The sequence below is a fragment of the Mytilus edulis genome, chromosome 10 (assembly GCF_963676685.1).
Source record: "Mytilus edulis chromosome 10, xbMytEdul2.2, whole genome shotgun sequence".
Taxonomy (NCBI): domain Eukaryota; kingdom Metazoa; phylum Mollusca; class Bivalvia; order Mytilida; family Mytilidae; genus Mytilus; species Mytilus edulis.
The window spans coordinates 24706574-24778662 of NC_092353.1; the positions used below are offsets into that span (position 1 = coordinate 24706574).

General features: G+C 32.2%; 4 protein-coding genes across 4 annotated transcripts; 3 read left to right on the forward strand and 1 right to left on the reverse strand.

The window, feature by feature from the left end:
* The first annotated feature begins 10221 nt into the window (after positions 1-10221).
* Positions 10222-13109, forward strand: LOC139490702 (uncharacterized). The gene is made up of 3 exons (XM_071277629.1): positions 10222-10664; positions 11397-11459; positions 12599-13109. Exons 1-3 carry the CDS (start codon positions 10523-10525, stop codon positions 13054-13056), a joined length of 663 nt encoding a protein of 220 aa, XP_071133730.1. The 5' UTR covers positions 10222-10522; the 3' UTR covers positions 13057-13109.
* An 8820-nt stretch (positions 13110-21929) lies between these two features.
* LOC139490710 (uncharacterized) lies at positions 21930-26343 on the forward strand. Its single transcript, XM_071277639.1, has 3 exons — positions 21930-23272; positions 24937-24976; positions 26159-26343. Exon 1 carries the CDS (start codon positions 22011-22013, stop codon positions 23268-23270), a length of 1260 nt encoding a protein of 419 aa, XP_071133740.1. The 5' UTR covers positions 21930-22010; the 3' UTR covers positions 23271-23272; positions 24937-24976; positions 26159-26343.
* On the forward strand, positions 23945-25330 carry LOC139492662 (uncharacterized). The gene has a single exon (XM_071280814.1). The coding sequence runs from the start codon at positions 23945-23947 to the stop codon at positions 25328-25330; it is 1386 nt and encodes a 461-aa protein (XP_071136915.1).
* A 675-nt stretch (positions 26344-27018) lies between the features above and the next one.
* LOC139490709 (protein mono-ADP-ribosyltransferase PARP14-like) lies at positions 27019-59849 on the reverse strand. Its single transcript, XM_071277638.1, has 21 exons — positions 59671-59849; positions 56858-56933; positions 52232-52408; positions 48076-48339; positions 47397-47639; positions 46371-46607; positions 43943-45682; positions 42802-43278; positions 42192-42277; positions 40676-40906; positions 39685-39906; positions 38980-39067; positions 38132-38287; positions 37506-37571; positions 36674-36847; positions 35671-35886; positions 33409-33620; positions 32289-32712; positions 31512-31660; positions 29815-29992; positions 27019-27477 (listed from the first exon to the last, which is right to left on the reverse strand). The coding sequence occupies exons 2-21, from the start codon at positions 56895-56897 to the stop codon at positions 27197-27199; spliced, it is 5661 nt and encodes a 1886-aa protein (XP_071133739.1). The 5' UTR covers positions 56898-56933; positions 59671-59849; the 3' UTR covers positions 27019-27196.
* Between the last annotated feature and the right edge of the window lie 12240 nt (positions 59850-72089).

The following is a 72089-nucleotide window of genomic DNA, read 5'->3' on the forward strand; positions in this document are numbered from 1 at the left end:
AATATTAATCACATTTATGTCATCTTCAGTCAAACACTGAACTAAATATTCACACTACCCAAAACTGATCACACACACAATTGGTAACAGAGCTGATGTTTAGAGTAATGCCTCAGTATGCTCCCCAAGGATCGTACTGAACACGCATTATCCACTGGACATTAAGCGACCAAATATCAATCACCTCGAGGAATAAAATGTTTTCCATAATGTGTATTCTGCACAAAGAAAAATAAACAGTTTTCATTCAGCTCTAATTCATTAACGGACTCCGTAGCCACATATAGGGTTAGAGTTGTTTTGTCACAATCTCTTGACTGGTAATGACGTCTTAAACTAAATCCAATGGATTGTTTATGTGTTCTGCTTGATTATTTTGTCTTAGATGCATGATTTTTTTTGGGTTGGTATTGGCTTTGAACTAGTCAATTTCAGTGGTTGTCGTTTGTTGCTGTGTAACATATTTGTTTTTCGTTCATTTTTTGTACATAAATTAAGCTGTTAGTTCTCCCTATTAAATTGTTTTACATTTGTCATTTCGGGTTTTATTCTTGACTGTGTAGTCCGAGATTACTCTGGCGTCCACGGCCCCAGCTTGTCTGGCAAAACAGCCGTTGGACGTCAGAGTAATCTCGGACTAGACTATGTGGTATGGGCTTTACTCATTGTTGAAGGCCGTACAATGACATATAGGTGATTATTTCGGTGTCATTTGGTCTCTTGTAAAGAGTTGTCTCATTGGCAATCATACCACATTTTATTTTTTATATATGACGTTGGGTTTCTAGTTTTCTCAATTCAATAATTCACATTTTTTTTCATATCGGTGACTTTTAAAGCCGACTATACATGTATGCAAGGATTTGTATAGTTAGAAGGATTGGAATCTCGCGGTTTATCGTAATCTCTTCCGCGGCGAGACTTCGGTACTCGCCACTATTACTACTACTACTACTACTCGTCACTTACGATATCGGAACGTGATTTTTTTGTACACATGCATCGAGTTGTGTTCTTATTTTTGTCACGTATAGACAATGTTGTAATGGTTATGCCCGCGTCACACTGTGCCGATTTTTATATACGATGGACACCCGAATGCGAAAATTGTAAGTTCGTGCGAAGTTGGTCCCGATCTCGTTAAAATACCAAAAAGTGACCGAAGCAAGTACGATGAATAACGAAGTCTATACGATGGTGCCGAAATTATATACGATAGCAAAAGATGGACATACGAAGGTTAACCGAAGACGAGTATTTAAGTTTCATATCTCAGCCGAAGCCTACACGATGGATCACGAAGGCTACACGATGGATTACGAAGGCTACACGATGGATTACGATGATGGCGCGATGGCCATACGATGTCTAAAAGATACGAACAGAATTTCGACAACATATCGTTTCTGTACAAGTATGCCATGCATGGCGGGAAATCGATCTTTTTGTCTAATTCTTATAAAACTTAGTTTATTCTCCCCTCGCCTACTACATGTAAGTTGCGTGTAGATAAAATTGTTATAGACACTCTAAAACCAAAATGCTCAAAACTTGGTATGGTGTTACTCGTTAAGAATATCTTAAGCGCTTTTGACTTTAAAGTTCAAAGTTCAGGGTCATAGTGGCAAATTGTAATACAAGGCAATATCACCCTTGTGGACACTCTAAAACCAATATGCTTCAAAAGATTTTAACCACATTTGGTATATTGTTCCTCCTTGTAATGATCTGACATTTTTAACGTTCAAGGTCAAAGGTCAAGGTCATGCAGATGTACTTGTGTTTTCTCCTTGAAATAGCATAATACACAGGAAATTGGTTGCTCATTTTTTTACCTGCTGGTTCTAAAGACAATATTAAAGGTTTTTCCAGTTACTGAATGCTTTGGTTGATTTCTAAAAAGAGTTTATGTATCAAATATGTATATTCAATTTACCATTTTCTGCATGTGTCATATACACATATAGTGTCCATATTTGTCCCCAATATGTTACATACGAGTGGATGCCACGCTCGGCATTGCCTTGTTTGAACTGTAAAATGTGTGCACTAGTCTGAATAATCACCCATAATTATGCCCATGTTTACTGATCTATCTTAAAGGTAAGGTAATGGGTTCGTTGATCCCTTTTATTCACAAAGAGCTCTTTCCAGGAGGATATCATAACAATATAATAGACAAAAGGAAGGATGTGGGGAAAGCAACAAATGCGGCAAAATATGACATATAAAAAACAAAATAGTTATGGAGTAAACATTCATGCGACAACAAATCAGACGATACATAAAAAATCAGAATAATGAAGAAAAAGTTGGTTTCCCTATATACGTGTACCTGCAGTGTTGGTGTACGAGGCGCGTTTATGATTTTCATTATGTTACTTGATATGAAAAATTGACAAAAATAATATTTTACTTGTAAAAGTAAATCCTGAGCCTGTAATAGCTGCTCTTCTTGTTCCATTTGAATTGATAGAAACATTGCTTTCGCCTCTCTTGTTCTCATAGAATCATATGATATGAGCTCCATGTTTTGTGAAAGTCTTTTTAACTGTCGTATTAGACTGACCAGTGCATATCGCGCATGGCACTTCAAATGTATTTTAGCGCGAAAATTAACTTACATTTAGCTGGATCTATTGCCGTCGTAGTTCCATCTTGTCGCCTTCGTACTTTTATTCGATGGCAACACGACGGGATTACGAGGATTTCACGAAGTCGTGTTGCCATCGTAAGACCTTCGGGTATCTTCGTGATTCATTCGTGTAGTCATCGTAATGTCAAAACTGCCCGATGGAAACGATGGAAACACGAATGCAATACGATGTGCAAAGATGCATTCCCGGTGACATTACGATGGTGAGGATGGTGATACGAACTCAATACGAACCCTCAACATCGGACGCACCTTCGGGGATTTTTTAACATGTTAAAAAATTTAGAACCCTTCCCGAAGTTGTCCCCGAAGGCTAGAAAAAGTGGCCGATGGTTCTACGATGGTTAAAGATGGCACTACGAATAGCCCGATCTGGATACGATCAGTCCCGATTTTGACAATTTCCATTATCGTGTTGCCATCGGCGTAAAAATCGAGACAGTGTGACGCGGGCATTAAGGACTTTATTCATTCTTTTAAAATGTAATTATTATTGATTTTCACTCAAGTTTCAATTGACGAAAAAGCATAATTTAACTGTTTTATTTGATGGAAGGTGCATGTATAACGACAGTGTGTTTGTATGTTAACTTCTGTAATTTTTTATTTTCAGTTCAGAAATTTAAAAAAATTCTTTTTCTTGTAAATTATGTCATTATAGCTATACATGCGAATTTGCATCTTCGGAAACCATCAATCTCGGGAAACAGGTGCAAAACAATTTTTGTGGCAAAAAAGAACTGACCACACATTTCAGGACGAATTACTGGATTGCGTTTTACACATATGTCAGTGGCTAATCATTATCATAAGTTTGAAACAAGTACTGTTGAAGAGGGAGCCCACTGGTAAACCCTATTAAACTGCCTCTGCATTTTACTGTAGCCGGTTCCAATCATCATAAACATATAGGCATAAAAGAAACGTTAGCCAGTGTGTTATAAATTATCAATGCAAGCAATTTTTTTAAATTGTACTAATAACATTACATCTTTAAATGCACTTTTGTTTCTCATCAGAGCACTTTCATCAATTTGTGCATGAGTTAATAGGGCAACTTTATAGTGTCAGCTCTCTGTCATACATGTACGGCCTCTCAAGTAGTCAGTCATGAAATTATTCCTGGTTATGTATAATACAGAAATTAACTTGAAAACTTTTAAAGAGTGACTTGTCATATATCAAAGAAGACTATCTTTTTCTGATTGTACATTGGTACACTGTCATATGAGGTACCACTGGCGGATCTAGAAATTTACATAAATGGGGGCCCACTGACTGCCTAAGTCACGCTTCAGTGATTCCCTATATTAAGCAACCAATTTTTTTCTGAAAAGGGGGGGCCGGACCCCCTAAATCCGCCTCTGGGTACGTAACAGCAGTTTACATCCAGTATTAATCAAAATCAATACTTTTCTGTCTGTAACTTTCATGCTTTCTAGGTCTAGACTGTAGCGTCTATAGATATTTATCAATAAATGTCTTTGTAAACATAACTAAAATGTTTATTGTCTAACAGAAGATACTTTTTGTACAATTTTGCCTTGTATTGACTTTATAGCGCACAATTACTAATATACATGTACAACACTGACTTTTGTCTATCAAGGATAGATTGAATAATTGCTTACCGGTACTTCAACATCGTTTGATCTTTGGTAAACTGAACTGTCTCATTCGATTGACAATCATACCACATCTCTTTACTCTTAGGTCTTAACTTCAATTTGGTATGAAAACTATTTTTACAATAAATGACTTTGTTAACATGTACATGATAACTATAAAATGGTTATTGTCTAACAGAAGATACTTTTTGTACAATTTTGCCTTGTACATGTATTGACTTTATAGCTCACAGTTACGAATATACATGTAAAACGATTTTTATAGATTAAATAATTGCTTACATCAACCTCATTTGTTTCTTTGGTGAACTGAGCTGTCTCATTCGATTGGCAATCATACCAGATCCCGCATCTCTTTACTGTTATGTCTTAATTTTAAATTTGGTACAAAAACTATTTTTTTGTGCATGTATTATGTATGGGCTGTTGGTTTCATGTGATAATATTTAACGACCTGCTATGCTGCATGGGTTTTGTTGATGGTGGTTGACATACATTCATTAATTCAATCATTGTACATGTAGACTACTAGTTTTTAAAATCTTCATTTGATATTGGATGGATAGTTGTCTTATTTCAATCATATCCCATGTCTCCTTGCTTATTTTACTATATATACACAAACATGTACATCGTCAATATACATAGTACACTCAACACCAAGCAGATTTGAAGTATTAAATAAATCTGGCATGTAATAGAATTTAAAAAAATATTTTCAAAGATTTTTTTTTTTTATGTTAAAATATAGAAATAATACAATTTAACCCAGGTATCACATGATCATCTATCAAGTCACTTTCAAAGTTCCCTACACACAAAGCGTAGATTTCACGTGTTGGTATAAGAGATTGAATGTTAATGATCCCATGAAACATTGTTGGTATATCCTCCACAAATGATATTCAGAGGAACATTCTGGTCAAAAGTGGCATTCAGTTGTACCGATACACTTGTATTTCTATTTCTATTTGAAGGCATGCCATATATATATATAAGTCCAAATGATTAGTGCATGAATGGTCAACTGCTGTTGGCACACAACTGCTTAGACTTTTTTGGGGACTTGAATCCTTGTGCCTAGACTTTTCTTCTTAGCATTCACCAGTTTGAGCATTTTGGAAAATACTGAAAAAAAGGTGTAATATAGTTACATGTGGCAATAATATTCTTCCTATATATCTTTATTTACCAAAGTCATAACAACTATAGGCATACAACATATAAACTACACAAAGTATACATAGATAGCAGAAGGAAATGTGTTAAACATATTACATCATGTTAGATCTTAATTTTTGTGCACGAAATATAAATTTACCCAAATTAAATAATTCTCTAAGATATAATAACTCATTAATTGTATATATTTATACATAGAAGGTTTTCTCCAATAATATGGTTTTATAAAATAAGATCTAAGACCTTGATAAGTAGGACATTTTAAAATAAAATGCATCTCATCTTCAATGTCATTTTTACAAAAACTACATAGTCTATTACTTCTTGGAATTGCAGAATAGCGACCACATTCTATAATAGCTAAATCATGACTGCTAAGTCTTATTTTGGTAATACATATCTTATAAATAACTGGTATTGGTGTACATAAATAATTTTGTAAACAAAAATTTTGAACCATATATCTATAACTTGTACATTTAACTAAATTATTCATTTGGCTGTCAAAATCTTGCTTCAGACAATCAAACAGGCGTTGTTTAATTATCAAGTAAAACTACTGGAGAGCTTACTATCTAAAAATAAACCTTGATTATACCAAATATCACCTAAACCTATACTGAGCAACTCATTTTTAATAAAATACAACCAATTTGTCTTATTATTTGGACATTTTTGTAAATCGTCATATAAAAAACAGTAACAGTTTTTCAAAATACAGTTTGTAGTACATAACAGCTTAAACTAGTATTTAAAAATTCGACATTTTCTGGTGCGCAATAATGGCAATCTACCTAGCTCGTAGTACACCATGACATTACTAGTAGAGCTTTTTACTTTCATAATATTTTTACAATAGCCCAGATGTATCCTTTCTATAGCTGGTGCCTTGTGAGTACCTCAAATTTCACAACCATAACAAAGTACACTGTTTATATAAGTATCAAAAAGCGAAAGTAAAGTTACAAAATTCAAATATATATCTTTTACATTTCTCCTGAAGGCAAACACAGCTTTTCTACCCTGTTCTGAGAGTTTCTGCTGTAACACATTATATTTACCATTGAAATTTAACAAAATACCAAGATAACTAAACTTATCTACAACTTCTATTTCCTGGTTATTATAATACCATTTCTCATTGTCATGTATTTTCCCACCCTTTCTAAAAACAACAATTTTCGTTTTTGCTATATTCACACTAAGTGACCATTTGGAGGTATAATCATAAAAAGTATCAAGTAATGTTTGTAATCCAGATACAGTTTCTGAAAAAAAAAAACCATATCGTCAGCGTACATTAGTAAAAATAAATTTAGTTCCTTCATCTCATAAGGAATAGAGTCACTATTTATAAAAGCCATTTCACAATCATTGACATACATAGAAAAAAATATCGGTGATAATACTTCACCTTGCATCAAACCTACTTCATTAGTAAAATAATCAGAGTTGAACCCATCAACACTTACACAAGAAGTGACATTAGAATACATTGCTTTGATAACCATTAAAAATTTACCTTGTATACCAATTTTTGATAGTTTATCAATATAATAATACAATAGCATATGGCTTAAACAATTCCAATATCAAACATGTCCTTAACAATAGCAATACTAACTCAAGATCTTTGCTCTAACAATTATATTTGCAAAATTTATGTTAGATTTCTATGGGTTTATGCAAATTTAGGAATAATTTATATTAGTAGCAAGGTTTCTATTGTTTTAAAATAAAAAAAATTGCAATATTGTAGGATCAAAAGATGTCGCAAACAAAACAAAATCCAAAATAACAATAAAAGGAATAAATGTCAGATATTTTGGATAACAGAATATCCTTTATATATTGTATATATAAAACTCTTACTGGACTTGACTGAAGTATAGTTATGAGCAGTTCGGTCTACAAAAGATAAAGCTCAGGTACATTTGTAATGCACAGGTTTAAAAAAATTATGACGTTTTGCTATTTTAATTATTTGCTTTGACGCCGTTGCAGGAAAAAATCTTGCAAGGCTATTTTGATTTTTGCTTTGACACCGTTGCAGGAAAACATCTTTCATTGTTTGATTTGAAGTTGTTGCAGGAAAACATTATTTAGTCTAGCAAAATGCCAGATAGAGAAGGGGGTCAATAATAATAACATGCATAATAAAGGGGGGTAGTGATTTATAATGAAGACAAAAACAGCACTACCTATACATCATTAAAGGCATTAAAGTAGATGAGCTGTGTTGGTGTATTATTTTGATGTCAGTAAAAATGTACATTCATTTGTACAGTTGTACACCATCCATGCATTGTCCCTTTCCACATCGGCAAAGGCAAATCTATAGAGTTTTCTATGGAACATGGCTAGTTAAAATTGATGTTAAACTATTTCAAAAACATGTTTGAACATTAATCTACACCAATTGAAGAACTTTATTCATTTTTCCCACGCCACCTCCATTTTCGCTCCAGAACACCATTTTTGTTGTAATCAACTCAAATCTTACTATACAAATCCTTGATGTATGGTATGAGTTTTTCTCATTATTGAAGGCTTTATGGTATACTATCATTACTCGCACCAATTTCATTTGAACTTTGGTGTAGAGTTGTCACATTGGCAATCATATATCACATCTGCCTATTTCCATATTAGAAACAACAGGCAACTATATGGAATAACTACACAAAACAAAGGACCAAGGACAGCATACGACCTCGAAGTATAGCGCAAAAATATTTCTAAAATAACTCAAGTACCACCACACTAAACATCTACAGTCTACTGAATTATCTCATGGAATAGTAAGCATCGAACGATGTAACAATCATCCAATCAAAAGACAGAGGACTACGACGAACAAAGAAAAGAAATTTTATAACCATCTCAACCCTAAAACCAGAGATTTCTCTTACTAATCCAAACTGATCGTTTAAAACGTCAAAAAAAGAACAACAGATTATGGAGTCAGTTTTCCACTTAGTTACATTTTCTGTGTAAATCGAATATATCAATGCAAAGTGCTGCCGAGAAAAACTTTATTGGAAAAGAAATGTTTTAGAGATATAAGAAGATATGGTATGAGTGCCAATGAGACAACTTTCCATCCAAGTAACAATTTATAAAAGTAAACCATTATAGGTCAAGGTACGACCTTGAACATGGAGCCTTGGCTCACACCGAACAGCAAGCTATAAAGAGCCCCGAAATAACTAGTGTAAAACCATTCAAACGGAATAAAACAACGTGTATAACAACGAAAAACGAGGACACCTGAACTACATAAACAGACGCCAACCACTGTACATCAGATTCCTAACTTAGGAGAGGTGCAAACATTTGAAGCGGGATTAAACGTTTTAATGGTATCAAACCGTCTCCCTTTTCTGAAACAATAGTATAACATCACAACACAGAAAGACACACTATAAAATATCAATTGGAAGGTTTAACTTAAAACGTAGAATTGAACGGGGAATGCATCAAAGAGACCACAATCCTATTAAAGAGCAGAAAACAACCCAATGATCTTCAGTGCAGCCAGAAAATCCAAAAGCAAGGGCGATATACAGCTGGCCGCTGAACAATAATTTACTAGTATACTGGTTCAATGAAATGGACTTCACTCTAAACTCCGAAACATACCGGTATATAAAATTTATACTAGTATATATATATTGACAGCAGAGCATTTTGAGCGAGCGAGCGAGTTGCTTTCTCCAAGTTGTAACATGTTTGCTGATAACTCAGAATCAATTCGCCCCTCAGAATTTAACGGACTTTGGGTTATCTAACTCTTTGTACATAATGATAAGAATAAAGTTTCGTGTACGCTTTTGGAAATATTGCACATAATGTTTTAGATTCTGAAACGGTAAATTGAACAACATATTTTAAGTGGTATTCGTTAAAGTTGAAATCATGCCTTCGAATGTTTTACAGACCGTTTCTCATAATTTGATTTACCGATATGGAATATCTGTGTCAAAGATACAAGATAAATTCCTCTCGTCGGAGCTCCAATTGATGGCCCATTTTTAAACGATTGTGGTGTTAGGGAATGTGACTTATCACCAAAATGTGGCTTGCCCTTAACAGCACAAAGGGTGCCAATAGTTGGAATTGCTTATCTGTACGTAAGAGCTGATTAATTTTCATCCCAAAGTGTTTGTGGGGTTCCTGTTGCTCCCTGATCAGTTATCTGTGTAATGTTGGTTTTTGTTTTTGTTTGCCTATACATTTGTTTTTGAATGAAAAGCACTAGAAAATGATTAATAATATACTGATTTATATCACTACAATATAACAGTTATTACGTAGAGGTTGAATTTCCTGTCATTTATTCATCATCCGCACACGAACTTGTCTCAGGAAAAAATATATATCTCTGTACATTACCCTCAGTTTCAGGTATATAGATGGGTTTTTTTCTGAAACAAGTGCTTTTGACCATTCACAAGAACTTGCGATCATCCGATGTTCAGTACTTCAGTACTTTGATTTGCACTTAACAGTACATATATGTGTAAGATATATAGAAATGCTTAAATAGTAGTATTAATGTTACGATGGTATTTCTCTTGTAATATTGAAAAAAAATCATTGCATTTCATTTTTTTTTTACGAATATGAGCAGTATGTTATTTTCAATACAGTATAATTACTACAAATTTTGAATTGTTGATTTAAGTACCACTCAGACAATATGATATTAGCATCAAAGTAAACAGGAAGACACAATTTACATACTCTGGTTACTAGTAAAACATGCAGTAAACTAGTTATAATTTTCACTTCTCAACTATGGCATATAATATTTTACATAACACTCAGCAAGAAGGCTGCAATTTACAACTTATCAAAACAAACGAAGAGAAAATAAATAAGATGAAGTTTGGTACAGCATTTCTTCAAACGAAAACCTGTGGAAAAGTTACTATGCATTGGTATTAGTGTTGGAATATTAATAATATTGGTCTTCTTCTTAGCAATAGGCATAGTCATATACTATTCTGGGAGATGTCATGGTACTACGTTGACTGATACTCAACTGAGACAGATGATGGTAGCTATCAACCAGGAGTCGCCTGATAATTCAGACAGACCTAAAGAGTCTACCTCGGAAAGTGAAGTAGATACTGGATTTGATAGTACGACACACGATACAACCCGAGATACTTCTTTGACCAGAACAATTGGCGGTAAGCTCATTGTCATTTTTTACGAGAAGTGAAATCAATTAAATGAATTTCACAAAAATTTAAAGTAGAATTCAATTAAAATATCAATTTCACGATGCAAAAAAAAAAACCAAACAAATTAAACAAACAAAAGAAGCATAGATATATCAATAAAATTACGACAAAACACATACCAATTATTCCCTGGATAACACACCAGCACATACATGTATACAACCATGATAAAGGAAGGATTGCTTTAAACATTTCTTAATGTTCGGTGGGAAAATGCATATTTAGAACGAGAACAACTTATTCATAGATTCAATAAATTGATTCTGCGCACTGATTCGACTGTGATAAAAGCTGGAAACGGCAAAATGGTCACTGGTATGTTGGGTAGGGATTGGAATTTACCTTGCCACAGACCACATATGGAACCATAAATGAGTTGTTGCAGCAAGGTATATTTACCTTCAAGATCGTAGCACCCTCCCTTCATAAAGTTGTTGAATTATCCGTCCTCATTCCGACCGTACCAGTGGCACGTATTTAAGCATCCTGCACAGCCAATCGGATACTACAAAGTAGGGGTATAAGTGGTGGATGGAAGAAGTCAAGGAACAACCATTCAAGTTAGGCGTTCAGGTTAAATCACGAAAGATCGGAGCCTAATATACAATACACTTTCATCGTTTCAATATACATTTGACTTCAATTATAATATTGTATATATTTTCTATGTGGTTCTAGGTCCGACATACATAAGATGGGGAAGGACAATTTGCAGGAATGACACAGAATTGGTTTACGATGGTAAGTTGTTTTAACTACATAGTTTAACCTTGCTCCGTGTTGCGTTAATGCGTGAATTCAAGTGGTGAAACGAATTAATGCTACACGTTTTATAAAATTTCAGAGTACTATATGTTACATTTTTTTTAGAAGACTCAGCTTGCATTTTTAATTGGATTCTTACGTGTTAGCTCATTATGTAGTTAATAGCCAACACTCGTCATTGACCAACCTTGCCATTTCCACGAACTGCGTGGACGTGCTTGATGGAAAAACAGAAAATATCCGATAGTGTTAATTTATATCATGCGCTCAAAGGTGACATGCTCCTACGTGACAATTTGGACGGTTTTAAGTGTACTACTGTGTCGGTTAAAAACTCATATGTTGTCTCTGTGTGTATACCTTGCCGACTCTGAATAAAGCTTAAAGCTGCTACTCAGTTTTCCAAAAGAAATAAGTTGGACAAAGTGAAAACAAGCTTAGGTGTTCAATGATTTGAAATTCCCTATGCATACTGGAGATATATTATTTCCCTGAGTTTAAACGTATTAAATGAAACCACGTAAACTTAATTCTAATTTCTTAATGACTTCCGAGTCCTTATAGCGCCTTTCATTATTTCATTGGTTAACATTACATTTCCTTTTTAAGGAGCTGTGATTGAACTTTATACCATAGTAATTATGTCAAGGGGTATGTTTCTTTACAATAAAACTACTGACTGAAACCCATGCAGTTTCCCTATATTAGATAAGACAAATAACCTGATGCATTTTCAAGTGTATAGGTTTGGTCTACAAGTATATAATTTATTTTGCTGAAAAAGGCAAATAAGATTTGACACAAGTTTTACCAACGTATGAAGTCTTCTCCTTTACACAATGTAACATATATACTAATCACACTGAAAGCATTCACAGTTTTCATTAATCAAATCGTTCCTAAAATCAGACTCAGTGCATATATTCCAATAAAAAAAATAAATGAAATGTGTCCTCACGATCCCGATGATCGAACATCATAAATCTAAATGCGCAATGTGACAGTTTAACATGTCCAAATGAAATGCAAAATTTTCAAAACATGATAAAATTACAATAATAGTCCAAAGTTAAGTCAGGTGAAAGTAGTTTACAGTATCTTATTTGTACCTGTAGGTTACTCAGCAGGGAAGAAATGGAATAAATATGGTTCAGGCGCAAACTACTTGTGTCTAACGAAAACTCCAGAATGGGGAGATCTACAAAGTCCAAGAGGTACTATAAGTGAGCTGTATGGAGTGGAAATAGATGCTCCCGATGTAGCAGATAGTTTAGAAGTTCCTTGTTCTGTTTGTCGACTTTTATTCCGGTTCTCATTGGTGATGATTCCTGGGCGGAAAACATGCCCTAAGGATTGGACCGTTGAATACTGGGGATATCTGATGTCAGAGTCATCACTGTACAAGAACAGAATGAGTACTGAATACGTGTGTGTAGACAACGAATGGGAGCACTATGGGACTACAAATAATGACAATGCAGTTTGGTATTTTACTAAAGGAATGTGTGGTTCACTTCCGTGTCCACCTTATATCAATGGTAAACTATTGACATGCGTGGTTTGTTCGCGTTGATTGAGTTTGTATTGGAATATGCTAGTGTTCAATTAAACTATACATACTATAAATATACATGTTTTATTGAACAATGTTGAGAAGGACAATGATCTAACAACTATACTATAATAAGTTGTTTTTGTAATTGACCATATAATTTATTTTTTCAATACATAGATGTAGCGTGATTGGCATCTAACAAAGACTTCCGTTCTATTGTAAGGTACCGTCTGGAACTTTCATTTAACTTCTAGACTACCTTTTGAGTCTATATTGAAGGCGTCGTTGTACTTTTTATAAACTAGAGGCTCTAAAGAGCCTGTGTCGCTCACCTTGGTCTATGTGCATATTAAACAAAGGACACAAATGGATTCATGACAAAATTGTATTTTGGTGATGGTGATGTGTTTGAAGTTCTTACTTTACTGAAAGTTCTTGCTTCTTACAATTATATCTATAATGAACTTTGCCCATTAGTAACAGAGAAAAATATTTGGTAAATATTTTACATAAATTTACCAAATTAATGAAAATTGTTAAAAATTGACTATAAAGGGCAATAACTCCTTTTAGGGGTCAATTGACCATTTAGGTCATGTTGACTTATTTGTAGATCTTACTTTGATGAACATTATCGCTGTTTACAGTTTATCTCTATCTATAATAGTATTCAAGATAATAACCAAAAACAGCAAAATTTCTTTAAAAATTACCAATTGGAGGGCAGCAACCCAACAACCGGTTGTCCAATTCATTTGAATATTTCAGGGCAGATATATATTGACTTGATTAACAATTTAACTCCTTGTCAGATTTCCTCTAAATGATTTGGTTTCAGAGTTATAAGCAAAAAACTACATTTTACCCCTGTTCTATTTTTAGCCGTGGTGGCCATCTTGGTTGGATGGCTGGGTCATCGGACACATTTTTCAAACAAAGTACCTCAAAGATGATTGTGGCCAAGTTTTAATTAATTTGGCCCAGTAGTTTCAGAGGAGAAGATTTTTGTAAAAGATAACTAAGATTTACGAAAAATATTTAAAAATTGACTATAAAGGGAAATAACTCCTAAAGGGGTCAACTGACCATTTCGGTCATGATGACTTATTTGTAAATCTTACTTTGATGAACATTATTGCTTTTTACAGTTTATCTCTATCTATAATAATATTCAAGATAATAACCAAAAACAGTAAAATTTCCTCAAAATTACCAATTCAGGGGCAGCAACCCAACAACAGGTTGACCGATTCATCTGAAAAAATTCAGGGCAGATAGATCTTGACCTGATTAACATTTTTACCCCGTCAGATTTGCTCTAAATGCTTTGGTTTTTGAGTTATAAGCCAAAAACTGCATTTTATCCCTATGTTCTATTTTTAGCAATGGCGGCCATCTTGGTTGGTTGACCGGGTCACGCCACACATTTTTTAAACTAGATACCCCAAGGATGATTGTGGCCAAGTTTGGATTAATTTGGCCCAGTAGTTTCAGAGGAGAAGATTTTTTTAAAAGATTACTTAGATTTATGAAAAATGGTTAAAAATTGACTATAAAGGGAAATAACTCCTAAAGGGGTCAACTGACCATTTCGGTCATGTTGACTTATTTGTAAATCTAACTTTGCTGAACATTATTGCTGTTTACAGTTTATCTCTATCTATAATTATATTCAAGATAATAACAAAAAACAGCCAAATTTCCTCAAAATTACCAATTCAGGGGCAGCAACCCAACAACAGGTTGACCGATTCATCTGAAAATTTCAGGGCAGATAGATCTTGACCTTATAAACATTTTTACCCCATGTCAGATTTGCTCTAAATGCTTTAGTTTTTGAGTTATAAGCCAAAAACTGCATTTTACCCCTATGTTCTATTTTTAGCCGTGGCGGCCATCTTGGTTGGTTGACTGGGTCACGCCACACATTTTTTAAACTAGATACCCCAATGATGATTGTGGCCAAGTTTGGTTCAATTTGGCCCAGTAGTTTCAGAGGAGAAGATTTTTGTAAAAGTTAACGACGACGGACGACGGACGCCAAGTGATGAGAAAAGCTCACTTGGCCCTTCGGGCCAGGTGAGCTAAAAATAGCAATCCATGCGCCGTGTCTTTGCTTAATTTCAATGTTTGTGTAGTGATATTTTGTGTAATTAACATATTGATTGATTAATTGACTGTCGTTTGCCTAAGTCCAGACTGAGTGTCAAATATTTCATGCATAATAAGATAGTACTAAAAACAAGAAGATGTCATGAATGGATACATCATATCTTTTTGTTCTATTATATATTAATTTTGTACTTTATACGTTTGATATCATTCCAAAAATGGAAGCATTTAAAACTTTTGAGCCAGATATAGAGAAAAAAAAAGAATACCAACTTTCGACATCTCCGGATACAAGAAAAACTATAATGTCTTATGATCTTCGTTTTCAAAGTTATCCTGCTGTATTCAAAATTTTTACTTATTTCACTATGAATTTGCATTTTGACAAACTGTTGAACTATCACAAAGACTAATGTTAAGAAATTTGAAAAAAGCCATGAAATGATATATGTACACGATAGTATAATCTGCCTTGATGTTTTTTGGCTATTCGTTTTGCGTTGTAACTAAGACTTAAATGAAAATAACACTTTATAATTGGTGAATCGGAAGCATGCTAATGGATTAACCTTCATCAGGAACACTCTAATGGATTAACCTTCATCAGGAACACTCTAATGGATTAACCTTCATCAGGAACACTCTAATGGATTAACCTTCATCAGGAACACTCTAATGGATTAACCTTCATCAGGAACACTCTAATGGATTAACCTTCATCAGGAACACTCTAATGGATTAACCTTCATCAGGAACACTCTAATGGATTAACCTTCATCAGGAACACTCTAATGGATTAACCTTCATCAGGAACATTCTAATGGATTAACCTTCATCAAGAACACTCTAATGGATTAACCTTCATCAGGAACACTCTAATGGATTAACCTTCATCAGGAACACTCTAATGGATTAACCTTCATCAGGAACACTCAAATATAAACGTAAGAATGCAAGTAATGTATAAAATATGTAAAAATAGTAGGAGCTTTATGACAAAAATGAACATCAAGAGGATTAAAGTTCACAGTGGTCGACGAAAAATAAGTTGGTTTACAGTATACTGTTCCAAGAGTGGACCTAGTCCAAAATAAGACCTCACCAATATAGCACACCAAAACAAATGACCTAGACCGCAGTCTTGTTCATACGAAGTCAAAAGAAAGAATCAAAATACTAAATATTGTTGACCTGTAAATTATGGCTACTCAGGAAATACAGACCTCATCCTGAAAAGAGAACCAGACTCTAAGTTTATAAGTCATGTAAAGGTTTCCATCCAATGGACTTATAATAACTGTGTCTGTCGGTCTGTCAATCTGTCTGTATATGAAGGTATTGCTGACTAAAGTAAAGCAAGCAGCACCCTTTAGTAAATTACTGAGATCGAAGATTTGACAGTTAACATGTTATTTATGATGTTGTCTGGAAGTTCCAGTCGTATATCGTTTTTGGAATTCTGTACTTTATTCTGCCAGATCAAATAAGGAAAATTTTAGAATTTGAATGTCTTGTCTGTCTTTCTTGTGTTATTTATTTGTTGCTCTTAGGTAACTTTATCATGTTCTATTTTATATAACATAGTTAATCCTTTCCTCTGTCAAAGAGGCTGCAAGGTGAAGTACCATGGCATCAAAACTTAGTGCTTCTGTATTTGTATGTTACAAAATAGGTCCCCCTCCTTCCGGCTCTTTCAATTATGACAAAAAGATGTGTTTAATTTGTATTAAACAAGACAACTGTAAACCAGATTCTAAAAACATACAAATTTGGTGAAACATCTGTTTTACTAGGAATTCAATAATATAATTTGATATGTATAGGTATAATTTGTAATGACAAATTCATTATCCGTTTAAAAAAATATTGGTTTCCCAAAATTCACGACTGTAAGGCCACCATAATGCATAGTGATGGGAATTAACTAAACGGTTTGGCCACTGATTCCTAAACTGTTAGTACTATAACCCCCAACATTAGTCCCAACTTTCCTGTTGAGGTATTGATCCTTCTGGTAAAGTTTCATAGAGATCCATTCACTAAAACTTTTTAAAGTTTTTGTCTGGAAACTACATGTTTTTGGACAACCACAACGCTGACAACATGATACCATTATAAAAACCCAAAAGATGTTTGCAATTGTATACAAATGAACACCTCATAAACATACATATTGATCATTTGTTTCTTTCCTCAAACAAATTGTGCATGTGAGGTCCTTACTGGCCTATCGTTTTTTCTAGTTTTCAGAGAAAATACATAGCTTCTGTAGACTATTGGAGAACATATACCTGTATGTGTATTAAGGATTGTTAAAGCCATCAATTTCATCAAAAAGTTATAACTTAGTTGTGCCAACTGTAACAGCTACATGTGTAGGAACAAAAAAAAAACAACTTGGGATGAAAATGAAAATAAATTTGAAATAATGTGGCATGATGTAATAAAGGAACATTTATCAAGTCAATTTGATTTAAATCTTTTATTTGATTTTAAAAGTCAATCACCAGAATCTCACCATATCTGAGTAAATAAAGGCATAAAGCATAGTACAATATAGATATCAAACAACAATAAAATATAAAATAAAATATAAAATATTGACAAATGTCACTTTAAGGTTCAACATAATATGCACAGCAAAGTTGGAGGTCTATTTCATATTCTGATCGGGGCAGAAGGAATTTTTGGCAGATTGGTTATTCCTCTTTTGCTATGCGTGTTTTGTTTTTTTCTGCAGCTACCCTGCAAGAAAATTTATTTTCACTTTTGTACATAATTATTTCCTGCGTTACAAATTTATTCATTTTGATCCAGGCGTCCTTGGAAAGAATATATTTATTTCAATTCCTTTACAATGCCAGAATATTCATTTTCAAATTCCTCCTGGTCCCCTTTAGAAAATCAAAAAGTTATCCACAAAGTCCATGTTAATATACTACCAATTGACACAATATAAGTAGAAATGCCTAATACATATTTTAACGAGGCAAGACAATACAAGTCAAATAGATGGACTTAAAAAAGCTTCAAAATTTTAGAAGGATAAATAATCAAACAAAAATATATAAAAACAAAAACAAAATTGTAATGCAAATGTCACTTCAACAATAAAACATGGAATCAGTCTGAAAGTTTTACTTCTATAATTAAAAAGAGCACCTTCTAAATTTTTATATTAGTAACAACATTTGAGGTAATACATGTACATGGGTGGATGGATGAAATCTTAAGACCAAACTTGACAGTGTAATCTTTGAATATAAAATTTAGATACTTATGTGGTATGATTGCTAATGAGACAACTCTCCACAAGAGACCAAATGACACAGAAACGAACAACTATAGGTCAATGTATGTACAGCCTTCAACAATGAGGAAAACCCAAAACCATATGTTAAGCTGTAAAAGCATATTCCAGAGGAAAAGATGCTAGATTGTTTGAATATGAATTACTAAGCTACCTTGTTCTATCTTTCAGTCACCACTTCCTGTTAGCAGTAACTTTGAATTTTTAATATGTTTAACAAATTTAATATTTTCGTCATATATTTCTTCAATACTATTGACCATAATGATTTCATATATTGTCAGCAGATTTCCCTAAATAAGAATAGGGCCTGTTAATTATGATATTTATGAACACTGATTTAAAATTTGGCAACTTAATCCTACCAAAATAAAAAAGTGAAAGTTTAAACAAATTTTGGTATATCAAAACAATTCTGAACAAAAGAAAATGCACAAAGGATAATTTAAGACAAACATTTATGATATGTAAAAATGTGTAAGATCAATATAAAGAATAAAGAATAAATATTCAAAAATATAAATACTATAATCATAACAAAAATCCCTGAAAGACCAAACAGCATATTTTTTAAGCGCTTTTGGAAGCACCACTTAAATTATCATAAAAAAGCTTTAAGACTTTATTTGTTTGTTTTTTGTTTTGCTCACCAAAAAGTGTTAGATTATCTTGTCCAATTGCGCACATTAAATTAGTTTCAACACAGTTTCAACGGCACATATTTCATCTGTCAAAGGTGCAAGGGCAAGGGATATAATTAAACAACATTTTTTTTCGTTTAAAAAATGTGTGTAACACAGGAGAGCCTTAACAACTAGTCTGGGAAATTTTTTATACAAATCTATGATGTAAGTAATACATGTAATTTTTGTATTTATAAAAATTAGACAAGAATTGTACAAATGAGAGTGCTAACGATACAGTTTTCCATACAATCAATATTTCCAAGGGCATAACTCTGTCAAAAAAATGTGAGCTGCACTGATGATTCAAATGTGTCCAAGACATTGCTGATATCAACTATAAGTATAAATATGATAAATGTTTCCGCGTAACTCTTTTGAAATTGATTGATTGGCATTGATTTCAAATTCGTCTGATATATTGTTGATACAAACCTATGATATAACTAAAGTTTCATAAAATCTGGCAAGAATTGTACAAATGAGAGTACTAATAATGCAATTTTCCATAAAATTAATGTTTCAAAGGGGCATAACTTTTTTCAAATGATTAATCCTTACTGATTTTCCAACTCCTCTGAGACATTATACTGATATAAGTCTAGAATATAAAGTTCATTAGAGCACTAATTAGACAGACTGACTGACAGACGAACAGACAAATTTCTATATCCCCAGCAAAGCTTTGCCAGGGATAAAAAATGATACAAAAACATATAATTTATAAGCTTTTATGCAAGAAGTGTGACCTAATTTTGGGAAATTTGTTTGAAAGAGTACACACATTTCTGCACTTTTTTAAATTAAGAAAAAAATAAATTCACTGAAATATATACTTGGAATGTTTTTCACCTTTGGTGGGAATGAAATAAAACATGTCACAGTTTGATTAGATTGTATAAATTCTTGCTCAAATTGTGAAAAATCCTTACACAAAATTTTAAGAATAAATCACAACAAAGCTGAGTCGGCTGTTTGATCTTTAAAAGGAATAAAAAAAATATCACAGATCTTTGTAAAAATAAGTTGTTATTAGATGAAGAAAAACAACACCTAAAATAAATACAAAGAAAATACAAATATGATAAATGACTGCATGCTACCATAGTAAGATCCAGTACATACAACTTAAAGCAAACTTTGAAATGTAAAAAATGTCTAAGAAGAAAGTGTCTTATTGAGTTTCAGATCTATGTGTACCATATATGTTAACCCTTCTCAATTAAGAGAGAAAGAGTCACCTATTTGAAGTGGAATTTTCCCTTATAACAGGTCTCTTGAAAGATAAACTTTTTATTCACTGAAAACCATATACCATATTATTAAGTTATGATGAACCATTCTTATAAAATATCATGCAAAATCTCCCAAAAAAGAGAGTTATTTGGAGCAAGATCTCCCCTATCCACTTTATATCTGGCATATGCTTGTGTAAGTATTTTATGTACCTTATATAGTTGAAATAAATGTGAAAATTAATTTTGCAATATATTTTGATTAACTGAATGTAGTTGAACTATAAATATAAAGCCTCGGTCACACCTTACCGGATAGCTCGAACGGACGCCTAACGGATAAAAAAAAAGTTATCCGTTGACACAATTTTTATCCGTTGGGAGTCTGTTGGTGTACTAACGGACATGTAACGAATGCCTAACGGACACACAACGGACATTGAACGTACGTGAAACGGATACGTACCGGACAGAACGGACGTCGAACGTACATCCAACGGACGAGTACCGGATAAAACGGACACCTAACGGAAGCGTAACGGATAAAACGGATGAACAAAATAATCTGAAAAATAAAGGCAATAAACCCTCTAAAAATTAAAGGCAATAACCCATGAGAAATTTCAGTTGGCATTTGTCCGTTTTACATCCGGTAGGCATCCGTTTTATCCGTTATCCTTCCGTTAATGTCCGTTTTACATCCGTTTTATCCGTTAGGCGTCCGTTAGGCGTCCGGTAGACGTCCGTTGGTGAATTGGTCTACCGGATCTCCAACGGATGCATAACGGACACGTAACGGATACAAAACGGACGAGTACCGTACAAAACGGACGACTAACGGACGACTAACGGACGTTCAACGGACATTTTATCCGTTGGACGTCCGTTCAAAGTTTTGAACATGCTCAAAATTTTCCACCGGACAGAACGGACGTCAACGGATAAAACGGACGCTTAACGGACGCCTAACGGATATGGACGGACGCCTAACGGATAAGAACGGACGTCTAACGGACATGAACGGATTGAAAAAAAGTTATCCGTTAGGCGTCCGTTCAAGCTATCCGGTAAGGTGTGACCGAGGCTTAAAGCATAAATAACTGACTGTCTAAATATTTCTACAATTAAAGAAATTAGAAGTACATTATGAAAAATCTAGTACATCTTTTAAACAAAACAACTCAATAAACATGTATCATTTTAAATGCTATTTTCAATAGACAAACACATATTTGGAGTATATATTAAAAACATCAAGTGCAAAAATTACAAAAAAGGCATTATCAAAATAATTTAAATCAGGTCCAACATAAGTAAAATATAAAAGATCTCTCTGATAAAAAAAATATGTGCACAACATAACAGACACAACACGAATTGTAACATTCTATTACAGAAGCCTACAGCTTCTTGGTTAAAGATGAATATCTTATTCTACAGGCTAGTAACGACCTTGTTTTACAGTTGAGTGATTTTAAATCATAATCACCTGTACAAATCCACTCATGCGTGCATATATAAACCCGTGCACACCTGTATTCTGCCTCATTTTATTCTAAGGCTAGAACGAGTAAAGTAAAGTAAAAATAAAATTGCTGAATCAGCAGACACGACTCGTGTCTATACTTTATAATGTCTAGTACGGAAGACTCCGACTCGGGTCTTTCCCAATCAAGCCAAGTGGCGGCGGACATAATGTCCATTCTAGCTTCGGGTGACGAAGCTAGTTTCTCTGGGTTTTCTGCAGTGGCTGATGAGTCAGTACACTTTTCACCACCACCCAAAAAGAGACAATTAAAGTCGGTCGTGGTCCCCCCAGAAACTGTTAAGAAATTAAAGAAAACTACCGCAAGTAAACAAAACAATGAAAGAGGCCCGGGTAAGGGACCCGGTAAGAACAAGAAGGGAAAAGCTCCCGTAAAACGGGGAAACAATGTAACACCTTCAGATAAAGATAAAGAAAGAGAAGATGAATTCAGAAGAATTTATTCTAAACTAGAACTCTTGTTAGACAGGCAAAATAGTAATGCCGACAGATATGAATTAGCGAGTGCACCGGAACACCCGGTTGCACCGGAAGAAGACGAAGGTGAAGGTGAAGTTGACTTTAGTCAATATGACATTTTTGGAAACAATGCAGATGATGAGTTTGAGTCAGAGGTAAACAGCGAGGAAGAGTTCGCTTATGCTATACCAAAAATTTTTGAAGATGATGACAAGTTTGGTGACGAAACACATAAGAGTATCGCTGCTCTTGTAAACGCTGTGACAAATCGTAAGTCTGTTATTACAGAAATAGCTAAGGATTATAAAGTTCCTTCAAATAGCAAGTCTTTGGCACCTCCTAAAGTTAATCCTGAGATTTGGCATCTATTGAATCGCCAAGCCAGAAGTGATGATCTGTCCTTTCAAACCATACAAAGGATCTTGGGTTTTGGCATTGTACCAGTAATACGTACTGCAGAAGCACTGACCAAACCAGATGCAGTAAAAATGGTGGCTAAAATGAGGGTCAACATTAATAATGCCCTGTCAATGCTTTGTGCAGCATTTTTTGAAATATCATATGTTAGACGCATGACACTGAAAAACAATATGGATCAGAAGTACCATCAACTGTGTACAAGACATTTAGACGTTACCGAATATTTGTTCGGAGATGATGTGTCCAAGAAAGTTAAAGATATTAATGATGCCCAGAAGATGAAGGGAGTTGTAAATACAGCTACTTCAAAAAACTGGAGACAAGGGGGTTGCAGCTATGGTTGCCCCCCAGGTATAAACAGGGGCAGAGGAAGATACCAAAACAACAATTATGGCCAAAGAGGCATGAGAAACTCCCGCTACAGAGGGAGAGCTGGTTACAGAAACCAAAGAGGCAGGAGATATTAGAGGTAAAAAATCTATCTCCCACTTTTATAGCTGGGTCTATTCGTTTTGGTTTACATAATTGGGAAAAAATATCATACGATCCTTGGATTCTTAGTCTAGTTCAAAACGGTTATGAAATTGAATTTGAAAATAAACCGGTTCAATTTTTTATGCCAAAAATTATGAATTTTGACAAAACTGAAATAGAACTAATTGATAATGAAATTCAAATTTTATTGTCAAAAAGTGCAATACAAATTTCGAATCATGAGAAAGATGAATTTATATCAAATATTTTTCTTGTTCAGAAGAAGAATGGGAAATATAGGCCTGTAATAAATTTGAAAGGTCTGAATCAATATGTGAAATATTTTCATTTCAAACAGGAAAATTTACAGTCTGTTCTGTTGAATATTAGCAAGAATGATTATTTTACATCAATAGATTTATGCGATGCATATTTTTCAATTTCAATGAACAAAAAATGTAGAAAATATTTGAAATTTGTTTGGAAAGATCAGATTTATGAATTTACTTGTCTTTGTTTTGGGTTAGCAAGTGCACCTAGAATTTTTACAAAACTTATGAAAGTAGTTTTTTCTCATATAAGGAACCAAGGAGTAGGGTCTTTTTTCTACATAGATGATTCATTATTACATAGTCCCTATGAGAACATTTGTTATGAAAATACTGTCATGTTGAGAAATCTGTTACACTCTCTAGGGTTCTTAGTAAATAAAGAAAAATCAGTATTCATTCCAACACAGAGAATAATTTTTCTAGGATATTTGATTGATTCTGTGCAATTTAAAGTGTTTCTGACAGAAGAAAAAATACAAAAGATTTTGAAAAGTGCAAACAAAATCTATAGTTTATACAATCCTGTTATCAGGGAAGTAAGTTCTTTAATAGGTTTATTTACTTCAGCTTCATGTGCAGTTTTATTAGCACCAATTTTTCATAGATATTTAGATATTGAGAAAACTTTAGCTTTGAGCAAAAACAATGACAATTATGATGGTATCATGAGTCTCTCTGAGAATTCAAGAAATGAAATTTTATGGTGGATTAAAAATGTAGATAGGAATGAAGGGAAAAGTATAAGCTTTGGTACTCCTACTGAGTATATTGAAACTGACGCTTCTAAAATTGGATGGGGAGCGGTTTATGGTAAAAATAAGACTCAAGGAAGATGGATGAAATCTGAAAGCATTTCACACATTAATATATTAGAACTTTTAGCTATAAAATATGCATTTTTTTCATTAGGAAAAAACATTTCAAATTCTCATATTTGCATTAAATCTGATAGCTCTACAGCAGTTCAATATATAAATAACATGGGAGGTAGTGTTGTAGCACTATTGGAAGTAGTAAGAGAAATATGGTTCTGGGCTGCTGATAAAAACAATTTTATAACAGCAGTCCATATTGCAGGGAAAGATAATATTACTCCTGATCAATTGTCAAGAAATTTTAGTGACTCTTCTGAATGGAAGTTGAAAGAAAATATATTTAGAAATATTTGTGGGCATTTCTTTCAACCAAATATTGATTTATTTGCTTCTAGACTTAATAAACAGTTAAGTAAATATGTCTCATGGTTTCCAGATCCAGATGCTATGGCTTCTGATGCTTTTTCTTTTTCTTGGAAAAATTATTTACCATATGTTTTTCCTCCTTTCAGTATCATAGCAAGAATTTTGAACAAGGTAGAAGAGGAACAGGTGAGAATGGTTTTAATGATAGTTCCAACATGGCCATCCCAACCTTGGTTTCCAAGATTATTGAATTGTTTGGTCGATTATCCTGTTATTCTCCCTTTTTGTCAAGATCTTTTAAGACTTGTACACAACAATCAAAAGCACCCGCTAAACATGAGAAAGTTATTCCTAGTCGCTTGTGTAGTATCAGGCATTCCCTCCAAAAGAAGGGAATTTCAAAATCAGCTAGAAACATCATCACTCAGTCATGGAGAGTCTCTACCTCGCGACAATATGAATATAGTTGGCGGAAATGGTATCTTTGGTGTAATACACAAAAAATCAATACCACTTCACCAAATGAAGTACAAGTATTGAATTTTCTCGCTAGACTCTATGATGATGGCAAATCTTATAGTTGCATTAATATGAACAAATGTTCTATTGGCCAGACTCTGGCATCAATTGGCTGTAATACAGTAATCAATAGTAATCTCATTTCCAGATTTATGAAAGGAATTTTTAATGCAAGACCACCTTTGCCTAAATATTCCATCACATGGGATGTTGGTAAAGTTGTTCGTTATTTGGAAACTTTATTTCCACTGGAAAGTTTAAGTCTCAAGATGTTAACTTTAAAAATTGCAACTTTATTAGCTTTAACTACTGCTCAAAGAGCTCAAACTTTGACAAATTTGAATTTGAATTACATGGAAACATCTAGTAAAACTGTTGTTTTTACTATGAACTGTTTACAAAAAACAGACAGAATTGGTAGGATTAACCAGAACATAACTCTGGATACATACAAGAAAAAAGAACTTTGCCCAGTATACACATTGAAATATTATTTGAAGGCTACCAAAAAATTGCGTAAAGATGATTATCTCTTGGTGTCTTTTAGAACATGGCGTAAAATATCAACCTCAACTTTAGCTCGATGGTTAAAAATTGTCTTGACTTCATCTGGTATTGATGTTACAAAATTTCAGGCGCATTCTTTCAGAGGCGCCTCTACATCTGCAGCTTTTAGTGCTGGTATCACTCTAGATATAATTATGAAAACAGCAAATTGGAAATCTGCAAAAACATTTAAGAAATTTTATCTAAGAGAGGTTGAAGCTAAAAGAGGTGTAAAGACAGGTAAAAAGAAATTTACGAATGCTGTTTTGTCTGTTTAATGACAACCTAAATAATATTTTACAGGAGTTCCATTCTTTACAGAAACCGATAACTTTGTACGTGGATTGACCAGAGCCGTCGATTTTTCCAGGATTGTGTTCATGATGTTGTGTTGGATATATAAATGAACTTTATGGACTTTGTGTCATGATTATGTGATTATGATAATTGTAATATTTTATGACAGCATTAAATGTGGATGTTTCAAATCTTATATTTGTGGCCATTTTTATCTCATTTAATTGATCTCTTTGCTTTAAAGATTCATCTTTAACCAAGAAGCTGTAGGCTTCTGTAATAGAATGGACCATCATCCAAACATCCATAGGATGTGATGGATGATGGACATTCTGTAAGGAAGCCGAAGGCTTCGCGGGTTAAAGACCCGCCCTTGATTTATGGCCCACCCATTTTATATACAATTAAATGAGTTTTTTCGCTCACATCCTTTTTCGGGATACTTTAAAATGAGACAGAATACAGGTGTGCACGGGTTTATATATGCACGCATGAGTGGATTTGTACAGGTGATTATGATTTAAAATCACTCAACTGTAAAACAAGGTCGTTACTAGCCTGTAGAATAAGATATTCATCTTTAACCCGCGAAGCCTTCGGCTTCCTTACAGAATGTCCATCATCCATCACATCCTATGGATGTTTGGATGATGGTCCATTATGATAACAAATTAATGTAATTTGTACATTGTAGCAACTTGTTAAAAGTTATATATGGTATTGAAAAGCAAGAGCCAAACTAAGTAAAATAAAACAAAAACAAAAACAAAATTGTAATATAAATGTAATATCGGACATAAACCATAAAAATCTTCTGAAAGTTTCACTTCTTTAAAGTAAAGGACAACATATTTAAAATATAGATCAATATTCACTGACTCCATTTATTTACATATATCTGGTTCACTAACAAATCAATTCCACAGATATCTTTGTAACATAGCCTTAACATGCTGTAATCTTTGCTGAGGTATTTCAAAGCAAACAATCAATATTTTGATTTTTGTAGGCAAAAAAGTCGACATTCAAAATATGAATCATGCCTCATTTGAACATAATCATGTATTCTGGATAGGCCTGAGCATCATGGAAAATAATATACATAGCTGGATTTGAGGTGTCATCCACAACACAATCATATACAATGTGTGGTTTACTCTTTAGTGGAGGAGTTCTCATTCCATAACCTCCAATGGTATATTCTCCTGTCAATACTTTACATAGGTACATTCTTTTGTTCCCATTAGAGTCTGGTACTGAATATGTGTCTCGTACAGAATAACTGGCATCCCTAGCAAAATACACACCGTCACCATAGGCTGTAGCTATAGGAATATACAACAAATAATGTACCCAAAGGTATGTTCAGAATAAACATCCATCATTGTCCACAGTAAGTAACCTGGAACTGTTAGTTTGCAAATGAGGTGCATGTATTTGGTTGTATTAGGGGTGTTGAGCAATGTTTTAGGGGTATGCCAAAAAAACAAATAAAAAGGCATCAAAGGCCATGTTGGTAGACCAAACTCTTCAATATTGTATTCTTTTATGTTTATACATTGTACATGAGACAATATCTAAAAAAGTCTAGTTTTTGGCAATAAGAAAAAACCAAAAAAAAATCTTTAGACCCGGTATTTTAATAGCACAAATCGAAGAACACACATTTGGGATCTAGGAACTGTTGTCTGTAATTCAAATACTTGTTTAATAAGGAAACAATGGCAATTTAAAAAATGGTACAAAAAAAATCCAGTTCTTTCCTGTTACCAAAGTGAATCAATTTTAAAAAGTTTCTAATGGGAATAAGGAATAAGTTTAAGACACTATTTGTGGTTTACTAGTATATCCTGCAATAGTTTATCAAATGCCAATTATTGATTTTAGCATTTGCAATACAAAAGGTTTAGAAATATACTTAAATATAGTCAGATATGTCGGTAACATGAAAGAATCTTGAGTAACAGGACAACGGTAACAGGACAGAGTTGGTAACAGAAAGGATTTTTCTGCTTTATTTTAAAGTTTAAGAAAAATAAATCATTTTAGATTGGTCACAATTGGAAGATAACAGCAAACAATGTCATTTATCCTTTGAAACTGTATTTGCAAGATGAAAAATCTGCCCAGGTAATGAAAAATTCTAAAATAAATTCCTTTCTGTTACTATCTACTATACTAGAATTGCACAATGTTCTCTGCTGTTATCAAAAGCAAAAAACCTATTTTTTATTCAATATACTGTATATTATTTTGAAATTTATTTGATATTGGGGTGATAACTTATATTAAATGAAATGGTTGGCATACATGCATATAGTAGATTAACTGTTCGATTCTTCAGTGAAATTGTCTTGAACATCCTTCCTGTTACTGATGATGGTTATGCTGTTACTTTTAATCAGGTAACATGACAGAAAGTAACAGAAAGGAATTACGCGATAGTTTTTGTCCTTTTTATCACATTAAATGTAAGTGTATTTCCTGTGACATATAACTTTTAAAAAGATGATATAAAAACACACTTAATGTTGTGGTGCACACTTAAAAATATTCTCAGAAAGTGTAAAAAAAGGCTATAACAGGATAGAACACCAATAAGTATTTTTCTATAAATTCTTACCTTGGATGGGCTTGAATTTTCAAACCTGGCCGCCTTTCCAACTATTTCTTTGTACTAATACATTCAGGGAATGATGCTCTTCACAATACATAATGGGAAAATAACTCTTGGTCTTGTAAACGTTTCCACAGGTAAAAAAAACCCAGTGGTAACAGGAGGGAAATCACCCCTGGGGACAAATTTTTTTTCTCTTAAAATTTGCAAAATTTTATTACATGCTATAGTTATAATATAAAAAGACAAATTAGGGGCAAGTTTATTAAATAATATATCATATATGTGAAAATTGGACGCCTGTTTAATTAATTTGGATATTATTTGAATGATTTAGTTTTCAAAAAAACACAGGGGACAACATGATTTTAGGGGGGGGTTGAACATTTAAATTACAATATTTTATTGGAAGAAATATAAGAATGAGTGTTTAATTGGCAGGCCATGGTGCATTATATAATTTAGTTTATACTAAAACTTAAAATTTTCAAAAAAGATGGTTGAATAAAAAAATAATTGCTGGTGAAGTGCGGGACATGGAAATTAGACTTTTTCAGATATTGTCTCACATGTATTATCCTATTTCTTTGAAGTTTTTTTTTAAATATTTTAAATACTGGTACTAGTATTGATTTTTTTATTTGAATAATGAATTATAATTTAAATAGTTATTTTTATTGTCAGTCTTTTTCCATTTGACACTGCAATTATTGGTCTTTCTTTTGATTAAACCAAGTGTATATTCTTTTTTTCATTACTTGAATGTGTGCTTTCCCATGAAAACTTGAAAAATTATCAATTACAAAAAAGTCATTATGGAACCCGGATAAAACTTTCTTTTGGGTAAATCATATAGAATACACCATATTTAACTAGTGGTTAAAATTTCAGTTTTCCAATTACTGCATTCATTACCATGTAAATGCTCAGATTCATTGTGAACAATTGTATTTAATACTGTTGAGGTTGTACTAGTAAGGATTTAATCTGATGAGTTAATTTGCATTTATTGCAAAAAATAAATTGGTTGCAGTACAATACTTACCATTTTTACCACAATAGCCTCTATTAAAGCCAAATCTATTTATACTATCCATAGCATCCTTGGCAAATCCATGCCACAGGGAATTTTCATTCTGATGACCAGTTGGATTGGTGCTATCAATTGACTTCTTCTTGGCTACATACTGTTGGTAAAGGGTTTTGTTTTGAATTCTGTTAATCTGAAAATTATTCAATCAATGTGAAATACAAAATTAAAGAAAAAAAATATGTATCAATGGGACATAATGTCCAGTTCACATATAAGTTTATATCATTATGAACATGCAAACCAAAGTACATGTTGATATGTGACCCTAATTTCATAGTAAAATTGAGAATAGAAAAAAAATATACTTCAAACCAGATACAGAACCACAGATGGACAGACAGCCAGATATCATAAAAATTTTATCTATTGTAGGGCATAGCGCCCATCTACATAAATGTTCTAGTTTAACTCATTCTTATAAATATATATTATTTATTTTTGAAAATTTTCTGTAAAATTGTATCACGATTTCTATAGCAACTATTTTCCTGCACTTAACCTTTCTTTGGATACAGAAAATTCAACACTTGTACTAATGTGCATGCATAGTGAACATTGCAATTATTAAAATTATTTGAAAAGCTGATTCAACATCTCGAGAATTCAAGATGCCTAAATTCAAGCTTGAATATGAAAAATTTCTCAAATATGCCACAAAACGTCGCTTTTTTAAAATGGAATTGCAAGCATTCATGTTCAGTCTCAACATTTATATATGATATGTATCATCATCAAATAAAACCTTTATTTAAATATCAAGACTGAACACAAGGGTGGCCAATTCCATTTAAGACAAAAACACGTCTATAAATAAGCACAGATAGTAAAGTTGTGAAGATTTCAGTAATTTTGCATGAAATAATGATGGAAGTATTTGATGCATGTGCATTGTTAAAAATAGCCAATATTTATGTTATAAAAGTATTTTTCTTTCTAATATATATCTTAAAGTTTACATTTATTACTAGTTTTTAAATGCTACGTTTTGGGGCCAAAAAGAGGTCTTACCAGTCCTAGCCTTTAGTAACTATTCTTAGTGTGGTAAAGTTTAATATCAAGGTGCTCCAATCACAGAGAAACAATTACGTGACTATGCGCAAGACCGGAAACCTCACTTCGATGATACAGTTCAACCAAACAAGACGTGCTAACTTAACTTGGTACCTTGAAGACAACGAAGTGACTGACTATAAACAGATAGTTAAAGGTTTGTAGCCATGAGTATTAACGCCCATAACTGAAACACAACATTATATAAAGATATAGGAAGATGTGGTAGGAATACCAATGAGACAACACTCCATCCAAGTAACAATTTATAAAAGTAAATCCTTATAGGTTAAGGTACGACCTTAAACACCGAACAGCAAGCTATAATGGGCCCCAAAAATAATTAGTGTAAAACCATTCAAACGAGAAAACCAACGGTCTAATCTATATTAGTCTTGCAACAGTTTAAAAAAGTGAGACATTCTAAACCATTAAATATTTATCAAATTTTTTATTTCTAGTATTGTGACAATCTCCTCTATTGGCCATTAATGTAATTGACCATATCATTTTTTTTAGATCATATATGTATAATTTACAAATTTTAACAAAGAAAGTAGAATAAGCATGCATTCATTAAACCCTGAACATATTTTTACCTCAACAATTTGTCTTTGACTTCCTACACTTGAAAGGAATTTCTTGGACACTGTTTGGAATTCATTTGTACTTGGTATCAGGGTAACAACTCTGCAGTTCTCTTTATCATCCATTAATTCCCAATCATCTGGAATCTTAAATGTAGTATCTGAAAAATGAATAGAAATTTCAAAATATTGTACTGAAAGTCCTTAAAATTGATTGTCCATTTTTTTCAAGAATAGTCACTCTTTGATGGTATTTCCTAGTATAGTATTCAAAACATGAACATCTTTTGCACACAACATTAAAATTGTTTTTTGTATTTCAACAGGGCCTAAAATAAAATATTGTTTGTTTCCCCAATCCCGACCGACCCTGAAAAATTGGTGCTACTCATAAAATTTTATTGTCAAAACTAAGTCAAATATTATTTTATTCATTTTGGATTTTCAGGCTTGCCGGATCGTCTGATAATCTTCAACCTTTTTGGAAAAATAAAATTATTTCCCTACCTACCTACCCACACCTGGCTTGGCAGGGTCGGGATTGGGGAAACAAACAATATTTTAATTTAGGCCCAATATGAACAGATCCAATAACATGAATTGTTTGGTTTTTTTTTTGCTTTTAAAAAACTAAAAAGGAACAAACATAAATCTTTATTATTTAAAAATTAGATGATTTTTACTGGTCAATTTTGTAAAAACCTAAAACCTTACACATTTTCTAATTCTACACAAATGGGGAGGTACCAGTATTTCTGAAAAGAATTGAAAAACAATTTAAAATCCCACCTTTTCCACTGATTTTAGACTTCCGTAGAACCTTTACTCGATCATTCTTGTCATTTTTTGCATACTCTTCCATATCAGTAAAGTCAATGATAAACTTATTGCCATCTTTATCAGTGATACTTGATGAAGATTTCAGGCTCTCAAAGTCCTGTTCAAGCTGCAGGTTTGTTTTTGCAGGGTATTCCACTAACTCATCCTTATCGCCTTTCTTGCTGCATATGTAGTACCACTGTACACTCTCAGAAACTAGGTTTGCTTTAAGACCTGCCAGTCTATCTTGTTCTGCATCTTTAACAACCATGTTAGCCTTTTCCAAAGCTATTGATAAATTAACTGTGAAACCTTTCAATACAATTTTATCTGATTTTTTATCAACCTTAATTTCAACACCACACAAAGCTTCTATTTTCTTTAATTCATCATCCTGAAGAAAAGAAAAAAAGTTAAATGAGTTTTTCATTATAACAAAACAAACAATTTAATACTACACTTTACTAAACCAAATTGCACAATCCTTTAAAAGAAATTCTAAAAAAGAATTTTCAAACTATAAACAAACAGGAATGAAATTGTCTCCAATAAATTTCAAAGTCGTCTTATTTTTTTCACTATGTGAATTTAGATTATTTTGTAGAAACAAATAACCCTCAAACTTGCTTTCTTTGACTATGCCAGATAGGTGTCTCATTGCCAGTCATAAAATTGAGAATTGAAATGGGAAATGTGTCAAAGAGACAACAACCCAACCATAGAGCAGACAACAGTCAAAGGCCACCAACGGGTCAACACAAACAAAGATGACAACCCCAAACAAATGCCAGCTATTGCATAGAAATTTTGTCTGTTTCCGCCGCCTCCCCCCCCCCCTTCCCCCCATTAATATGCATTCATTTCTAAGCATAAATGAAAATGTTAAATCCTGCATTGTGATTTGTCTATAAAATTGTCAATGCCTAAAGGATATGGCAACCATGGCGTTGAGATACTTGAACAATGGACATTAAATATAACCAACTGTGCAAGACCCTAATGGATAGTCAAGGTCATAAAAAAACATCCTAGTCAACAACAATAATTCAAAGCCAATTGTGAGCTTTAAACACAATAACTTTTAGTTTACCTGTTCTTTTCTAAATTCCTTAAGTACTTTTCCAGCTTTGATTTCCTTGTCCTTGATCTCAGCAGAAATATTTTTCTCCAGAACTTTAACTGCTTTGTCTGTATCTGACTTCACTTTACCAAATATAACAAACTTGACCTCAGACAATGCTGGAGCCTTTCCTGTATCTGTTTCCTTTAGTTCCCTTTCTATCCTTGTCTTACTCCTAGGACCTTAAAAATATATTTTACTGTGTAAGAATGACATATCTTAAATCTTTACAAAAACTACTTGTATATGTTTTACTTGACTAAATTCTAAATTTTATTTCCAGTTTAATCTTTAGCTGTATAAAAGCTATATATATATATATATAGTGTATTCCAGCAGATTTCTCTTGCCTTAGCATTAATACCATTTTAAATATAGTAGATTCAGAAACTATTTTGATTTTTTTTCATGAAAATTACTTTGTGTCTATTGCAAAAATTAGAACTTGCAACCTGATATCTGATAAAAACACAAATATATGTATGCAGCGTTTCCTGAAATCACATAACTAATCTCACAATTATGTTAATTTTCCAAACATCAAATAATAAATGTACACAGCAACGTCTGCATTAATAGTATGACGTATGGTATAAAGAACTGAAATGTTTGCTGCAGATCTAATAGTTAGCAGGAAGCCTTTGAATAATGTTTGTAGATGTTTGCAGCTAATTGAATGTCACACATGTACAGTAAGTTTCATATGTGCATGGACCCCTGGCATGGACCATAAAATACACATTATATAAATATAGAAAGATGTGGTATGAGTGCCAATGAGACAAATCTCCATCCATTTATAAAAGTAAACCACTATATGTCAAGGTATGGCCTTCAACATGGAGCCTTGGCTCACACCATCAGCAAGCTATAAAGGGCCCCAAAAATTACTAGTGTAAAACCATTATGTTCATTTACTATCTATTAAGAATATAACATTTTTATTTCATATCATCAATTAAAATTTTATTATCTATGGGAAAGATATACAGTAAAACCTGTATAAACAGGCTGGCTACAGGACTATGAAAAAGGGCTGGTTTGGACAGTGAGCCGGTTTATTCAGGTTTCCTTTTTGACTGGAAGTAAATGACTTGTAACGTCTGATATTTTGAAAGTAAAAGTTCTCTCTGATTGTCAATTATATCTGATAAATTAAAATACTTTCACTTTGTTCTTCATTGTTTGCATTTGCATCATAATATTCGCGTTGTTTGGAGTGTGAGACGAGAGTTTCGAATTACTTCCAGGATCGTTTATTTGAAACGTTTGAATGGCCGATTAAAAAGCCAGAATATTATCAAACGTAAAGTCATCACTATCGAAACATTGTCTTACAGTGTACAATACCCATTGATTGTTGTCATCCAGGTGTTTTTCATTAGCAGGGTCATTGGTTTAGGGGTTCACAACAGGGAACCCAGGATTTCGAAATCACGATGTAAATTTCTTAAATTTGTTTATCCAAGTTACTACGTAAATTCAATCCGAGATATATTCGGTGTGTCTTTTTGTTTAATTGACACGTTTATAATGTTTAAATAAATAATACAGCTCACTACTGTACGATTGTAAGTTCACAGTTTAACACCTGACTAATTGATTATCCTGAAAAGCCATATCGTATAAACAATTATGTTTTGATTGCATATCGATCATTGAAATTAATTAGACAAACCGGTTTTAACAGGTAATAATTAATGTAATTAAGAGTATTGGGACTGCATAATAAGACCAGAATTTGGAATAGACAGGGTCCGGTTTACAAAGGGTATTTTAACAAAGACGTAGGAGGGAAATACATGGGACTTTAATTTTTGGGCGGAATGGACAGGAAACCGGTTTATTCAGGGTCCAGTTTCCTCAGGTTTGACTGTAATAATGAAAATTTCTGTTTGATATGTTTGTATTTCTTAGAAAAGAGGAGAATTGAGAATTGATAAGCTAAGGGCGATCTTTCAATCAAATATCACTGTGGCTATTCCAAAATTTGACTCAATGTTCAGTGTTGTTTTTTGTTTTTGTTACTTTATACCATATTTCATGTTACTTTTATCAAACATATTTCAGGTTGACATTTTGCTGTAAAATTGATTTTGGCTATAGTATTTTTGTAATCTTTGACAATTTCACAAAATACCATGTTGACCGTGTCCTATTAACACTCTATGTAAAAGTTGTTGGTGAAATTTTGAAATGATTAATAATTGTTGAAAATCTCATAAATTTTACCCAATCCCATATCTGCCACAACTTTATCTCCATACTGAGCAGGCTCTGCTTTAATCTGATCTCTACATTTTCCTGTGGCATCAATGAATGATTTCAGCATACTATTTTCATATATAACTACATGTACTTCTTGTACATGTTGTGGACGGTATTGACTTATTACACCAAGCATTTCTGTAGCTACTTGATACACAGAAACATTGGCATTGGCTGTCCCTGAAAAAAAATCTTGTAAGGTTAATGTCAGTAAATATTGCTTGTAAGAGGGGGTTATAACAACACTCTTCTTTAAAAGGCTCACTTTGAATAAAATATAAGTAAGAAAAATAGCTCATGTATATGGAAATAAGATACAAGATACTCAGAATATGCCAAACAATAATTCAGATTTATACCTCCTGAAATTTTTGGCTTTGTACATGTCGCCACCATTGTCACAAGCTTAGAATTATTTTGAATTGCTTTCTGTCACATCAGATTCTTTGTGTTCTGTCCATAGTCAGTAACCTATGAAAAATGATTATTATTAATTGCTCTCTGTTCTGTTTAAAGTTTGGTTTTATTTGTTTAGAATAAGTTTCTCTCTTGAATATTTTCACTTTTTATTATCTGGGGACCTTTTACAGCTTTTTACTATGCTGTTGATAGTCTTGTCCTTTGGTTATCATTGGACAGTTGTATCATTGGAAATCCAAGCGAACCAAATCCCTTTTTTCCCCTTCTGTTGTCTTTAAAATTGGAACCAGAATCTTGTACTGGGCTTTATATTTTGTTTATGGGAAGGACTGAAAATTTCCTTTCACAGGGTTATCACATTAAGGTAGCTCAATAAAAGATAAAGGGTTTTTACAAAGTCTTTTTAATTTAATGAAAATGTTTATCTATAAATGTTTATCTAATAGGTAAATATTTATAGATAAGCATTTTTTTTCTAGCAAGGATCAGAAAAATCTAACTGCAATTTGTATCAGTAATTTTCAAGTCACAAGGAAACAAGTATTACCTAGAGCTGGAATTGCTACTTTATGTTTTTGTAGATCATCAGTCTTCTTGAGAACCTGGAATATTTTCCACTTTAGGTCTTTTGAGGTATTTAGCATATCTAAGTGAATAATTTTATCACATGGCAACTTTCCTCCAGATGTCACTACAAGCAGATCATTCTTCATTTTGTCTTCTGTAAATATTAAGGTGACATTGATGACTTCTATATTTAAACCTCTAATTTTGTAAGCAGCTCATATTGCAATTGTCTATTTAAAACTTGTAATTCTCAAACTATATTTTTATTTTCAAGTTTACTATATGGAGATTTAATGATCATGGAGCATCATTTGAGAAATTACAATGCTATAAAAATATAAAGAATGATGACTGCAAATTTTGTGTACATCTCCTTTTTTGTAATATTTGTATGAATGTTACTGAGATTTAAGATGGAAAGTTTAATCTAAGATTAAGTAAGTTAATGAAACAAATATATATAATAACATTAAAATTGAAATTGAAAATCTATAAATTTTGAATTATTGTTTACTATTTAAATTGTTAATATAGTGTAATTGTTGATGAAGTATAGTTCATATTATAGATATATGTCTTTAAAAAAAAGGTGTAAAATTTCGTAAGAAGTTTATACGTACTAATTTTGAGACAAAGATAAGTTGCCAAAAATATCCCTGTTTATAAATTTGATATTTTAGGCCCATCAGAACTAAGGTCCAGAAATATGAGAAAATAAAACCTTATGTATATGTTTGGTCAAATAAATCGGTAAATTTGAACTCTGTGTGAATATTCAGCAATACATTAATGTTACAAGGAATTATATTTACTTTGTGTATTTAACTCTGTAGTGATATCTCTACCTCCTTTCTTCAGTATAGCCTGGGCAACTGCACCTGAAATTATAAAACATGTTAAGGCAACATTAAATTCCATATCAATTGTACTACATTCATAAGGGAAATAATCCAAAACAAGGTAGCTATAGACATTCATTGTTGATAATGGAGGAAGGTTATTACAATATTTGGACAAATCCTGACACTGAGCCAAAAAAAAATTCAAGACGAGTGAATGCTACACATAACTTGACAAGAATCAAACAACAATTTGTTTTAAAGAACTATGTTCAAAATTAATTTATAAAATTCAGGAATGTCTCCTTAAAATGAGACTATTCAGATGTAATTATGTTCCGAAGATAAGGTGCAATTAGAGCCGAATTTTCAAACTTTCAAAGTCGACTTGGAATAAAATGGCAATTCTAAAGTGAAGGGCTTCAATTTTTGTATAATAAGAAATAATTATTTCTAATAAGATTTCAATTAATCAATAATCCTCTTCCTCAGGGTTTCAAAAATAACCCAAATCTATATTCAAATAATTAAATATTTACTTCTTATTAAGTACATAAAAAGGTGTTATAAATTTATTATGGTGAGATGGTTTAACAAACCTCTAGACAAGTCACATTCTGTATTACTACTGTATACAAGAACATCAACTCCAACTGCAGTTATGTCCCCTTGGTAGATTTTGAGGTCAATCTTTCCAAAGTTTATTATGTGCTGTCTTCCATGTGATGTAGTTGGTCTTGTACTTCTAGGTCTCTCTAAAAGAAATAGTTAATTCTCTCTGTTTATACTGATAAAATATAACTCTTTACATCTAATTCATAATTCATTAGGCATCCTATGGGAGTCAAATTGTTGACTATAGCTTGTACTGCTACAATATTTCTGTTGTGTACATAACATTACCACATATCCTCATTTGACCAATATATTACAATTCCCTATTTATTGATAAAACTAAAAAAAAAAAAAGTTAAATTGGATACCAAAGAAATAATAAGATGATTTATTGCTTAATACATGTAATGGTTTTTTCTTAGATCATCAAAAAGTGCATGGTGTTGTAAAATTCACTCAAAATGTGTCAATCAATGAGTCATTCAAGTGAAAGGTTTAGATAGTTATAAAACCAGGTTAAATCCACAATTTTCTACCTCAGGAAATCCCTGTACTTAGTCAGTATTAAATATGATAGATGTCCTTCAATGGTTTGATGTCTTTGAGCTTTTGATATTTCAAATGGATACAGTACTTTTTTATTTGAATTTTCCTTAGAGTTCAATATTTTTGTTATTTCGCTTTTTAGTAGGTTTTACTTAAAACTATGTGTTCCATCACTGCAATGTTATATATAGGAAACATTTAGTGTGAAATCGCTTTGTTTGAAGTATGGGTTAAGTCCCCTTTACAGATTACTCAAGCACTATTTTAGCAAAAGTCTAATAATAACCTGCTTGTGGAGGCTGCCTCTCTTTGCTAAACCGCTCTTTAGACCTGCCAGTATAGCTCACCCTTCTATTAAATTCATCATCAAATCCCTGTAATGCAAAGCATGAATTTATTTTCCTCAAATAGCTCTTTTAAAAATTCTTAAATGATGAAAATAGAAGAATGAATTTTCATAAACATAAAACATTTGGTCACTGTCAGAAATATATTAATATTTGTGTATGAGGGGTAGAAAGTGGAGAGGGCAAGGTTTACAATGCATGTTTGTTGTAAAAAAAGCATTTTCTACAAAAATGAGCAAATTTCTAGTGTTGTCCTTATAACATGTTTTATCTAGCATGTCTGAGAACGCTAATGAAATAAGCAAGCTGCGAGAAAAATGCAAAAATGCATTTACAATTTAGTAAACAAATATGTGAATCACTATAAAAAAAAGAATGTAGGAGTTTAGACCTTTTTTAATCTTCTATATTCATGGTACAGTAATCAGGCTACAATCCTTCTGGTAAACAGCCAAAGATATAATTTTCTTGAGAGTTTAGCAGAAAAATGCATAAAAAAATACTTTTTTGGGTAATTGCACTTGTTTTTTAACTTGTTGTAAATTGTCATGCAAGTAGCTAAATCCAGTATACCCTTATTTGAATAGTGCAAATTATGAGTGCTATGCCACTAATGTTAAATATTATTATATCCCCATACAAACCTTTATACTTGTATGGTCTTGATCATATACAACAATCAAGACTTCTATTATTGTAGACCTTGGTGCACTTTCTGTGAAACTTTCTATACATGAAAACATGTGTTTGGCTACTTGATCAACAGGATAACCAAGTTTACCAGTACCAAGAGATGGAAAAGCTATAGATTTGTGTTGTTTCTTGGTTGAAACATTCAGACACTCTGTTATGAACGTTTCCAGAATCTGAAAAATATGTATAAAATTGAAAACTTAGCCATTTTTTGCTTTTGTTCTTTCATACATTTTCACACTGCATGAGAGTAAATACTATTGATATAAAAAGAGAATTATCTCCCTGTGTAAAATTCTAACAGCTCTGTTTTGATCTTGAAAGCAACTGTCATCTTTTTAATAAATTCTATATGGTTATTACATTTTATCACATCAATGTCATTCATAATCAAAACCTAACCAACAACTAAATTTACTCCCTAAACAAGAATACTGAGATATGTGATATAAAGTAATATCACATCTGATTCACATTTTACTACATTAAAATGTATTTTAATTCCTTGTACATGTACTAATTAGCAGTCAACCAATTGGTAGCTGGACTGTGCATGTTTCTATTGTGATTTTTAATATACATTTTACAACAATCTAGAGATTAGGAAGGGGGTTTCTTTGCACATAAAACTGGTTTTAACTTCACCAATTGTTTTCTTGAATCAATTCAGTCTTTCTGAAACATGTGTTATATGTTATGAATATCTTTTTTTTTCACAAGTAGTGGTTGGTGATTGTTGTGATCTATAAATGTATTGTTCAACATTCTTGGGGATTCTTGTTATTTTTTTCTGTGTGTTCATACGAGAAAGAAAACAATTCAGTTTATAACAAAGTTTTTAAATGTTAGCACTTAAATTGGCTAAGTACCCATTCAGGATGTTTAAACATTGGTTTGTATTTCTATAACTAATAACTTTAACAATCATATTTTCAGCAATACCTTAATGGATGACTGGTCATGATGCCAGCTTGGTAGACATCCATGGAGCACGTTTTTACATGACAGCTTTCCACCTGTTGTAATAGCAACTTCTCCTTCTTTAATACCATTGGGATAATTCTGTGTACATTCATTCTGTAACCCCTGACCTCCAGCCTTCAGCACAGATTTTGACAACATGCCACCTCCTAAATTCAAATCTCTTGAAGTAGAGTTTACTATAACATCAACCTGTATTGGTTAAAGAAAGGTTTATTTATTTTTTTGTGATAATTTTTTCACATATTCCAACAAAACTTGGTTTCTTTCAAAACACATATGCAAAAGAATATTTCTAAAAATGAGAATGGAAATGGGGAATGTGTCAAAGAGACAAAAACCCGACCATAGAACAGACAACAGCAGAAGGTCACCAATAGGTCTTCAATGCAGTGAGAAACTCCCGCACCCAGAGGCGTCCTTCAGCTGGCCCCTAAACAAATATCTATACTAGCTCAGTGATAATGGACATCATACTAAACTCTGAAATATACACAAGAAACAAGACTAACAAAGACCAGAGGCTCCTGACTTGGAACAGGCGCAAAAATGTGGCGGGGTTAAACATGTTTTTTGAGATCTCCCCCTATACCTCCAGCCAATGTAGAAAGCAAACGTATAACAATAGGCACAGTAAAGTTCAGTTCAAGAGAAGTCAGAGTCCGGTGTTAGAAGAGGTAACAAAAGAAAATAAAGAAAATGACAATAATACATAAATAACAACAGACTACTAGCAGTTACTGACATGCCAGCTCCAGACCTCAATTAAACTGATTGAAAGATTATGTCTTCATCATATAAATATCAGGCACAATCCCTCCCGTTAGTATTATACCATCATAACATATATGAGAAGAACATAACCTGTGTCATGCCAACAACTGGTTTTAAAATAAATGTGTTTAATTCTGATGCAAAGACTCTATAAGTGAATCAAAATTAAAGCCAAAATATGCAATCTTTAATGACCTTACAACAGTATCCTAACTATATCCCTTCTTTATAAGTCTGTTTAAAGGTTTTGTTAGCTTCTGAGGTGAATACTGACATTTTAGTGCTTTGTAAAGAATATTACCATAAAAGATTAAAAGATAACTTTTAACTAGTTTTCAGTAATTTTGCATACTCTTATATCTGTACACTGTCATGCCCTCTCTATTTATAGATTATCGTTGGTCATCTCAACAAGATTGACTTTCTGGCTGGAGACGGTATGGCAAAAGTGAGAAAAGCATTTGAGATGAGATGACCAATGATATCTGTTTATTGCTATTTAACCTATGACCACATTGTTACTTTGATTAAAAATGGCACATGCACCCTTAGTTTCTAGCGACAATTTTTCATATCACTCTACTGCACTGAGAAAGGAAATTATCAGTAAGTAAGATCAAAGGATAATTTCATAAAATAATGATAAAAATATATATTCAGTTTGTTCTATCTATGTTCTACCTATGTTCTATCTATGTTCTACCTTTTGTTGAGCCAACTGTCCTTTTACAACTCTCACTGAAACACTGCCAAACTGAACGGTTCCTTTTCTACCATCACGACCTCGTTCTATAATGTAGTTAATTCTGATTTAGATATGACATATGGGATCACTAGTTATCTATTGGGATCACTAGTTATCTATTGTTGAATACAGTATGTTGAGTTTTGTGTTGTTTGGTTGCTTTTATTTATGAAGGGAGTAATTTCATAAAAAAAATATGTTATTTAGTAAATTGTCATATTTTTTTTTTAATTAACCACTATATAGCTATGTCCCTAACTATGAAACTTGCATGACTTAAGGAGAACTGAAACTGTATTTCAATGTTTTATTTAATATTTATAAATTCTGTAGACCTTGATTAAGAAAAACTAAGTCTTTATTTTGTTACAGAGTTGTCATAAAAAAAAATCTTTTTCGATGAATAATTCCTTAATTAAGTTGTGAAATGTGAGTGGACCAGAAAATATATAAATAAGTTTGACTTTTACTTGAAAACAGGGAAACTATTTAAGGAGGAACAAACTTTTGCTTTTCAATTGGTAACCTATATCAACTCTTCACAACGAGTATTTTTGTTCTCCATTACCTGAAGGTTGTACATAGTTCTTCCAAGGGTTAACTGTTTCCTCTGGGTCAGCAAGGATCTTGGCAGTACCAAAATATTTCTTCATCCCATCAACAAAAAGCTTAATTGTACCCTCATTGATATCACACAGATAAACTTTCTTTATTTTACTGTTTGAATTCTGCTTGAAATAGTCCTGCACAGCTTCTACAATAACTTTAGTGGCTTTGTCTGTAGGATAACCAAAGATGCCTGTTGATATGGCTGGAATGGCAATGGATGACATTGAACGGTTGTCTGTTTCACCCATACTTTCCATTACACAATCTCGTAGATGATCTTCTTCATTACTTCTGCCATTTTTCCAGACAGGTCCAAAAGCATGAGCTATCATTTTACATTTTAATTTTCCTGCTTTACTGCAATAGACTTCACCTTCAGATAACTTTCCCTTCTGTTTTACATGCTTTGTACATTCTCTCTGAATGTCCTTTCCTCCTGTAGAAAAAAAAGAGAATATAAAAACTGCAATTAATGAAAGTATATATTAATTCTGTTGTTGCAATGTAATACAAATAACCATACATCATTGTAGTACTCTCAAGTACAAAGATGCTAAGGCAACAAAACAAGAACTCAAATTGCCGATATTGAATTCAACAGTTTTAACTTCTCAAATATTGTACTTTATCTCTGCACAGTCACACTATTTTGAACTGTCACATGACTGTCAAGTTGTCAACTATTATAAAGAAGTATTATGCAGATTTACGTGTAAAGCTAATGTGTGAGTCTACATATAATTAAAAACATTTATATAATTTTCAATTTTTGTGTTTTTTTTATTGTTAGCATATATTTTCAATTGTGTCTCAATCATGCCTTAGTCTTCTAGTTTCATATTGAATAATAATTGGTTGATTATGAAGAAGATTAAAATTCAATATTATTAGAAGTAAATATTGCATTCATATTCAGTACTTTTGCAATGAGTGTTGTGTACTTTACATACACGTATTGAATACATATTTAGGACAATCAATTCAATACAGTTGAGGGACTTTTTGTTAGTATAGATTGTCCCAGTTCAGTTGAAGATATTTCAGTTGTGCGAATTTAAATTTTGTGATAAAAAGTTTAATATTTGTTATCAATTCAATACCTTTATTGACAATAACTTTAGCTAGTCCTCCCCTGTGATCTAGATCCTCATTGGCAGCATTAACTATTACATCTACTTCTAACTGAGTTATATCCCCTAGAACAGCAACAACCAACCTGCCTGCCACATTACTCTGTGCTATCTGTGTAATACCAGTAGGGTTTATGAATGGTTGTCTCAATGTTGTGGTGTCCTCATCTTTGGTCACGTCATCTTCTCCATCAATTAAGGTTTGGATGATGACTCCCACTTCTTTTTCAGTTGTACTAACTGTTCGTCTACCTTGATCAGTTTTCATAAATTTGAAGACACCAGGTTTAGATACTGTATGTTCCTCAGTTGAGATTTCTTTAATTATATTTTCTACTTTTATTTTTGCTCCTTTAATACCTTTAGAATTCCCCATAATGACAACAGATTTTGCTCCAAGGCTGATTTGAACTTTATCTTTTTGAAATTCTTTTTCAATGGCTTCAAACTTGGATTTAAAATGTAAATTGATCACTTTTATTTCTCCTGGTGATAACTCTAAAGAGACATTCTCCACTGTATTATCCCGTAGAAAATCCTCAATGTCCTCCCTTATCATGCCAATTTTGCCTTCAAGGGTACATAAAATTACTATTTTTCCATCTGAGTCATGCAAAATTTGAACTATTTGATTTGGACATTTGCCTTTAATTTTATCAACTAATTCCCTCCACTTGTCAGTTTTCATCAAAGAACTTTGAGCATCCTCAATACTTACAGAGGATTCTACCACACTGTTTTTGTATATTTTTATACATTCATGGGCGTCCTTGTCAGACATTGCATACATTGTCAAACTTCCTTCAGATATTTCCCAAACACCAATTTTCTTCTTTTTCTTGAACTGCTCTTTAATAAAGTTTGAAACTTCAGATGATTCTACAAATTCTACCATTTGCTTAGATAATGATCCCACAGATACACAAGCAATATGCTGAATGTCTTCAAACATCTTTAGCTTAGCTTCCATGACATCTTTGCCTAAACCATCAAATGTGACTACAAGTTTGTCACTATCTGCTTCTACCTTAAGTTCTTTATAGGATTTCATAATCTTATTAGGAAAATCACGTAAAACCAAAATGGCAATTTGATGATATTTCAAAGAGGCCTTTTCTTTGACTTGTTGTTTCTTTTTCTCAATCTCAGCGGAGACTTCAGATATGATTGATTTGACTTTCTTTGAAAGATCAGTAACTTGTTTTTTGTATCCCATTATATAAATTTCATATTCCTTTTTCTCAACACTCAAAGCCACTAAATCAGGTTTATCTATACTAACACTCCTTAGTTTATCAATCACTGGTGTCCACGCATCCTGCAACATTTCACATTTTTCTACATGTAAAGTAGCCACAAATGTTTTTAAGCACTTTCCAACATCATCTTCCCATGTTTTGACAAGTTTCTTACAGTCTTTTGTATCAGCTGTAAGAGTACATATTATAGTTATTGAAGCACTTTTACCTGCAGGCCACTTTGGAATGCATGCATTGTATGGTTTTAAAACTTTGTTCACCTCCTCTTTTGCTGTATCAGAATTAGACAGGAACTGGACTATCTTGATATCAAGGTCTACACTCAGAGGGTCCAGTGGTTTAAATTTTGGTCCGTCTCCAGTAGCAGTGCCACCAAGACATTTATAGTATATCTCAACTTTGACAACACTTCCTTCTATTTTGTGTTCCTTTTTACATGCTGTGAAAGGGGCTGAAATGATAATCAAAACATCAAATGAAAATTTAACTGCAATTTTGATTTTGGCCATAAAAATGTAAGTAATAAATTTGATTCAACAATACGCTTACCGGTACTTCTGAAATATCTAAATGATTGGGAGTTGTCTAATTGAGTTTAAGATTAAGATTATCTGTCAATATTTACTCAACCAATATCAACTTTTATAAATGTCATTATACATATCAGGTATATATATACATAAACATGATAAAGCACAAAATAGTTTCTATGAGAGTCTTGGAAAGTAAAAGTAGAGGTAAAAATATTGCTATTGTTTCAAGACTCCAAGGTATACATGTAGGTTGTCTTAGCCTAATTATTTGGCACAACTTTTTGCTATTCAAGATTTGTTTATGCTTTTAAACTTCAAATTGATTTGGCTTTCCAATTCATTTTCGGCTAGATGTTTTAATAACCATCTTTCCCAAACAAATATCTAACTTGAGTATGTTCTTGTCTTTTTTTTCTAGCTGTCTCATCGACATCTCCTTTTATAAATTATTGGTTTTTTTCTCCTATAGATGATTATAGGTTTTTGTAGAAATTATGAAAAATTCATGATTTGTTATTGTCCAAAAAGAAAAATGATCAAATGCAATTTTTCAACATAATATGAGGTCTTTTCTAGATATATACTCAAATTTAACCTTGACCTCACCTTCACAGTCCACAAAATCAACTATACAAGTATTATTCTTATTGTCAAGGTCAACTTCCTCTACTCCTGTGACACCCGACTTTCTCTCATTGTCGAAGTAGAACATTACAGCATCTTTGGTTGTCCCTGGTTTAATTTTTGATACAATAATTGACTTTGATACAGGAACAGATTCTACTTTCAGAAAACATCCATTAAGTTGTCTATTCTTACATTCACTAGTGAGCTTTTCTATGTCTGCCGAGAGAAAACAAAAGCTTTTATATCACTTAATTACACATCTTATGAACATTGATGAACCTTAGGACAGTGATTTAATTTACATAATTCTTGGACCATATAAATATTTGCTTAGAAGATATAACTTCATTTTTTTTTACCTGTATAGCCAGTCAATGTTATCAAAAACTCCCATCATCATAACTTCATTTGTTTTTCAACAACAACAAAACAAATAATGGAGTTCATCACTTTTGTTGCAAATAAAAGAGAATAAGAAAAATCACTATCGAGTATAAGTTTTATTTAAGTTTACAAAATTTAAAACAAAAATAAAAGTCTATGGAGCAATGCTTTGACAATTAATATTAAATCTGTACAAATAAACTTTATTTGAGAAGGTTGATCTTGGATGTGTAACTTTGCTATTGTTTTATGAGTCTGAGTTATAAGATGATTTTAAAATCTGCAAACATCAAGACAAACTTTTATCTGAAAGACAATGCATTTTCCTACTGTTTTTCCATATTCCTAAAGAAATATTTTTGAAAAGATACTAGAATTACTGACACTTTAATAAGTAACAATTTATATGTTATAAACAAGGGAGATAACTATTGCACAATTTTAATATTATATGTTAGAAAACATATATACTTTTTTATATAATATTTGAACCAACCATATTACGTATGGTTGGTTCAAATCAGTGAAGATATATAAAATTGGCATAAACAATTGTTTTAGATTAGTAATATTCCCTTGTGGTGAACATATAATATTGTTAAACAATAAAAAATATTATACCTGGCTGTGTTTTGAATTCAACAATAGCTGTGCCTTCAATATCTCCAAATATAAATTGTTTTACATCAGTTTTAGATCTGGCCTCAAGGTAGTTTCTTAGAGCTTCCTCTGTAGTTTTCATATTGAAGCCAGAAACAAAAGCTTGTTTTGGATAAGTAGCATCTGGTTGAAGAGGAATATGTTTTCTAACATATAAATCAGTCTGATCTAATCTGTGAGTCTTCGTCAAACATTCATCAACCACTGAAATCAAAAGGGATCTTCTAATTATAAGTGAAAATGAAATTTTGTTGAACATGCTGATCTACCATAGAATATTTTGAAAATTTGATTTTTATCAATTTGTACCATGTCAATTCTTAATGTATGTTACCAAGATATATGCAGACCATTGTCACATTCAAACATATAACATACATATGCCACATCTCTTTTTGTTCATAGGAATGAGAGCATTGTAGTACTAATGGTTTCTCCACATTTAGCAACTTTTTATCTGGTTATCAAAACTTCCCTGGTAAAGTAACAGCAAACTTTACTTTATTCCATTTTCAATTTTCTCAGCAAAAACTCATCGAAGATAACATGCTTAGAGCATGTAGAGTTTTGCAAGTCAGAACACTAGTTTACAAATATTTTGATATCATTATCCTAGTTTAACCATTCTAATGGTACATACCTTCTTCACTTTCAAATTTGATAAGGTACATTTCCTCTTCTTCAACATAGTCTAAACTCAAAACATCTGCATTAGCACCTCTTTTAGACTCGAAGTATAACTTAACACCATTTTTAGTAGAGAACTGGCTCATTCCTGTTACCTCAATAGTACATCTATTGTAATCCTCAACGTCTGGATCATCCTCCACATATATTTTTTCTATTAATATTGTTGTCTTTTCATCAAATAATAAAGGTGTTTTGGATAGAACTGCTTCTACAGCTACAACAAACATAAATCACACATATGTTAATGTAAGACGAAAACCTCAAAAGCATGGAAGGCATTAATATTCAATATTCAAAGATAGGTAGGTCTGCAATAAAGTAAAGTATATTCTTGTTAAGGTTGTGAAAGATTTCCAAGGTTTTACCATGGTCGAGTGAATGGTGTTAATAGTTGTCTACCAAAGATTTCATGCTGTCAAAAAACAAGAGGACAATTTTTCTTATTAACATTTCTCGATGTTGACTTTATGGTACATAACATTTTATTAAACGTTTTAAATATGAAAAGATTTATTTTAATTATTAATGCTAGTTTCCAAACAAAATGCACAAAGGTGTAGCATCAATATTCAAATACAATATCTTTATAAGGGGTAATTTAGAAAAAAATCTATCTACCTAAATATCGAAAGATTTGCTCTAACTGCTTTAGTTTAAGATCTATAACTAGCCAAAAACTGTATTTTACCTTTTGTTCTATTTATAGCAAAACATAAAAAATTTAAGTTGATACTTTTTAAAACGAACATCGAGGTAAAGTTTGGTGACAATTAATTCAGTAGTTTCAGAGTTTTAAAAAAAAAGTTGATGACAAAAAGAGTAAAATGTGTCTTTCTCAAGGCCAATATCTTCTATAGGTGGTCATTTGATCCTTTCTGCTAAGTTGGCTTATCTGAAGATTTTTTTGTTCAGGACATTTTACTTTTAAAATTTCTATCCATCTGAATCTGATATTGTTTCTAGATAATAACCAAAAGTTGAAAAAACAACAAAAAAAACTTTTGTTTTACAAAACTTTTTTCTCGATTTTAAGGTGATGAAAAGGGGGTGCGGACTATACATAGCTGTGTACTATACACGGCCGAATACTGTAACCAAGAAAACTAAACATTGATCAATGAACCATGAACCATGAAAATTAGGTCAAAGTCAGATGAACCACGCCAGACAGACATGCACAGCTTAAAATCCTTCCATATACAACACATATAGTTGGCCTAGTGTTTATTATTTAAGAAAAGCAGACCAAAACACAAAAATTAAAGATTGAGCAATGAACTGTAAAAATGAGGTTACGGTCAAATAAAACCTGTGAGACTGACATGTACATCCTAAAATATTTCCATACACCAAATATAGTTGACCTATTGCATGTATATAGTATTAGAGAAAATAAATGGGGAATGACTGTCCATTGGACACATATGATGCCCCTGCTTGCATATCATATAACAATGTATAAAGAACAGTAAATATGACACTATCCAAATTTGTACTTGATCCGAGTTTTGTGGTAAGAAGTATTCGTTATGTCGAGTCTCATAACATTTGGTTGAGGATATATTAAGTTGGAGAACTGAAACAAAAATCAAAACGCTTTAGGCAGTTAACCAATTACCAAGGCAAACGTAATTATGAAAACTGTGGCAGTGTTGCTTCAATTGTTTTTTTAAAGATTTGAAAGAACAAACATTAAAAATTTGTATATTGTACATTTATGTTTATTTAATGAATCGATTATTAAGGCAAATTAATTAATATTTCATCAAGGTTTTCAATGTATATTAATGGGGGCAGAATCAATTTGCGCCAATTGCAGTTTTGAAAAGATATTAATTGCGCCACTCTCTTTTATTTTGATGGTATTAATTGCGCCAATAAATGAAATGAAATTGCGCCACATTTACCTGTTAATATTTGTTACCTATATCATACCTGTACATGTTTTACCTATATCAAGACAAGACAAGACAAATACTTTATTAAAGTCTCGCCACTTGTTACATATAAAATATACAGCTTTTTAAAACACAAGTTAACAACAAGAGCCACTCTATAAAGAGTTTTGAGAGACTATAAAAAAAAATCTTAAAATTAAAATGCAAATACAAGTCAACTATCACGAGTATAAAATACATTTTTGCTTTTTTTAAATTTCATAGCAGATTTTGGTAGCATAAAATATCATACTTTCATTTGTAAAAAGAAATATATTTTTTTCATTATCAGTGTCCAGAAATTAGAACGTCAAGTTTTGAGAACTGCGTGTAAAAGAAAAGCAACCAATGTGTTGTCAGAGCGACCTTCAAAAATAATAAATTCAGAGATCTTCAAAATTGAAGAAGAAAATTTAGAAAAGAAAGATTTAAAATATGTGTGTCAGTCTATGTATAGAGAGAGAAGAAAACTGCGTCCGGCTTAATCTAAAAATCGAGCAGAATTTCACAGACTAATGGATGATATTGGTGTTGTTACAAACAAAGATGATGACTTTGTATTGTGTAACGATCCAGAAAGCGGTATAATTTTATTAGGATGTACAATGTCAGAGGAATTTTTTGCTGTTGGTACCTAGTCAATCATTTAGTTGTTATATATAAATAAACTTGGCGCTATTAGATGATTATTTTATTGGCGCAAATGATACCTATAGTTTTGAAAATTAGGTGGCGCAAAAGAGGTATTGGCGCAATTAAGTTGTGGCGCAAATGAGTTACTTTTTGGCGCAAAAAGATATCGCCCATTAATGGTAAGTCTGCAGTGGTACAAGTTCGAAATGATTGCAGTTGTTCTAGCTAGTTGGTAGTTAACGTTGGTACCAGTTGACTCTAACATGTTTAAGTGGTACAAGTTGACGTAGACATGGTAGAATGAGTTTGTTATAGTGTGAATGGACTTGCTTCCCTAGTACCTTCAGTACAAAAGTTATGAGATACAAATCAGACAAATATTTACTACTACAGGGATCAGAGGTGAGGTCTTATTGACCTGCCCATAGTAAATGTAAATGACCCCCACCTTCATCCCAAATCAATGATGTCACTCCATCCTAAGTTTGGAATAAAATGACAGCTGATTATAAAACAGTTGGTCAAAGATTCTTGCATGGGCTTGAAACTACTTGAAAGATTTATACGTTTTCTTTAAAATGATCCGTAAATGGAAATTTGTATAGGCCCAGAAATAATTAAAAAAAATAAGTAGAGTAAATTCAATTAACCTACACTTATTTTTAGCATCAATTAAATTTTATAATAAACAAGCAAAAATTGGATGCTGTTACAAAGTCTCCAAAACAAAGCTCCCATAATTCGTCATTCCCATGGTTGTCCAGTACATATTGGTTTAATCTAGTGAAGTGATATGCATATGTGATGCCTAGGAGATTGATCCTGTATGTCATTTGAATCTTCTTGAAATGACGAACAGGAATAAATATGGTTAGGGATGGTTATCTCAACTGTTTACAAGTTCTCAAAAAGGGGGGGAGTGATCCCCAGGGGAATCACCCTATATTTCATTTGATTGTTTTATTGTCCCATATAAGAATATATAAGGTTTAGGGATTAGGATCTCAACCGTTTACAAGGTCTTAAACAGGATGTGGTGGGATGACCCAAGGGACTCCCCCTATATTTCATTTTATTTGTTATATTGTCCAATACATGAACATTATATAGCTTAGGGGTGGGGGCCTTGACCATTTTCAAGTTACCTTACAAGTTCTCAAACAGAAGGGGGTTGGGTGACGAAGGGGATTCCCCCAAACAATGTTTATAAAGGGGCATAACCCAAGAACGGTAAAAGTGATGCCACCAAAATTCAAACTTAATCTATGTTTTGTGGTAATAATCATTGTGTATAAGTTTCATAACATTCAGTTGAACCAAACTAAAGTTAGAGAAACCAACTTTCGGACATACAGAGGTATGAACATACAAAAAAGTACGAAAGTACAGATTAGTACTGATGTACAGTTTGACACACCTACAGAAAGACAAGGGTAAAACTTAATGCCCCCTCTGCAAAAACATTAACACCCTACCTCATGTTCATGTGATTTTCCCAGTCAAGAATAAAGTATAAAAATAAAGTACTGAGCAAACCTTCTACTTCTTTAAATGTAACAAATGCAGTGTTTGATTCCTTTTCATAATCAACAAATTCCACATCGCGACCTCCACCTCCAGAGACTTTACGGCTTTCAAAGAAATGCTTGATTTCATCTTCTGTGACTTTGCTTGGCAAATTGGATACTTTTATTCTGTTAGTAGGAACATCTTCTAAATAAAAAGAAATTCAAGCATGTCAAGTCAAAGATTTGAAGAAATTACATGTCATAGATTAATCTGTAATAAAAATAAACTAAGAAATTTTAATTCATATAAATATCTAAGATTGTACCACTGCATCAAATGTGATACAATATTTATCCACTCGAGACAGTTAAATTTTCAAATTTAAAAGGCGTGGCACCATGAGCGTTTTAAATATTTCAAATTAAATGACATGAGTGGATAAATATTAAATTGCATGATTTGGTGGTAGATTCTGTTTTCTAATAATTTAAATATAAATTTATAGACGATTTATGCAGGCAATAATTAATACTTTTTTTCAGAATGATTTGCAAAAAGATGTCTTCTTTCTATGTGACTACCAATTAATGTTACATGTCTCAATTTCAAGTATAGATACCTCACATTTTAATATAGGTACATTTAATAAATTGAGTCATCATGTGTTTACATCTAAATACTATTATATACCATGGTTCTTTCGAGTTAACATATTTAAACAAATGAATCTGAAGGATGAGTTTGTTTAAATATGTTAAATGAGTAAGACGACAAACACATCCTAATTCTTACAGAAATGTTGTTTACGTACCGTGCCAGGAAATTTAAAAATGATCCTGATAAACTCATCAATCCTTGGCATTACACAAGGTCATATTATTTCTGACTGTTTATGACGTCTTTACACTAAATCCATTAGATGTTGGATGTGTAATGATTGATAGTCTAAGATGCATGATTTTTTTTAATTAGTTGTTAATGGCTTTGAACTAGCTGTCAGTAACTGCAAGTACTCTCAGGTCTGTACTAAGTGTTGTTTTATTGTTGATATATACAAGTACCCAGCCACGTCTATTTGTATCCATCTGATGATATAAGCCTTTTGCAACTGATTTTATATTTCTCTTTTATGTTGTACTATTACACAACTGTCCCAGGTTAGGGGAGGGTTAGCATCCAGCTTACATGTTTAACCCAGCCACATTCTGCATGTATATGTGCCTGTCCCAAATCAGGAGCCTATAATTCAGTGGATGCATTGTTTGTTTGTGTTGCATATTTGTTTTTCGTTCATTTTTTGTACATAAATTAGGCTTTTATAGCTGACTGTAATATGGATGGGCTTTGCTCATTGTTGAAGGCTGTACTGTGACCTATAGTTGTTAATTTCTGTGTCATTTGATCTCTTATGGAGAGTTGTCTCATTGTCAATCATACTACATCTTCTTTTTTCTAAATTGATGTTATGTTATAAATTTTATTATTAAATTAATTATATAAACACTATTTAAAGCACAATTGCCAAACACTTAAAACAGTGGAGGATCCAAGAGCGTAAATAGTATACTTCCCCCCTTTTTGATCGCAAAATAAAATCTCATGTTTTTTACGATTTTGATATGATCTTTAGAGTAAAATTGTCAAAAAATGTGTTCGTCTTGCTGACCACTTGGTTATATTTATTTGTTTTACTGGAATTAGACAACGCCAAAATTTTAAATGAATAAATTAGAATTTTTGCAAAGGAACAATTTTGTATTTATAATTTTCAGAACTGAAAAAAGAAAATTTCAGTATTATTTTTAAAAACTTAAGGAACTCGTGAAAAATCCTATTGTAAACTTGAAATAAGGTTTCTTGACTTAAAAGTGAGGTGTGTTGTGTTAAAAATGATTTATTGATTTTAGTTATAAAATAAAAACAAATTAATTTTATAGCTATGTTCATGATCGTTCAATTTTATTATATTTACAATGACTTGACTGTTAGTGTTGCTATCCACCAATTGCAACTCATTCAAAATTTTGACCAAATTGCAATTTGTTTTATAAAATCAAATTGTTCAACTGGTCAGAAATTTGAACCAACTGCTGTAGAAAACCACAGCCAAGTCATGAAAGTGCAATGTGATAAAATAAAACATACTTACAATCCTATAAGACTTTAACTCCACTTTAATGATGTTGTGACAAAATTAGTTTATCAGTTTGTATAGTTATATTATATTCATTTCCATGCTGAAGGGGAACTGTTTATTTTGAATTGCTATTAAATTGTCCAAACTAAGCTTTCATATAGTTTTTCTTTCTAAAAGTATTCTATATTTATAAGAATCAGACATTATGTGAATTAAAACATTTCATATTAAGTAAAATATGTGTAAAATTGCAATATATGTTTGTAGGAAGTTTCCATGGAGGAGATAATCATTTTTCTTTCAAAAAGTCTTTATTCAAAAGAATAATATTTTAGGTTATCTCCCCTGAAAACTTATCAATAGCCTATTGTTATTTCACACATATTTTTGTGTTCCTCTTCAGCATGGAAATGACTATAATATAACTATACAAACTGATAAACTAATTTTGTCACAACATCATTAAAGTGGAGTTAAAGTCAGGAAACCGAAGGTGTCATAACATTTAATTTCTAATTACTGTGCTGATTATTTCTGTGATTATACTTAAAAACATTGCCTTGTAATATTTTTGTGTAATATATGTAATATATCTGTTGTATATATATATGTTGAAGAATTGAATAAAGATAAAAAAAAAAAAAAGTCTTATAGGATTGTAAGTATATTTTATTTTATCACCTTGCACTTTCACATTTTGACTGAACAATTTGTTCAATATTCTGACCAGTTGAACAATTTTGTTTAATAAAACAAATGGCAATTTGGTCAAAATTTTGAATGAGTTGCAATTGGTGGAGAGCAACACTAACAGTCAAGTCACTGTAAGAGGCAATTATCTTTAAAAAAAAAAATGGGGCAGAGCTTCAACCATTGAATAACATGAAAATGTATAATTGTTGTACAAATAGATAAGCTCTGCCTTCTTTCCTTTGGATTCTAGTTGAGCTGCATATCTAATTATGAAAGTATGGTACAGCATCAAATTTCAGATATAATATACCATGGTTTTCCGTCAACTACACTTTTTAAGCAAGTATTTCATTAAAACATCAAAAGAAAAGATACAACTTATATTTAAATGTGGTATTAAAAACAAGGTTGGTGTTGGCACTGTTATTCAATGTATTAACCACAGATTCTTCAAAATTGTTCTCTTTTTATATAATGATTTTTTTTCTTTTTAAAATCTTACATAATAAGTACTTAAGATATATCAGAATACCAGTATTCCACCACATAATAATATCGAAAAAGCTGGTTAAATGAGTGCTAATTAGATAAGGAATAAAGCAAATATAGGTAGACCTTCTTCAATATTGAATAAGCAAAACAATTTTTAGTTATAGAGGTTGTATCCTTAAAATGGATGCATAGCTTTTATATATATATACATATATATGACGGCTGCAGTGCAGGCGATTTGGTGTCACGATATCACAGTAGCATGGGTTCGAATCCCGGAAAGGGAAGAACCAAAAATTTGCGAAAGCAAATTTACAGATCTAACATTGTTGGGTTGATGTTTAGACGAGTTGTATATACATTATGTACACAGCCATGTATCACCATCATTGATGGCGATCCGATGGATACATCTGTTGTAGGGTTGTCACTGACTCAGACGTACTTATGAATATAATTATTTTCTGTGACTGTATCTTACATTAATTTGTAGGATCCTTTACTATAGATAATTTAGCTGATCTGTAACAATAACATCTTCATGCCTTATATATCATGTACTGTAGTACGCCGCTAGATTAAAACTGATGTGGAAAGGTAAAACATGCCCACCGAAAGCTCTTTTTTTGAGAGCCCAGGTGTTCGTGTGGTCTAGCGGGACGGCTGCAGTGCAGGCGATTTGGTGTCACGATATCACAGTAGCATGGGTTCGAATCCCGGAAAGGGAAGAACCAAAAATTTGCGAAAGCAAATTTACAGATCTAACATTGTTGGGTTGATGTTTAGACGAGTTGTATATACATTATGTACACAGCCATGTATCACCATCATTGATGGCGATCCGATGGATACATCTGTTGTAGGGTTGTCACTGACTCAGACGTACTTATGAATATAATTATTTTCTGTGACTGTATCTTACATTAATTTGTAGGATCCTTTACTATAGAGTATAAATTTAGCTGATCTGTAACAATAACATCTTCATGCCTTATATATCATGTACTGTAGTACGCCGCTAGATTAAAACTGATGTGGAAAGGTAAAACATGCCCACCGAAAGCTCTTTTTTTGAGAGCCCAGGTGTTCGTGTGGTCTAGCGGGACGGCTGCAGTGCAGGCGATTTGGTGTCACGATATCACAGTAGCATGGGTTCGAATCCCGGAAAGGGAAGAACCAAAAATTTGCGAAAGCAAATTTACAGATCTAACATTGTTGGGTTGATGTTTAGACGAGTCATATATATACATATATATATATATATATATATATATATATATATGATGTTATTCTTATTTTTCTAAATCCTGATTGTAATAAATAATACCTACCTTCAATATCTTCATTTCCTTTAGAAACTGTAGTGGCCATTTTAGTTCTATTTTCAAAATATTTAAATTCTATAATCTGTCAAGAGGAAAAAAATGCATGCAGGCAGTGGTTGTGTTGCATTAAAATGTACAAAATGCTTTATTCATTTATTACTTTAATAGCATTTACATTCATTGGACATTCCAAAAGCTCAAATAATTGACAACAGTTCTGATAATATTTTCTTAGTATCAAAATTCAATACAATCATGTTGAATAAACAGCACATGATTTACCCGTCATGTTTTCTAAGAATAAAGTTAAACAACTTCTCAATTTCATATCAGAAATTTATGAAAAACTTAAGGGAAGTATTCTTAATAGATATAAACCAGGCACCAAAGTTTAATGATAACTGCTCAATGCACTTAAAAGGTATTGTCCGAAAACTGGAAAATTCCCCCTTCTTTTTAATGAATTATAAACCCCATAACTCAGAAATGTAAAATCTAAAATTTCTAAAAATCAAAAGAGAGCTCACATCAATAGATATTAACAATTCACTTATGTTTCATGAGAACTGCTTAAAGAATTTTTCAGTAATTGTCCGAAAACTGGAAAATCACCCTTTTTTTATTGAATAAAACCCCATAAGTACTCTGGATTCATTTATTTTCATGGATATCAATTTTCGAGGTTTGAGGAAAACTTGCATATTCTTGGATATTTAATTCGTGTTTTCTGCAAAGTCTAACTGCATTCATTCCTTTAGAAAATTTGTAATTCGTTGAACATTTAAATTCCTGGTTCTCCTGTACCCACGAAAATTGGTATCCAACAAATATTAATGAATCCACAGTAACTCAGAAACGCAAAATCTAAAATTTATAAAAATCAAAAGAGGGCTCATGTCAATAAATAAAAGCAATTGACCAAAGTTTCTTGCTATTGTTAAATCAAAACGAAGAAAGCATTTTTATTTTTTGTCCTCAAACTGGAAAAAAAACCTTTTTTAATGAATCTTTTAAACTTCATTTCTCAGAAACGTAAAATCTAAAATTTATGAAACATGAAAGGGAGCTTTCGTCAATATATGGGCGTTTTTCAATAAAAACGTATTTTCTTGTCCCAGCCACTTTAAAATAAATGTGTTTGATCTTTGAAAGTAATTTTTTGTGCAGTCAGTACATTGAATTAGATTTAACATTTTTAAGCAAAGAAACAGTTTATTTTTAGAGGGATTGATAAGATATTAACTCCTGAATGGTCCAAAACAACCAAAATGGCATGTCCCTAGACCGCCTGTTCAACATTCATACTCTAAAATATCGTAAAAAAATGAAGAAATAAATGTTTTTTTTACTTTACATAAGTTCTTTAATAATTCAAAAGTATGTTCAGAGCCAACATATTCTAATAAACATCTTTCAATATAGGTTTTTTAATTTCAGAAGGTGTGTCCCTCACAAATTGTCCACTACGAAACGAAGTCATTAAAATTTGCCAATAAACAGTTTTATAAAATCAATGTAATTTTTGTTTGCAAGAGATATAAACATTAGGGTCTAACAAAAGAAGTGATGCTTTTATAACGGCAATTAAATTGTTGGTAAGAAAAATTGAGCACATCAAATGGACCAGAGTGATACCGTATTTTTGATAATGTCCCCTACGAAACGGGTCAAATCTCCTTCAGTATCTGGTTTTAAAATTATGAAAAAAATATCAGTGTACAGCTTGATAAATGCTTTGATGAATACAATCAGTCTTGTTACTATTGCAATATAGGGATTGTGGTGAAAAAATAAAGCATGCGAATACGTCCCTTACGAAACGGTCCCCTACAAAACAAGTATGGGAGAAAAACGTTTCGTAGTGGACACTACCACTACCATGGAGTCTTTTTTTAATCTTTTTTCAATTATATTCGTGCAAAACAAATAACAAGGGTTAGTTTCATGTAATTTTTATTATGTTTTTATTAACATATAATAGGGTTGATGTCAACTACGAAACATTTTGTCCACTACGAAACGCATCAAAATGTCCACTACGTAACATGAGTTGAACCTTCATATGTGAAGTACTGTCTAATCTTTATCGATAAAAATGATTTTCTAATTCAGAAAAAAAATGATATTTTTCTAGTATTTAAAGTTAACAAACTGGAATGTCTATAGGAAACATTTAAAATTGCAAAAAATATGTGTGTTTAGAAGAAGTTTCGTAGGGGACAAAAGTCCCCTACGAAACAGTACACAAATTATGAAAATAATATCATTTTAAAGAATATTTAAGACTGCACTTTTTGTTTAAAAACAGGTCTATTATAGAGGTATTCAAAATAACTCTTGAAATTAAATTTTAGAAAAGTTGATTTTCCATTTTTTTAAGGTCTGAAATGTACGCTTTTATTGAAAAACGCCCATATACAATTCACTAAAGTTTTATGCAAATTGGTAGTCCAAATAATTATGACCATGATGACGTCTTGAAAGGCTATTATAATTTTTTTCTTTGACGCCTTACTTCAAGTAAAATTAATTAAGTTGAAGTAAGGCGTTAAAGAAAAAATTATAATAGCCTTTTAAGACGTCATAATTATTTGGACTAGCAAATTGGGTAAAGCATTTTGAGTTAACATGGTTAATGTCATAGGGACAACTGTATACCTTAATACGTCCAGTAAACGGGTGTAAAAAATTATAAAAAAACTGCCTGAGCTAGAGGTTTATACTTGTCCTTCATGTAATGCTTATAATATCAAATAGTCATTTTAAATTTAAGTTAAAGGAACAAAAGCAAGATTCGGAATGATGTAAAATTTACTTACTTCAAACGAAATAATTATAGATGTGTTCTACATTCAACTGTGGTGTCTCGTTGATTCGTTGTTTCTTCATTGTTTATCCAGACAACAGATCACTTCCTCTTTCCTAAAATTATTAAGGAACAATATCTAATTATATAAAGGACTTTCCAAAAACGTCAAAGTGAAAGTAGAAAAAGTTCGAATTTGCAACATTAAGTAATACGTTCATTTAAGATTGTACGCGCTGCGAATTTATAGAAGAAAACCAAAACCAAGTTATTTAAAAGACCATACAACAACGTAATCCTTCAAATTTGTTCTAATCATTTAATGTTTTTTTATTTTGTAACTCATTTGATTGTATAATATAGCTCAAATTTTGTGCACCGTGATTAGTTCATAAAAAGATATAAATCTTATTATATAGTCCCGTATGGCAAACCGATGTGCAATTTATTCCCTATTTATTTTTCCACCGCGTATCAGCCCATAGACATAATTAAGTCATGTTCAGTGTGCACCGAATTTTTTAATATGTTATTTCTTCATAGACAGAACAAATATTATGTACAGTCATTCCTTAATTAATAAATATTTTTTAATATTAAGAAATAGGTTTTATTTTCTAATATTAAAAATTCGATTTATTAATATTAAAAAATAATTACTATACTATATATAAAAATATTAATTTTCGCGAACCATTTAGGTCACGGAAATTCCAAAATATGGCATCAGTAAGGAGAGTTGTGCAAATAATGTGAATACACAGACCCCCCATCCAAATTATCTCTAGCTAAAAGTATTCATCTTTTTCTGTTTTATATGTACTAACAATATTCCATTTTTCTATAATTTCGATTAAAATATTCCAAAATCTGCGTAAAAATATATCGAATGCCCCAAATAAACATTGTCTGATTGGTTGAAGTACTGTGGCGTCGATGCTTAACATAATAAGCCTCGATGTAAAGCACACGCTTCACAGGAATAAGGAGAGTTTTACAAATAATGTGAATACACAGATCCTCCATTCTATTTATATTTTGCTGGAAATGTTGCAGTGTTCATCATTTCTGTTTTGATTCTGCTCACAACATTCCATTTTTTTTATAATTTCGATTTAGATATGTGGAACCCGCAATAAAAATAGATGGCCTCAATCACGTGGCCTCAATGATTTAATAGCAACGCAAAAAATTCCGTTAATCATGTTGTTCTTTGTTACCAATCGGAACTACTCGGACTTTCTGGTTGCGTAGCGTGAATTGCCGAGTAGTTCCGACTGACGATGTTACATAAAGCGAATCACACATACAGATCTTTGCGCTCAAATGTAATTCTTGGTGAAGTATACAGGTAACTTCGTTTACGAAAATTTATACACACTTTTTCATTAACATATTACCAGACTTTTGCATATTCACGTTTTTTTATGCTGAACTGTAGTCGAATTCAATTCTATACATTTTTTTTTACGTGAATCAATTGGAGTAAGAATATTTTTTCGCGCCAATTTAAGCATCTTCATCACCTCCAACAAAAATATTTATTGTTATTTTCGTGAAATTTTAGTCATATAGTTTATCAATTAGAGAATTTTTGGTAAGTATTACTTATTCATGTTAAGGTTCTACTGATGTGCTTCTCTAGGTCTTTTTGACGGTCCGTTTTATCCCATTTATGTCAATACTATCTCCGATGACAGAAATGTCAACTCGACCTATTCGTGTCGAAAGTGATAATCGCAACTATTTGATGAAATAATTTCTTCTTCAACGGTTCATGCATTATTTTTGTATTATTTTATAACCAATCACATTCACGTTGCATGTTTGCATGAAAATGGTTATGTATTAGTGAATTGTAAGGGCGATGCAACATGCGAGGTCAGTGCGCGATCACGTGACATTATTATTTGTAAACAAACATGCTCCCCGTGTAACACGTGTCTGAATTATCCTTTCAAAGTTTTATGAATCTTTCAATCACTATTTTATGATATATTTCTTTTTGTTTTTAGGTTTGCATATTAGTAGTCCAAGTGAATTAGAAATAGTTCTGAGTTGTGTGTGGTTTTTGGAAAATGACGCAGTCATTGTTCCATAACTGCCGACCTGATTTCTCTGCCTACCGCGCTTGGTTTCGTATTTACTAATTTCAATACAAACTGGAGGAATGTGCTTGTGTTATCATTATGCATGAGCATTGTGTAGTAATCAGCCAGGAACCAGTTTACAAACTAACTGGTTTCTGTTTGTATTCCACTACAGTCGAAGAAAGTGTTGTAGTTTGACAGGAACCAGTCCAGAATTTTGTAAACTACAAAACGTAATCGGTTATTATCATTCCGTTTTGGTGTTTCATACCGACTTATATGGTTTGAATAAGCTTAAGACCCTTCAAACATTAATGTGATAGGTATATTAAAGACTGTTTTACAAAAGGATGAAACTGTTTTGCTTTAAAAGTCGTACTATAGTGATATATGTTATGTACGGATTTCCACTCTCACCGGTTAATTTCTTCTTTTACACGTGCTTTTGAAACTTCCTGTTGAAACATCGCAAGTTTTAAAATTGTTTTTTGAGTGAATTAAACTTATTTTAACAATCATGAAGCGTTCGGGAATCATTTCAAGCAGTTTCTTCTTCTCTTTGATGATGGAAAATAGGCTTTCTCAAGAAAATACCGCAAACGATCGCAGAGGAATTGAAACGTACAAGTCAAGTCGGCACCTGGTTAAATTGTCATCTAGTCAAATCGGCACCTATTTGACGTCAATTCGGCTTCCAATAATATTTATTATAATATTTTCTATTCAATTAATTAATAACTGTTACCAAGTACATAGTGAATATTAGGTAAACAACGAGACCAAAGTGAATATGTTGTTGTGTATAAAAGTAATTAAACAACGAAGCTATTGTTTTAACCATTAGACAATTATTAAAATTAAATGAAAAACTATGAGTCCCTTTCAATAAATCAAACTTTCATGCCAAATAATTAGCAAATTTAAGGTGGTTTTTTTTTCAGTAATGTTTAAACAGCATTAAGGTTCATCATAACCTTTTGGCTAAAATGGCTGTATTTACACCCCAAATTTTACTCTGAGTACAGACTAACCTATACACCTGCAACAGTTTTAAGGGATGGCAGGAACTAGATATATAAATTTTAAATGCATTTTGTGTTTTAGAAAATTATAAACTTTTCTAGATTTTGCTATTCATTTTTTTTCGTTCCTGCAGAAGGTGCAAAAATTAACTAAGTAGTGAAAACGATTGAGAAGCTCCCCTCATATAACCAATGTTGTGAGTAGTATTGATTTAAATGGACAATAGATGGACAATAGACACCTGTAAACAATAGGTGATTTAACAGGTTTAAACTGTGTAACTGAGTGGACCGTATCAAATGAAACTCGGGTGTTTGTTTATTTTGCTATCTTCTGCAGACTGGAAAAAAATGAACATCAAAATCCAGGTAAGGTTTTAATTTTCTGAAACGTAGACTTCAAATAACTTTTATATATCTAGTTCCTGCCATGCCTTAAAACTTTCCTGGATGTACCAGTTTGTCTGTACTCATAGTAATTTTGGAGGTGTAAACACGGCCATATTTTTCAATTCCTTATGATGAACCTTAAACAAACAATCCTGTAAAAGACTTAACTGGTTAAATAATGCATAAAAATATCCAATAAGGCTATTTTATTTTTTTCTGGGACGCCTTCCTAAGACGTTCGTAGGAAGGCTTCCTAAGAAGGCGTCCCAGAAAAAAATTAACATAAGCCTTGTGGTCATAGGAAGGTGTCCCAGAATAAAATTTAAAAAGCCTTGCCAGACGTAATAATTATTTGGACTACTCATATATATCATTAAAAATACACCAAAAAATTCATGTAGTTGAGAAAAATAAATACATTCAAAATGTACATGAACATCCAAAAAAGTGAAAGTTAGTATTAACTCTTTTTGCTTTAAAAATTTACAACTGCATTTAAGTATTGAATGCTTTCTTTTGTAAATTCATTGAGGTGTAAAAGCGTTGACCGAAGTACTTTTTGTATGAAGCGCTTACGCGCTTCATTCTAAAAATGTGCACACGGTCAACGCTTTTGCAACCCTATGAGGTTACAAAAAGAAACATTCAATACTTATAATTACTTTTTTTAGCTAGGATCATGAAAACACGAATTTTATAACTTTTTTATTCAATTCATCTGTGCACTTTACTGTGGGACCACGTGTTATCATGAATGAAAAGTTTTATTGAGTGATGCAATTGCTTGAGGAATAACATGTGATGTGCAGTTAGCCAATCAGAATAAAGTATTATAATGAAACATATATCAAATGTAATTATAACAAAATACATTACGTTGTAAGAGTTATCTCCCCAAACACTGTTTTTCTTGTGGCCACCTCTCCTTCGTAACCGTAAAAGATTTTATTTTACCAAATTGCTCGTTACATATTTAGGATAAGAATATTCGTTTGAACCATAGCTCTATGGGGACTCCATATGAGAGTTATTCCCCCTTTTTCATTTGATTCAAGCGATATGCATTTTCAACTGGTAAACCATAACTGATAGAGACCTAGGGTCTTCATGAGGTCATTGGTACTAAAAATGAAAATGAGGTCAATGTCAAAGGTCAAGGTCAAAAATATTATAAATTTTGATTTTGGCTTATTTTCACTTCTTTTCAAATACTGTATGACATTTTGACAAATAATTTTTCATAAATTATTAGTTGCGACATGTCCTTACTTGTATATTTTGGTTGAAAGGCTGCGCATACAATAAAAGGGAGTTTTTGTCCATCTTACATTTAAAATTACGCGTCAAGTGGTAGTACTCATTAACCAAACATATTAAAGACCTAGGATATTTTGATTCAAGGTCCATGGTTTGTGACCTTGAAATTGAGGTCAAGGTCATAGGTTAATAGGACGTCATAAAGCCATAGGAACTAACATTTTAAACTGATTTTTCATATTTCAATATAAAAATAGATCTTTTCTAGTGGAAAGACTTCAATTGTTCTCTGAACAATTTGTTTTTGTCGAGCCTTCGACTTTAGTCGAAAAAGCGAGACTAAGCGATCCTACATTCCGTCGTCGTCGGCGTCGTCGGCGGCGTCAACAAATATTCACTCTGTGGTTAAAGTTTTTGAAATTTTAATAACTTTCTTAAACTATACTGGATTTCTACCAAACTTTGACAGAAGCTTGTTTATGATCATAAGATAGTATCCAGAAGTAAATTTTGTAAAAATAAAATTCCATTTTTTCCGTATTTTACTATAAATGGACTTAGTTTTTTCTGCGGGGAAACAAAACATTCACTCTGTGGTTAAAGTTTTTAGAATTTTAATAACTTTCTCAAACTATCCTGGGTTTGTACCAAACTTGGACAGAAGCTTGTTTATGATCATAAGATAATATCCAGAAGTAAATTTTGTAAAAATAAAATTCCATTTTTTCCGTATTTTACTTATAAATGGACTTAGTTTTTTCTGCGGGGAAACATTACATTCACTCTGTGGTTAAAGTTTTTAGAATTTTAATAACTTTCTTTAACTATCCTGGGTTTGTACCAAACTTGGACAGAAGCTTGTTTATGATCATAAGATAGTATCCAGAAGAAAATTTTGTAAAAATAAAATTCAATTTTTTCCGTATTTTACTTATAAATGGACTTAGTTTTTTCTGCAGGGAACCATTACATTCACTCTGTGGTTAAAGTTTTTAAAATTTAAATAACTTTCTTAAACTATCCTGGGTTTGTACCAAACTTGGAAATAACCTTATTTATGATCATAAGATTGTATCCAGAAGTAAAGTTTGTAAAAAGATTACTCTGTTTTTTTCTGTAATTTACTTTCAAATGGACTTAGATTTTCTTACAATCATAAAATAGTAACAAGAGGAATATTTTTATTGATTTTTTTCCTCATTGTTGTTGAGCCTGCGATTTACAGCAAAAATAGGCGAGACACTGGGTTCTGCGGAACCCTTACAAATTTTTAATTTACATCATATTTTGTGGGAGAAGGGGGTTCAGACTATGTGGTATCAGGTCTGTTTGCGCCCAATACACTTTCGCACCTCGCACGTTCACACCCAAGGTCCGTTCGCACTCTACTCATTCGCGCCCAATTTTAATTCAAATTCAAGTTGAATAATTGGAAAATCATGATTGTTGTTTTAAATTGCTTTGGTGTAAATACTGAATGTATTTTTAGCTTGGTATGAGTAAAACATTGAAGATTTTAAAGGAAAAACACAAAAGATAATTGTTTTTAAGCCCTTTGATCTGAAACAACAAAACAATAAAATATAGGAACCAAAATATAGCAATCCACTATTATAACCAAAACATGATAAAATTTATTCAACACACAGAAAAAAAATAGTCAGAATCTCACTTCATTATGAAAGAGGTCAATGAAACAAAGTATAGCAATACACTAACCAAAACATGATTAAGAGTTATTCAACGCTAAATAAAACGTTGACAAAATACCACTTTATTTAGAAACGATTATTATTATCTTTAACAATACGCTATCCAAAACACGATTAAGATTTATTCAACACAAAAAAAAAATGCTGTCTCACTTTATTTTGAGACAATGACAACAATTATACTTATAAGAAAACACTTGCTTAAGGAGTTATTAAACACAAAACCAATTAAGATTAGTTGTGAACATGTAGGGTGTGAAAGTGAAAGGGGGCGAACATGAGTTGGTGCAAACGTGAATGGGCGCGAACGGACCCGGATTCAGCCTATGTACCAGTGAGAAATATAGAAGCCTTTCTACGGTATTTATTTGTACAATTCAGGTAGTCTTGACCTATTCATTTGTCTTAGAAAAAAACCCAGCCAGTTGGCACCTTCACTTCACACACACACATATACGAATATCAATTATATGCTTACGAGACATGTTGCATTGTTAAACTAATTACGGTATGTGAAAATCAAGACTTGCATAAAAACTATCCCAATATTAGAGACAGTGGCGTCATTTTTCTTCAGAGCTTTCAGCTCTTTGATTTTTTTTATTGAATTAGAAGGTAAGTCTACATAAGTTATATTTAACTTAAGTTTAAAAAGATGACTCCACTTTCCCTCTATATTTAAAACCCGCATACTAATTTAAACAGCATTAGCTCCCCTTGCCCCTTCCCCGTTATTTCCCTTTAAATTTGCGCAAAAGTCATACTTTCAGTCCATTTCGTTAACGGCTGATTTGTGATTTTACCATCTTAACTGCAATTTTCATATTGAGCACATTTGACCATTCTGTATGAGTTCCCATGTTTTTTTTAAAGCAATTGCTTTTATGCCGTCGCGTATGGCCATCTTTGTGACCCAGATCAGAGACTCCGCCCAGATCAAGCCATAGTATTTTGTTAAACAGGCTCCTGGTCAGTCATTCTTTAACACCTATGAATGTTTTCTAATGCAATACATAGCTTGAAACTTTTAAAAAAAGTTAGTGGATTTAAGAAGTTTCAGAATATGTTCTTGTAGATGTATTTTTGTATTTAAAGGGTCAACCGTTTGACTATCAAATAACATAGAAGTCCGAGTGAAAAAAAGTACATTTTTATAAATGCGATTCCGTTTTCCGCCGTTCGTACGATGTTTCAACAAAATATGGATTCATTTCAGTTGTTGATTTAGTATTGAAAATTTAACTGAATTATCTCCTATTAAATACGGTTTTATATGTTTAATTTGTGTTTCTTTAAGAGGTCAGGTGCTCTTGTTCATTCATAAAATTATCGTTCATTCATACATTTATCGTAAAATCAAAATCACTACATAGGTTAATGCGTAGTGTCAAATTATTAGGCCCAAGACCACAATTAATGACCCCGCTTTTCGTTGTTCACGAATATAGTTCCTTTTAATTAGAGTGTATTTTTCCTTAATTTTTTTTCTTTCCTTTCCTCACTCATTCCTTAAATCTTTTTGGGTGGAAATGAAAGAAGAGAGGTCAAATAAATTTTTAGAGGTTGTATTTTAACTGATTTTGATATGGAATGAGTGATTAGGTCAAGTGCAAAAAGGTGATATTTACAGTTTTCGGAACATCTCTTGACTTGTCAATAGGGGTATGGATGTGTATTGGCTAAATTTGTAAAAGTGATTGCTTCAATCTTTCTGAATTTTGGATATATATTTGGACTAGGACAATACATTACACACACACAAAATTGGACTAAAGTGCATGGTGCAATTTTTTTAATGATGCAAAAGGTTATAAAGAACTGATAGAGGAATTAATTGTGGTCTGTGGCCTAAGAGGTGCATTTCAGCAAATTTAGAATTTTTACTTTGGCATCTTTTCTGAATGATCTATTGGTATTGATTTGTCAAACTATATGAGAAGAAATGATTTTCACTTTCATTTGATAGAAATTTTGTGAAAAAGTCACTTTTCAGGTTAAATGCCTAAAATGTAGCTTTTTCACTTTTTTCACTATTTTTTCAAAAACAGCATGCTTAATTTCTCTCTGACAGTTTTTTTCTGATATCTATTTGTGTTTGTGGTATTTATTTCAGTTGTTTAACTTATTTGTGAACTCTGAACACAAAAAAAAGTAGATAAAAACATAAAAAGAGTGCAAAATGTGCTGTTTTAATAGTCTAAGTCTAACGGTCAGTATACGCAGCAGGTGAAATGTGAAGTTCTATGCACTTAAAAGTTTTATTCCAAAACAGATTGCACTGAACCTACATCAAAAACACTTATTACTGGTTGCTTAACCATTTCTGTTTCACAGACTACCTTTACTTTCTTCTGTTGGAAAGCTAGTGGTTTAAATATTGGCCTTTTGAGGCTGACATTTCATTCAGTTTTTAAACAGTCAAGTTAATAACCTTTGCATCAGACCATACTGTCTGCATATATAGTTGAAAGTGACAGTCTTGTTACATCCAGGCTCCATGTTTTATCATATCTGAGCACAGATTTTAGCAAAAAGAAGTATATCTCCATCCCCCATATCATTTATATGCTTTTAAATATGCAAATGTGGGGAACGGCCTAAACTGGCAATCTGTTTTTTTAAGCATAACATTGCTAAAGACCATTTTATCCACATGCGTTATGCTATTTGAAACTTATATTTCCATCAAAAGTACATTTATAACCTGTTAAAGTTTGTTTGATAACTTAACAACTTCAGAAAATTGTGGTAAGTGAAAAATATTACATTTGATATAAGGCCTCACCCTAATTGAAAACCTCTATTTTTTGGCACAGGCTCATATAAAATTAACTTCTGGCCATTTTGCATAAGTCTGATACATGAAATATGCTTTCTGTTGCTTTAAATAGATGTTAACTTATACATAGAGACATTAAAAAGTGTTAGTTTTGGTATCTTTTGGTTTTTAGAAGCTCAAATTTGATAGTTTTAATTGTTCTAATTCAACGCCACAATTCAGCACCCAAAATTCAGATATAAAAAATGCCACATTTTTTTTATTTGGTATCATATGGCTTTGAAACTTTGTAACCTGTTTTATAATATACTAAGCTTGAATCATGCCAAGTTTTATTAGAATTGGTCAAGTTTTAGGCCCCTAATAGGCCCAAGACCACAATTAATGACCCCGCTTTTCGTTGTTCACGAATATAGTTCCTTTTAATTAGAGTGTATTTTTCCTTAATTTTTTTTCTTTCCTTTCCTCACTCATTCCTTAAATCTTTTTGGGTGGAAATGAAAGAAGAGAGGTCAAATAAATTTTTAGAGGTTGTATTTTAACTGATTTTGATATGGAATGAGTGATTAGGTCAAGTGCAAAAAGGTGATATTTACAGTTTTCGGAACATCTCTTGACTTGTCAATAGGGGTATGGATGTGTATTGGCTAAATTTGTAAAAGTGATTGCTTCAATCTTTCTGAATTTTGGATATATATTTGGACTAGGACAATACATTACACACACACAAAATTGGACAAAAGTGCATGGTGCAATTTTTTTAATGATGCAAAAGGTTATAAAGAACTGATAGAGGAATTAATTGTGGTCTGTGGCCATTAACCTGTAATCTAAAAATAGACAAACTTTATTTGCGCAAATAATTTAGCGGAACGAAACCCTTGTTGAAAACACATAACAATAAGTTCGTTTTCCTTTTCTGTCAAAACTCCGTAATATTTATCGATCACCTTACTAATGAAATGGACCCGTCCAAACGTAGTAGATGCCAAGTCGGTCCAGATGAAGAGATATTTACAATTTGGAATTTTCTAGTTTATTAATACATAGATTGAAAAAAAGTACGTCTTTTTAAATATCATGATCAAAACTGGGTTTGCATAACAAATGTCAGATGAAACCATTATCCTCGTCTTTTCAGTGAACAAGTCTACTAAGTTTGTTGACACTCGACGGTCCACCGTGTTAGCAATTTTATTTCACATGTTTTCGAAATATTGAAGATCATTTTTCGCAATGTTTCCTGAAAATTGATAAATATCAAAGCAACGTAGAGCTGTTTGTTCTTGTTCGTATAATAAAATTGAGAATGGAAATGGGGAATTTGTCAAAGAGACAACAACCCGACCATAGAAAAACATACAACAGCAGAAGGTCACCAACAGGTCTTCAATGCAGCGAAAAATTCCCGCACCCGGAGGCGTCCTTCAGCTGGCCCCTATACAATATATATACTAGTTCAGTGGATAACGATTTAATGTCATGTTTGTCTGTGATGACCCCCCTTTTCAGGATTGCATGAGAATTGTAGTTATCTCGTACCCACATGCACTTGTTTCTATCCATAGGAAGGTCGACTATCCATATAAAACTATTTATATGGATAATCGACCTTCCTATGGATAGAAACAAGTGCCTGTGCTCGTACCGCATCAGAAGGACACATATCAACTGAGCAATAATGTTTGGAACTTAGTTTTAAAAATGATGACAAAGTAACATTATGAAAATATTTTTATTAAGCTGAAATATACATTTATTCTTTACATGTTTATGTCTTGTAAGATATTTTATTTCTTTCCCGTTTTTTAACATTTGCGTCTGGAAAGTTGAAATGTTTTAACTTAATCATTTGTGTTAATGGTTAAATATAAATTAATAATGAAAATTGTTAAAAATAAATTAATAAAGGAAATTATTGCCAAGGAAGTTACAAATACTACCAGGGGATAATCCATGATGATTTCTTTTTGAGTTATATGTTTCAGCACATGTATATTTGACCCCAACTTTAGCCTGGTAAACGTGTTGTCTCCTTGTGAAATATTAAACATATTAAAAATGACTTTCTGCTAAAGTCTTTTATTTATATAAAGTTAAAACCTTTCGTTACTTTTAACTAGACAACACTCATGTCAGGTTTAATTCTTGTATATATGTGGATGAAAAATAAAAGTCCCCAAACATTAACATGGCAGCAATTGCTTTTACAGCCTTTAAGGCTTTGATTACTTATATGAAGGAGGTTTTAGGTCATGTTTTCCTAAACACCTTATTGCTATTTGTCTGTCTGGATTGTTAAAACCACAAAATCAGACAAGGATGAATATGCAAGTTTTCAACAATCCTGGAAAATACACCTTATCGCCATTTAGTCCAATCTGGGAAAAACAGTCATTTGTACAACTTCCTGTTTAGGGTCATGCAGCCGAAATAGAGTTTTTTTAGTAGAGAGCTGAGGGAGGAAAAACTTAAGAAAGCGATCATCAAGAAACATTAATAGAGTATGATCCACTTTTTTCAAAATAAAAAATTGAAGTAAAAAATTATTTTGTTTAAAATATTTACGGTAAGTTAAAACTTATTATTAAGGTCTCATTAAAAAGTATTGTGCATGGTGAATTGTTTCAATGGCCCCCAGATAGGTTCAACTGGATGAAAAAGTGGTGTAATTTTAGAACTTATCCGGTATAGAATAAATAGCGATTAGGTGTATTGACATCTATGAAAAAATATAGGAAGTAAGATACATGTAACTCCCCTTTAGGCCACACCAATTTGATTCCTTGTTCGACGGACCCGCCCGCACCTATTTTTTTCAAAACAGAATTTTTTTATTTTTTTTATATTCCCGCTTCCCGCATCCGGAAATGTAATCATGTCCATTTCCCGCACCGTTTTTTTTTTGTAAACATTATAAAAAGATATCAACATTTGTTTTTAAAATCACAGTCTAACCTGTATATAACGATTTTAAACATAAAAGCACCCCAGCACACTTTGTAAATATCTGTGAGAATATTTGTTACAGTATGAAACCTACTTATCCAAAGCGGGAGTGCTCCGATCAAGGATTTGTATCTCCGATATAAATCTATATCAGCGGAAATACCGGAGTAAAGAACAAAAAATTGGTTACTTTCCCCTTTACTTATATTCCCTATCAAAACATGTCGTTGTTA

What these genes read in the sequence shown, in the direction of transcription:
- LOC139490702 (XM_071277629.1), top strand. Translation starts at nt 10,523, where the DNA reads ATGATGGTAGCTATCAACCAGGAGTCGCCTGATAATTCAGACAGACCT. An exon ending in TTTGACCAGAACAATTGGCG is followed by an intron (nt 10,665 to 11,396) that starts GTAAGCTCATTG and finishes ATGTGGTTCTAG; the next exon opens with GTCCGACATACATAAGATGG. An exon ending in CACAGAATTGGTTTACGATG is followed by an intron (nt 11,460 to 12,598) that starts GTAAGTTGTTTT and finishes TTGTACCTGTAG; the next exon opens with GTTACTCAGCAGGGAAGAAA.
- LOC139490710 (XM_071277639.1), top strand. Translation starts at nt 22,011, where the DNA reads ATGTCTAGTACGGAAGACTCCGACTCGGGTCTTTCCCAATCAAGCCAA.
- LOC139492662 (XM_071280814.1), top strand. Translation starts at nt 23,945, where the DNA reads ATGTTGAGAAATCTGTTACACTCTCTAGGGTTCTTAGTAAATAAAGAA.
- LOC139490709 (XM_071277638.1), bottom strand. Translation starts at nt 56,897, where the DNA reads ATGGCCACTACAGTTTCTAAAGGAAATGAAGATATTGAAG. An exon ending in TACATTTAAAGAAGTAGAAG is followed by an intron (nt 48,340 to 52,231) that starts GTTTGCTCAGTA and finishes TGTTTGTTGTAG; the next exon opens with CTGTAGAAGCAGTTCTATCC. An exon ending in CAAATTTGAAAGTGAAGAAG is followed by an intron (nt 47,640 to 48,075) that starts GTATGTACCATT and finishes TTTTGATTTCAG; the next exon opens with TGGTTGATGAATGTTTGACG.